This window comes from Barbus barbus, assembly GCF_936440315.1.
Source record: "Barbus barbus genome assembly, chromosome: 20".
Classification (NCBI taxonomy): domain Eukaryota; kingdom Metazoa; phylum Chordata; class Actinopteri; order Cypriniformes; family Cyprinidae; genus Barbus; species Barbus barbus.
This window is the reverse complement of record NC_136748.1, coordinates 3,651,205-3,723,293: the sequence shown is the minus strand read 5'-3', so window position 1 is coordinate 3,723,293 and position 72,089 is coordinate 3,651,205. Positions and strand designations below refer to the sequence as shown.

General features: G+C 39.1%; 1 pseudogene across 1 annotated transcript; it reads left to right on the top strand.

Annotated features, from left to right (window-relative positions):
* Nucleotides 1-22,926: 22,926 nt before the first annotated feature.
* LOC306886353 (centrosomal protein kizuna-like) lies at nucleotides 22,927-55,093 on the top strand (annotated as a pseudogene). Its single transcript has 14 exons — nucleotides 22,927-23,052; nucleotides 23,541-23,603; nucleotides 24,599-24,728; nucleotides 26,154-26,234; nucleotides 29,832-30,413; nucleotides 30,549-30,696; nucleotides 38,782-38,898; nucleotides 39,270-39,450; nucleotides 41,686-41,851; nucleotides 42,383-42,445; nucleotides 43,743-43,829; nucleotides 44,813-44,860; nucleotides 51,275-51,318; nucleotides 52,743-55,093. The product of its transcript is annotated as a centrosomal protein kizuna-like (transcript).
* Nucleotides 55,094-72,089: the final 16,996 nt, after the last annotated feature.

Sequence of the window (72,089 nt, the reverse complement as noted above, 5' to 3'; positions counted from 1 at the left end):
CAAGCTAAGTAGCCAGGTCAAAAGTTTAACTAATTCCAAAATCTATTCATACTTTTCTGTGAATCAAGAGAGTCACAATAAGTCTGAATGGGTCAAAACTCCTTTGCACCACTATATTAGGCCACTAACGAATTTTCATTTCGATTAATCTATCGACTAATTTTTTGATTAATCGATTAATCTAATCGATTCATTTCCCACAAAAAAATCTACAATTTTACTTAAGAATATTTTATTAAACCAAATGAAATCCAAATTTTTATGAAATCCTTTTTTAAAGCAAAAGTGAAATGCACCATAGAGTGCAAGAAGCAAGTGTCCATCTCAGTCCAAATCACTGAAATCACAGTTCAGTATTATAGTGTCAGATAGACAACATATCCACGTGTTCTAGTCTAATAATAATACAATTATAATCAAAAAACACCTTTTAAAGGAGTATTTACCAGAAATATTATTTACCAGAATTTATTTAGGTGAAAAATGTAAATGTGCAGTATTTAAAAAAAAAAAAAATACTTCTTTTAAAAATATATATTTTTTATATAAAATCAATTAATTGGAGATGCGTTTTATTATTAAAATGTAATGGAACCATTAAAATGGAATCCAGAAAATAATGGAAAACAGAACACAATTAATTACTTTTTGATTAATAAAATTTAAAATTCAAAGTCTTGCAGGGGGCGCCGACGGCCTGACGGCCTAGTTTTTACACATTACTGCGTGATCTAATCCTTGTTTAATATTGACCAAGCACCATTTAATTCAAATGTACACCGAATCTTTATTAATTTGGCCATTTCTTTAGGGACAGAAATGCTATATAATTAAATGAATATGTGGTCATCAAAACGTGTAAACTCAGAGTGAGGGTTTGAGCTTTTATTTTGAAACCGAGATGTATTCTCCTGTGTTTATGTAGATTTATGAATTATTTACCTTACAAATCTGATGAAATGGCGCGCATTGCGTTCCCAGATGAACGTTATAATAAACCCAAACTCACAACAACATGCAGAGCCTCACCAGAAGTTGTAATCCTGCATGAATTATGATTTTTAAATGGATTTAATATATCATTTAGCTTTGGAAAATAGTTTTATGGATTCTCGTCCGTGAAATGTGCCACTTCCGGTATTCTGCCGGTTAGTCGAAGCAAGCAAAATGAAGTCGACGATTTTTAAAAATCGACGAATCGCGACAGCCCTACACTATATAGACTCTCTCTTCACAACAGCATCTGTCTTATTCAACTCAAGTGATGCTGCATCCTTTAGTACAATATCAAAAACCACTCCTACTTATAATAGTACTTGATGAATGACACATTTGTCAAGGACTGATTGCTTTCTCAGCTCTGGTGGATCTTAGTAGAAGACGAACATTGAACATTTCACTGTCATCATTTCCAAAACAGGATTTTTTAGCTCTTCCTTGCTCAAAGAGCCCCGTGTCAATATCAATTGTACATGCAGGAGGCAAACAAAGAGATTTATTAGCCAACAAATAATCTCACAGGGTGACCATGAATGGAGATTAGTATGTGAAAGGCAGAGAAAAACTCCCTCATTCAACAGCTAAAGAGCAATATAATTGGGCAAAAAATGGGAGAAATTAGAGAATATATCTGTAGGGGATGATAAACAGAACACCTCATACCTATGCATAAAGCTTTAACAAGAGATGTGCAGAATGACTACATCTCTGTTAAAGGGTTATTAAAACCCTCCTATTTCAGCAAATTAGTTCTCACACTGTAAAAAATTATTTAGCAGTTCAGTTGTTTCAAATATCTTTTTTATGTTGACACAAATTTCAGTTACTGAATTTGTTCATCCAATTTAAAATTGTAAGTTTTCACTGTCTCAACTAGCTGTAAGTTGACTGAACTAGAGTATTTGTCCTCTCAGCATAAAAAAATGTATTGAATAAATTCAATAACATCACGTTCACAACATCACTTATCGCGAGATCTCGTGAAGGCCGTTGCAGTCAGAATGTTGGTGATGCTCATGTTGGTGAACTTCTCCACAAAGTTTGGACATTTTCTCAAAATACAAATTTGGTAAATAAATATTTGTATTTATTGGCTTAATGCATGTAAAAAAAGATGTATGTTGTCTAAGGAGAGTACAAGTATGGTTTAAAGAGTAATATATATATTTCTTTTCAATTGACAGTTGATGTGTTGCCAGCAAATTGCTTGTTCAGTTAAAATGTGAATGAAAGTGTTGTCTCCATCATTAAATAAATGAAACAAATTGTGTTGTCATCTTTATTTTAAAGATTTTAAGGCAGTGGGGTAAGAAATTTGCTTGCATTTATCAATTCAAGTAAAAAAAAAAATCCTAGTTGGCACAACGTGATTTAGGTTAACTGAACTAGGAAATAATAGTCAAGTCAACTTGAGCATATTTATTAAATGGACTAATTCCACTCTAATGCGAAGTTGTTTCAACAAGAAATATATTGTCAAGATAACAAAAAAAAAAAAAAATGTAGGTAGCGAGGTAAAAAAGTTTTTTTAGTTGACTCAACAAATTGGTTTTTACAGTGCACCATACTTTTGATATACAACACTTGAAAACATTACTTATTTCCTGTGACATTGACACAATGTAGATTTTAAACCCGGAAGATGAAAATAGTGAAAAAAAAATCCTTATATTAACCTTTTTTCCCCCTTAATAATAATTAGCAGAAGCTAATAAGTTCGGTTTAACTTATCATCTACCAGTCTCCCGAGGATGAATTGCTCCAGATATCTCAGGACGGCCGCCCCACTGAAGATTATGTAGAGGATTTCCTCTGGTTCTACCCCTACGTATCGTGGACGGATGGGACATTTAGGACCGTCTTCTGGGGTGGTCTGGATAACTACCTGCTCCGCCGAGCGCCACCTGCCACTGCCCCGGGCTCCCTACTACAGTACCTGAATTGTGTACTTCACCTCGCGGGTTCATCTTATACTGTAGAGGAGGTTCCTGCAGTCCAGCCACCGCCCGCGGCGAGGAAGATTCCGCCGCCCACGACATGCGAATCCGTGCATCCCGATCCCCGAGAATCCAGTTCTCAAGCCACGGCCAAGAGTGCCGAACCCCAAGAATCCAGTTCTCAGACCACGGCCAAAAGTGCCGATCCCGAACCCCGAGAATTCAGTTCTCAAGCCACGGCCAGGGGTGCCAGTCCCGAATCCCGAGAATCCAGTTCTCAAACCACGGCCAGGAGCGCCGATCCCAAATTCCGAGAATCCAGTTCTCAAGCCACGGCCAGGAGTGCCGATCCCGAACCCCGAGAATCCAGTTCTCAAGTCACGGCCAGGAGTGCCGATCCCAAATCCCGAGAATCCAGTTCTCAAGCCACGGCCAGGAGTGCCGATCCCGAACCCCGAGAATCCAGTTTGCAAGCCTCGGCCAGGAGTGCCGATCCCAAATCCCGAGAATCCAGTTCTCAAGCCACGGCCAGGAGTGCCGATCCCGAACCCCGAGAATCCAGTTCGCAAGCCTCGGCCAGGAGGGCCGATCCCAAACCCCGAGAATCCAGTTCCCAGACCACGGCCAGGAGTGCCGATCCCGAACCCCGAGAATCCAGTTGTCAAGCCATGACCAGGAGTGCCGATCCCGAATCCAGTTTTCACGCCACGGCCAGGAGTGCCGATCCCGAACCCCCGAGAATCCAGATCTCAGACCACGGCCAGGAGTGCCGATCCCGAATCCCGAGAATTCAGCTCTCAGCCCACGGCCAGAAGCGCCGGTCCCCGAACCCCGAGAGTCCAGTTCTCAAGCCACGGCCAGGAGTGCCGGTCTCGAATCCCGAGAATCCAGTTCTCAGACCCCGGTCAGGAGTGCCGTTCCCGATCCCCGGGAGTCCACGCTGCCCGAGCGCCCCCAAAAGTCCGTGCTGTCCGAGCGCCTCCAAGAGTCCGCGCTTCAAGAGCGCCCTCCGGTGTCTCCGCTGGTCCCGTCCAGCTTCGCGCCTCCCGAGCTCCCTCTGGTGTCCGCGCTTCCAGAGCGCCCTCTTATGTCTCCACTGGACCGGTCCAGCTTTGCACCTCCAGAGCGTCTCACAGGGAACTTCCCCAAGAATTTTTATTTTTGGGGGGGGGGCTATATAGCCACGGCCTGGGTGGCCGGGCCAGAGGCCAAGGCCACAGAGCTCCCTAATCCGCCATGGCCATCCAAGCTCCCTGATTTGCCATGGCCATCCCAGCTCCCTGATCTGCCAGGGCCATCCAAGCTCCCTGATCCGCCAGGGCCATCCAAGCTCCCTGATCCGCCAGGGCCTCTTGAGTCTCCAGTCCCGCCAGGGCCTCCCGAGTCTCCAGTCCCGCCAGGGCCTCCCAAATCTCCAGTCCCGCCAGGGCCTCCCGAGTCTCCAGTCCCGCCAGGGCCTCCCGAGTCTCCAGTCCCACCAGGGCCTCCCGAGTCTCCAGTCCCGCCAGGGCCTCCCGAGTCTCCAGTTCCACCACGGCCTCCCGAACCTCCTGATCTGCCACGACTTCCCGAGTCCCTGGATCCAGCCTGTGTCCCTGCCCTGCATCGGCCTTCAGGGCGTTCCGTCCCCGATGCAGTTATTAAGGTGCGGGACGCACCTTCCGGGAAGGGGAGCTAATGTCACAGATCTGCCAGGCTCTGCCACCACACAATCACAGCGATCACTCTCACCTGTATTCTGATTATACTCACCTGCTCCTCGTCACGCTCCTCGTCACCGCTCCCCATAAAGACACACCACCAAACACTCGATGTCCGGTCTCGTTCTTTCAAAGTTGGACTGCTAAACTACCACAGCCTTAGGAAACCTTGACATTCAGTATACTTGCCTATTAACCTGATGAACTGCATTCTGTACTTCTAGGATACCTGCTCCGTCTGCTCCTTGAATCCCGAGTGTCTGCTCCGAGTCAGCGGTGTGTGTCGCCTCAGGTTTCCCGTGATCCCCGCCCCTCGTGTGAAGGACAAGTTACAAGTTCAAACTCCGAAGATTAACTCTGAGAACTCTCAAGTGGTTTCACTTACCTGCCATCGCTGTCACGGGGCAATAAATGAGGAAGCAGTAGCGAGTGATTACAAGAGCTTTATTCCAAGCCAGACAGTTCAACACAGATGAACACAGGATGATGGTGAGTGACGCAGGAACCTCGATGGACAACACAGATGAATGGACGTGATGAGAGAAATCCGTGGGTGCAGAGTGAATCCGGAACACAGAACGCCGACAGGAACGGGAAACTTGTGACCACACAGGAAGACATCAAACAACGATCTGGCAAAGGAGAGAGAAACTGGTGAATCTTTAAAGGTGCGTGAATGAGCTGCAGCTGGCACTGCAAACGAGGCTCAGCTGAGCGCTGATCAGTGGTGATGCCTCGGTCACGCCCACACACACATCAACTCACACGCACATGACAATAACACGGGACGAGAAGGAAGCAATGAATTAGTGAACCGTGACAATCGCGCTCCTTTCTCACCTGTTGGTCAAATAAACTTACCTTTGTACCTTCTCTCTGCCTCCAGTCCTTCTTACGTAACAAAATATAAATTAAATGTTTTATGCCTTCATCTGATAACCAGTAAAATTTTAAGGCGAGACACGGCAGGCAAAAACATCGTTTTTTTTTTTTTTATTGGTCAATTTTGAGATTTTTGGATATTTGTCTTCAATAACATGTCTTCTTTTAGACTTGTGGTGAAAAAAAGTCAGAAATACACATTTAGGTCTTTATTTTACTGCACTTTGTCTGTTTGCGTCTGTAGATTTCTCATAAATTCAACAAATGTTGGCGTTCTAAATCAACATGCTGCTCCACGATCTCTGCCTGTACCCAGTCATCACGTACACTGCTGGAAAGCTCTCTCTCTTCTGTACAATGCTGTCGGATCCAAATATGGTCATTTCCTTTTTATCAGCAACCAATCGTGAAAGTAAAAGAGGGGATTTAACTCTAAATGCGCAATCTCATTGGCTGAAGACAATTTCTGACAACGTGATTCGTTCAGAATCGTCACATGGTATGCTTTGACGCTTCCTTGTTTGGTTTAGCTTTCCGCGGGATCTTTTGAGTGAATGAATGAAAATGACTTCGCGTCAATCATCGAAAAGAGTACAGCAGTTGTCACTTGCAAGGGGGAAAAGGAAAATTAGTGATGGATTACCCAGTGAAATGCCCTCGGGAAGCGCATCTGAACGTAAGCTGTCGATGGGAGGTTTAGATATAAGCCAATCTATAAATAAAGTGCACTCTACACAACAGTGGCTGCTTGTTCATGTTGCGCGACTGAATGAGCTGATTGGTGATTTAACTTGTCCGAATTGTGGTATGTCAGGGCTAAAAATTAATATAGATCCACAGAATCAAGGGTTCTGTAGCAGTTTATTGCTCGAGTGCTGTCTGTGTAAAGATGACAAGTACCGCAGGAGTGTGTACACGTCTACGCGACTTCGCGATGAGTCCAGAAACGATGTCGCATTTGATGTGGATGTGCGAATGGTCCTCTTGGCACACGAGTTAGGATTGGGATATGCAGCTCTCAGAAAAATCAGCAAGGTGTTGGGGCTCCCTGGCCTTCACCTTAAAACGTATCAGAGGCACGGCAAGAGAGTGACAGGTAGGCTATGGAAACAGGGTTGTAGCCTATCCCAAAAATTGAAGCAGTCTGTAGAATTTCTAATGTCAGAAATAGCCCAATACGTGTGGCTGTTACCACCTTGTAACATATTATAACATTACTGTAACAATATTTGTTTTGTATGGATGAAATATTTATTTATTTATTTATAAGATTTATAAGAATAGAATAAAGTGCCATCTCATTCATTATGTTGTGTTGCGGTGGTCAGTTTTACTTTTACAGTAGATTTCTGTGTGCTGTATCTATAAAAACAAAACAAATGAACAGTTATTGATACAATACACATTTCATTTTAGCGGCAGAAATTGAGAGAGGTCTTGAGTCACTTCACAGGACCAGGGAGCAGGTCAGGCAGGCCTATGCAGATATTGATGCAGATGTGGCAGAGTTGCTGAGAGAGGATGCAGATGCGGTGATAAATATCAGTGTGTCTTTTGATGGCACTTGGCAGAAAAGAGGGTTCACATCACACTATGGGATCGGGGTGTGCATCGATATTTTTACGGGACTGGTGATCGACTTTGAGGTTCTATCCTCCTATTGCCATGCTTGTGCCCTTAAAGAAGCTGCCAGGCATGAGGGAAAGATTACAGATGAGGAAATTGACAGCTGGAGAGAAACGCATGACTGTGCACAAAATTTTAGGGGCTCAAGCAAGGCTATGGAGCAGGAGGCAGCGAAGAGGATGTGGGCCAGGTCTGTGAATCGCCACCAGCTGAGATACATTCAGATGCTGTCAGATGGAGACAGTGCTGCATTCAGGGAGGTGGTATCCCTCAACCCATACCCTGGGCATGAGGTAGTAAAATTAGAATGCATCAACCATGCCCATAAGCGTATGGGCACAGCACTACGAAAATTAAGTGCTGAACGCAAATTGGGGGGGAAGGGTCTGGGAAAATGAACGGCCAAAAAATTTAAAACATTACAAAATTATTACAGGGGGGCAATTTTAAATAACCAGGGTTCCATAGAGAAAATGAAAAATGAGATCTGGGCTGGTTTCCTCCATAGCATATCCTGTGACGAAGTCCCCTGGTACACCAGGTGCAACCTGTCCTGGTGTTGGTATAGGAGAGCGGAGGAAAATGGAGAAACTCATGCAGGAAACTTTTTGTCTCGGGAGGTGGGCCAGAAGCTGATACCTGTATATCACCGCATGTCAAGTGACAGCCTGCTGCAGCGCATGCAGCATGGTGGCACTCAAAATACGAATGAGTGCCTCAACTCCGTCATTTGGGCCCGCTGTCCAAAAACAGTGTTTGTAGGTAAGAGTAGAGTTGAGGCAGCTGCAAGTATGGCCATTTCAACTTTTAATGAGGGGGCCTCTGCCATGCTTGCCATTATGGATAAGCTTTGACTGGAAAGCACTGTCGTTACCGTCACCACCATCAGGGAAACCGACATGCTGAGGATCACAAAAGCCGAATCCATCCAGTCTGAGAGTGTAAAACGTTGCAGAAAGACTCTGAGCACAGCTAAAAAGCTGAAAAGGCATTAGCAAGAGAGGGGTGAGGGGCCTACATATGGTGCAGGCATGGAGAGCTAGGCTTTCAACCCTCATGGGTGAACTTTGTGTTCCGATGGACATAGATGACTAGAGTTGCAGTTCTGATGATAAGTTTGTGTCTGTATTTGTGGTTCTCTGTGGTTAGTTGAAGGTCTTATTTGGCAATGTTGTTTTAGTCAGTTGTCATTGTTCATGGTCTACATCGTTATAAACAATTACTTGGCCAGTTGTTTTGCTTGTTAGCAATGTTTTCATATAAAAATGTGTGGATTTTTACAATATAAATCTTTAAAGCCCGTTTTCTCAAAATGACTTTTCTCTCATACTCCAAGTCCGAAATCTCTACTTCAGTAGCACCTATATACACCAAACTTTCCAGTCTTGTACCTAGTTATATTATGAAGACAATTTCAGAGGGATTTGTAAATATATTATTCCTAGCCTGATTTATATAACATTTTATTCCAAAAAACATGGCGAAAATACATTTTTTAAGGCTATTGACAGTATATTCTGATTTACAGGATAACAAAAGTAGATATCCATAAATCCCTCTGTAATTTTTTTCCCATCTAATATGTGAACACAATGAAAAAATAATTTTGAACCTGGCTTTATCCAATTCTGAGATTTCGTTTTTTAAAATATATGCAAATTAGCACATATTTAATTAGATGATGCCTAATTTGCATATTTAAACATAAAATTACAGAAACTTTGTAATACATTTTTTTTCTCATCTTAATGTAGGTAATCAACTGGGGAAGTTTCATGGTGATATCTGCTAGTTAAAAATTTTACCCTATTCACCAGTAGTGTCTCGCCTTAATACGCATCAGAACTTCTGAGGGGGGAAAACATTTCATAAAAATAGTTTGTATGCATTCAAATAATTAGACATTCCAAAACACAGAATTTGGTAACAATAAAACAGAAGGTGAGAAACATTTCATATGGCCCTAAACATGTCATTTTTGTTACAATTTGAATAAATTAATGTTAAATTGTATAAGTTTCATGATTCTAATTAATTAGACATGTTTTTTGATTAATAAAATTGAATTTGACCATTAAAAAGGAGTCTAGAAAAATTCAAATGGAAAAAAAACTGAATTTGGGAAAAAATAAAACGGATTTCATAGGGCTATAATATACCTAGATGCCTCATTATGGACTGTTTCTATGGGCTGCGATAAATAAGCCATCCGCCATTTTTGGAATGGTCTGCGAATCTTTGAGTGCATTGCCTGTGTGCATCTACAAAAGCAAGATATACGCTTTTATATCTTTGAATATTAATTGATTATTATGGTGAATGCGAAATGGCTGACGCGTCAACGTATCTGGAGCGGTCGAATAAGGAATCTACACATATCTATGGTCTGCTCGTCACCCCAGAGAAGAGAGGGGCAGAGTCAACAGAGCTCACTAGGATTTAAAGCAACATGGACTAGAAGAGCGTGCTAAAAACAGAGCTGATTTTTACAGGGTAAAAAAGGTGTTTTTTACACTACCATTGAGAAAGTTTAACCAAAGTATGTTAAAGACTTTTCATTGAAACCCTAAAGAATCATATCAACTTGTGTAAAATGGGCATCCGATGACCCCTTTAAAACTCCTGCATTACGGATAAAAGTTGTTTTGTTTTAACACTGGAATTTTGGTATAAACAGTATCTAGCTTTTAATTCAACGTTAACTCTTGTAGCTTCTATCTGAGCTGCATCATCACAGGAAGGAAAGATTGAGAAAATTATTTAACACATTATTTAATATATAGATTTTACTAGTATTTACGATGTAGCCTGAGCACTTGGACTCTCTGAGTGATTTCACTGCAACTAAATTAAAGCAGTGATCCATCCGAAAAACACCCAGCAGCAAGCATTTACATTTATGCATTTAGCAGACGCTTTTATCCAAAGCGACTTACATTGCATTCAAGTTACAGTTTTTACATTTTATCAGCTCTTGCTTTCCCTGGGAATCGAACCCATTACCTTAGCATTGCTAGCGCCATGCTCTACTATTTGAGCTACAGGAAAGCCCTAAGCACAGCTTAGGTACAGCAAGCACCATAACAGCTACTGATTGAAAAAAAAATACTGCCCTTTAATCTCTCCACAACACCTTACAAATAAATCAGTGGGTTGCATAATAACAGGAACATAGCTCACAGGATATTTAAAGTCCAACAGTGACTGCCTTGAAATTTACTCTCAAAGCATATAAATTTGTCCACAAGCACTGCTGTAAATGGAATGAATTAAGAGACAAAACTTCCCAAAGTTGGTTTGCTCATTGGTGCATTAAAGTAGAGCTATCAGCAAAGTAAAGCAATCTCTGAGAGGCTGAATGAACTATACATTCCTTAAAAGCACCACTGCACAAAATACATACATTTTTGCGGTGTGTTTTTAGACTCTAATTTGAAGCTGTGCTTTATTGCTTTGTACTTGCACAGACAAATTCCATATCATGCCTCTACATTCTCTTACAAAGTGACTCCTGGAGCTGATCTAGGGTTGCATGTTTATACCGGAATTGGAAAAATATATTATCTTTTAAACACTATAATATCATGATTTTGCTCATTTAGGTACTTTATTTATGCTGTTACCGAGTTCACCACTAAGCAGCAATGTTATCCAAACTAATATGAGGAAAAGATGGATCAAACACATAAAACTCACTCTACTATGGGTGGGAGAATCAATTCACCTAACTATCACAATTATTTTTTAAAACGAGTTAAAAATCGACTGGTTTACCTCAGAATCGATTTATATTTAATGATTTCACTTTTCCTAAGAGGTGGAGGGGAGAACTTTTATTCCACTTTTATTCCAACAGAGAGCTAAATGTAAATGTGTGTTCGACTTGGAGCAGCACCGCGTAGACGGTCAGAGTATGACATCAAAGTACCGCTTTGATGACTTCATACAACGATCGTTCTGCGTGCGCAGTGCCGCTGCATTAGATGACGTCGTATACGTTTCAAGCGGGTTTCAATCCGGCACGACAAAGCAAAATCCATGACGGAGGATCAAACCTCTTCTAGAATTCTTTCTGCACCTTCACGTTTTGAATCCCAAGTGTGCAAACACTTTGGATTTTGCAAACTGCCAGGAAAACATGACTAAACATGACTAAAATGGTATGCAAAGTAACATAGCACTTTATTTTATTTCCGAAAGTATTTTTTCTACTCATTTTGTTGAATATTGGACTATTATATTAATGCGCAAGTTCAGGGTTTTGGTACTTGAAAGTTTCATGGTTCAAGGTACTTTAATTATGCACTGTGCATGTGTATGCTTCAGAAATAAAAGTTCAGAAAGATGTGATCCATTGTTTTTGTTAATATGACTCATCATATAGTCTCTTTTAAGGGTATAATCAAGTTTTATACATCGTCTAGTCTTTAATAAGCAAACAAAAATCACAATAAATTGTAATATCGAATCGCAATAGTTATATAATCGCAATTCTCAATTATCGCAATATATATTGAACCGGCTCACAAGTATCGGGATAGTATTGAATCAGCAGATTAGCGTATCGTCCCAGCCCTACACTCTACATGATAATTGTGCTGACAATATAAAATAAGAGAATACCATGAACTGATAATAATGCTCCTGTGTGAATTTGTGTAAGTGTCGGTAAAGAGCATCAAAGGTTCCTATTTACAATGCGTTTTTGCAGCATTGAAGCCAATCACGGATATATCTGTTGAGTATGTGAATGTAATGGCCAATCAGAAGTTGGTCTGAATCCACTTAACAGCACTGAAAATACTGGAGTTTGTTAAAAGCAAGCTCACAGAGTTCAGCCACAACACATTCATGATTCATGAATATTGTGTGATTTACTGTGTTGTCATTGACAGGAGTTTTCACTCAGTCAGTAAGGTGGCGGCACTGAGTTACAGTGATTATAATTGGAGTGCTCTTTGCTCACTTCTATGTATATATACATTTGTCATGCTGCTAACTGCACATCGCAAAGCTTCTGTATTGACAACCTCATTTAAATGGATTGAATCAGAAACTGCGATGACTAACAGTGATAACCATAACCACGGTCAAAAACAAAAACCCTGATACTGTATGTCAAAAATAAGATCTGTGCAAGTCTTGGAGTGCAAATGCAAACTAATAGATCTGTCACTTGTTCTATGTAATGTATTATTTTATAACAGGGAGATATAATATTTTAATATTTCATTAATAGTAATTCAATAATAGTTTAATTAATAAAAATAACACAGTGTAACCATTTTAATTGTATTACTGAGAAGATATTGGTGCAAAAAAATGCACCTGTATGAGTTTGTCTCATATTTATATCAAACAATATCAAACGAGCGGGGAGAGCAGTATTACACGAGTGCTGATTTTGTCCCAAATATCACTCATTTAAATATTATTTCATACAACAATTCAGTAAATAAGAAGTTGATATTTCTATAATTTAAACACAATATTATGTGTTTTTGCAAAATTTTGCAAAGAACATATTACCTTTAAAGCCATAGCAGAATTGTTGCGTGTCTCCGAGCAACACAGCGGTGTTTAGTTTCTGAATGAATCCGCATTTTGAACGAATCATGTGAATCAATGATTCAAAGGCCCCTTCATAAAGAGAGCAATTGGCTGGGTTCGAAATGCCATACTATCATACTACTCGTACTATTTCTGCAGTATCTAGTATGTACAGGTGCATCTCAAAAAAATTTGAATATCGTGAAAAGTTCATTATTTTTTGTACTATATTTCAAAAAGTGAAACGTTCATATATTCTAGATTCATTACATGTAAAGTAAAACATTTCAAAAGTTTTTTGTTTTAATTTTGATGATTAGTGTCACAGATCAGCCAGGCTCATCCACCACCCAATCACAGCGCACACCGTCACCTGAGTATTAACTGCACGCACCTGTTTGGAATCATCACTCTCATCACTCTCTTCATAAGCACACACCTCACTCCACTCAGTGTCCAGTCTCGTTCCTACGAAGTGCACTCACTCTAATGCCATTCAAGCGCTATTCAGAAATACTTACCTTGTATACTTACCCTTTCTGTCTCCTCCAGTGTGTGTCTCTGCTCCTCGCTCCAACATCTCTTCCAGGCGCCTTAACATTGTAGACCTTTTCACTGTTCATCATCAGAGGTGTTTGCTATCTCCAGTCTCCATTCCACGATCTCCTGCGAAACAAGGTTACAATCCCCATCAATCCAAGAACTGTTCCATTGCCCTTGATACTCACCTGCCATTACCATCTGCAGCTGTTGCTGTTAATAAAGATACCTGTGTATTTTCTAATCCTCTGTCTGAGTCTCCTTCCGTAACAGAAGACCGGACAATTAAAGGATTCCGCAACATGAGTGCATCCGACCCGTTCCAGGAGCTCTCAAACGGATTCTCACTCCCGCACCATTTCCACCCACCACCTGTACTGCCTGACACCAACACCGCCTCTTCCTCTCCGCCTGTCATGCCATGGCCAAACCAGCACCCTTCTCTGGCTTGGCGGAGGAGTACAACGGGTTTTTGCTTCAATGCTCGCTCACACTGGAAATGCAACTGCATCTTTATCCAACAGAAAGAGCCAAGATTGCGTTCCTGGGGGCGTATTACAGAAACTTTAAAAAAAACTTTAAAATCTTATCTTAACTGTTTGGTAACCATGGTAATTTCAGTTAGGACCACATTTAGAACAAAAGCTATTACAGAATAGCATTTCCTAAGTGCATTATCCTTAACTACAGATAGGAAGGGGGTATTACATAAAGCTCCTAACTTGACAAAAAATCCTAAAAACTGTCTTAACTTTAGGACAACCCCACAGCTGTCCTAACTTCAAAGTTTTCTGAAAGCTAACGGAAAAACCGCTTACAATTGCGCTGTCCAACAATGGTATTACATTTACTAATAATTGAAAATGAAAAGCTAAGATGTTTAACCCTTTAGGCGCCAGGGTTTTTTGGAAACAATGCTGGATTTTGACATCAAGATTTCAAAAGCTTGTGGCTTGAAATGGCTTAAAGATAGAGATCTACTGTAAATTAGAAAAATGTTGGGCATGACCGAAAGTTTATGTGGGGTGTAAATATACTCATCTAATTTGCATATTATGACGTCATCAGGGGCGCCCCTCTTGAATTTCATAATATTTAGGAAATAGTAGATATTGAATTGATGTTTGATTTTTTGGTTTCTTTTTTTGTCTTTTTCTCCTCATTCCAAATAATCAGAAAAGAGGAAACCAACAATAAAACAGGAGAAAGTACTAAATTATTACTATATTACTATACTATATAGTAGTAAAACGCATGTAAACAGTAGCCTACTTTTTGATAAGTTCATCAGTAATATTCAGGAAATAATAGATATTGAATGGATGTTTGAACTTATTTGCATGTTGTTGTTGTTTTTTTGTCTTTTTATCTTCATTCCAAATGATCAGGAAAAGAGGAAATCAACAGTAAAACAGGAGAAAGTAGTAAATTATTACTATATTACTGTGCCATAGTAAAATACATGTGCCTATTTTTTGATCAGTTGACCAGCTATCTGCCCAATCAGGTATCTATGTGACAGTTTATAGTTCTTGAGAGTATGGTACCTCTCATTGCATGGCACAGCGCACAGACCTACCCCAAACTGACTGCACCTGTCCTGTCTGCCGGCAGCCCTTAGAGCGCGCGCGTCCAGAACAAACAGCGCAATCCGGCCGATTATCAGAGAGCAACAGCTCTCCTATGGACACTAAGACCACGTCCACCCCTGCCACCCTCATCCCCGTTGGGCAAAGTGTTGAAATGATCACTTGTTTGTGCTTTGTGAACGATCGCGCTGGCGCAGCGGCACCATTGCGCAGAAAAGATGTTCCGGGAGAAGCGCGATCATTAGACGGCCGATCGTCATTTCCAAAAGGCAAATATTCCCCTTCAGAGTCAGAATCGGCGAATGACATTTGCCTCACAGTACAACTTTTTATTAGCCGTTTGGCGATTTTCTCTCACAAATCTCACAATTTACTCAGACGCTATGAACTGAATTGCTTCTGCATCAATGACACGATAGCTCACTTACTCTGCTATTTCCGCGAACTATTTTGGTCTAGAATCGAAGTACTACATGTCTGCCATCTAGTGGAAGGGAATACAAATGAGCCATTACACCAGATTAGGAACTACAGCCCATTTCATGAAGTATGACGTCTTGTCGCAATTTTGCGACTTTGGCGCTTAGAGGGTTAATGGTAGAAAGGCTCTTGGAGGACCCTGAAGATGTGTTACGTTTTGATGACAAAACACTTATAAGTACAGACTGCAGCGCAAAAAATTACAGTTAGCACAGGAACTGCAACCAGCATTATAGAGGCCAACAAAAGCGTCACAGAGCATTACTGGTTATAGTGAAAGTGACTAAAGGCCTGTTCACACCCAGCACAGTAACTATAAAGATAGCAATAAAGATATAGCTCTAAAAATCGTTCTCAATATTAAAGAACAGCAGAGTCCACACCACAGCTATAACGATAAAGGCACAGAAAAACGATATCATTGGAATCACTTTCAAAACGATACAAACATTGACGCCCAATCAGAATCCATCCTGCTCTAACAAGCATGAGAATATAAAGGAGCAGACGGTGCACATGAACTTAGAATAAACAGACAATATATATGATGCTAATATCATTACCTTTATAGTTACCGTCCTTTGTGAGAACGGGCCTTAATGCCTTACGTTTTGTGGGTTTGTTTGTTTTTTGCAAAAGGCGATTTTGAAACAGTGAAGTATCCTCTATTATTTTGTTTACCTCATCAGCAGCTATGCAGTGTTGGTTGCTTGGTAACAGACCTGAGAGTGGATTGTCGAACTTGATGGTGCGATTTAAGATTTCCTAAGTAGAAACAAGATACGATTTTGTAAGACAGGATAAGAATCCCAAATCAAGTTAAGATTTGCTTCTGTAATACGAATCAGCGAAAAATCCAAATTTAACACACCATATCTTAAGTTAAGACCTAAGACAAGACACTTTCTGTAATACGCCCCCTGATCTCCCTGCTGACGGGGCGAGCGCTCCAATGGGTCGAGACCATCTGGTCACAAGCTGGTACTATAACCCTCTTTTTATAATTTTGTTGCAGACCAGCAGGCGATACCTCTGTCAGCGATCAACTCTACCATCCCCGTCACGGCTCTCTTCCTATTAATGATTATGCTCTTAAGTTCAGAATCCTTGCAGCGGCCAGCGGCTGGAATGAGTGCTCGCTCCTCACCACCTACCGGCAGGGATTAAAGCAGAGAGTGCGGCTTCAGCTCGCTGCCTACGATGACTCATATGGTCTGGAACGTTTTATACAGCTGTCCATCCGATGTGCCACCCGTATGCAATCTTGTATAGAAGAACATCAACTGTCATCATACACTCTACTCCTTCGCCGGCCAGACGCCATCAGCCCTCCAGAACCAGGTCATGGACCTATGCAAGTGGATAGTACTCGACTCTCTTCTTTGGAACAGCAGAGACGGCTGACCCAGGACTTATGTTTGTACTGTGGAGCTGGTGGGCATGTGATCGCCACATGCCCAATTCATCCACCAAGACCCTTGATGAATGTCATTAAGCCATCAATAATCAATATACAGCCCCTCACCTCTATTGTGAAGCTTACTGCCTCCGGTATCTCCCTTTCAGTACACACCCTCCTTGACTCCAGGTCAGCCGGGAACTTCATCTCCGGGAATCTCTGCCACCAGCTCAAGCTCCCGACTAATACCACCAAAACCACTCAGCCATAAACGTGCGCCACAGCATGGGACTCTTCACTTACAAGTGTGAAACTCTGCATCTCCTGGTTCTGGAGGATTCCACCGCTGATGTGATCCTAGGGCGCCCATGGTTTGTGCAACACGATCCCATCATCTCCTGGAAAACTGGTGAGGTCCTGAAGTGGGGCAGTACCTGTTTCCCTGACTGTTTTCCTCACACTCCTCAGCCATCATCTCTTCAGCCTGAAACACTCACTGTCAACTTCATTTCCATCGAGAGTCCCTTCGAGAAACAGTCAGTTGATATTCCCACCTGTTACGCCCCATTCAGTATGTATTCTGCCTGAAGAAAGACTCCCAGTTACCTCCACACCGGCCATGGGACTGTGCAATAGATCTGCTTCTGGGTGAGCCAGTACCCCGTGGTAAGATTTATCCACTGTCACTCCCAGAACAGAAGGCCATGGAGGAGTATATCGAGGAAGCTTTCAATCAAGGCTATATCCGCCCTTCTTCGTCCCCTGCTGCTTCAAGCTTTTTCATCATGGCCAAGAAGGACAGAGGTTTGAGGCCTTGTATCGACTACCGGGCGCTGAACAAGATAACAGTCAAATTCCGTTATCCACTTCCCCTCGTCCCAGCGGCATTGGAACATCTCCGCGGAGCCACTGTCTTCTCCAAGTTAGACTTCTGCTGCACATACAACCTCATTCGGATGCGTGAGGGGGACGAGTGGAAGACTGCCTTCGTTACTCCTATTATTAGTAAACGCCCCCTCCGTATTCCAAGATTTCATGCATGAGGTTCTCCGGGAGTATCTTCATTGGTTCGTCCTCGTCTACATTGATGACATCCTTATCTACTCCCGGAGCATGGCCGAACATCGCCACCATGTTATGGAGGTCCTGCAAAGAGAATTCCACCTGTTCTTCAAAGCCGAAAAATGCTCCTTCAATCAGTCCACAGTGCAGTTCTTTGGCTACATCATAGACCACAGTGACATCCAGATGGACAAGGGGAAGGTAGAAGCCATCAGGAATTGGCCTGTTCCAACTACCATCAAGGAACTTCAGCGCTTCCTGGGATTCTAGAACTTTTATAGAAGATAAACAGCATCCACAACTACAGCTCCATAACCAATCCACGAATCTGTTAAAAGACAAGCCCAAATCTCTGTCCTGGTCACCAGCAGCCACAGAAGCCTTTGAAGCCCTCAAGAAAGCCTACACCTGTGCACCTCTCCTCATCCATATAGACCTCAACGGGCCCTTCATTGTAGAGGAGGATGCCTCCACCACTGGGGTAGAAGCAGTGCTTTCTCAGCAGCAGGGGACTCCAGTCACACTCCATCCATGTGCCGCCTTCTCTCGCAAGCTCAGCCCGACAGAGAGAAATTACAACATCGGTAACAGGGAACTTCTGGCTAAGTTAGCCTTAGAGGAGTGGAGGCATTGGTTGGAGGGTGCACAACATCCATTCATTGTTCTCACTGACCACAAGAATCTACAATATCTGCCAAGAGCCTTAATCCTTGACAGGCTTGATGGGCGCTCTTTTTCACCTGAATCAATTTTACCATTTCCTATCGTCCAGGTTCCAAAACTGTTAAAGCAGACGCTCTCTCTCGCCTTCATGCTCCTGAAGAGGTCAGTGAGGTACCTGAACCCATCATCTCCAAGAAAATCTTCGTAAGCCCCATCCAATGGACCTCCAATCCAGCTACCTCCTCCAATGATTCCACGGCCACTCCGCCGGGCTGTCCACAGGGGTTGCAGTATGTCACCAGAGCACAACACACTCCCCTGATTCACTCCGTCCACACTTCTCTGGGCACTGGCCACCCAGGGGCCAACAGTACCCTCTCGCTGCTGAAGGATCGCTTCTGGTGGCCTAATATGGCTAGGGATGTGAGAAAGTTCGTGCAAGGCTGATCTATTATAGATCAGTGGTATGAACCCTTATTAACAAGCCTTTGTAAAAAGAATGGTTAGCACGTTTATTTGTAAGGCAACAGCCTTGACAGCTGTGCTGAATTAATATTCAGTGTTTGTCATTTGACAACACTTTAGCATACTACTCTGAAACATTTGTTGCTTATATTATTATTTATTTATTAAAAAATAAATAAATAATAACAATAATAATACATTAAATGGATTGTTCACACCCCCCAAAAAATGTATTCTGTCATCACTTACTCACCCTCATGTCATGGATGAGGAGACCCCCCCCTTCCATGTAAAGCACTTTGAGTACCCAGAAAAGCGCTATATAAATGTAACAAATTATTATTATTATTATGTCATTTCAGACCTTTCTTTTGTGGAACATAAAAGAATGTATTTTGAAGACTGTTGGTAACAACCTTCACTTACCTTCATGTTCTGCCAATGACTAAATCTAAATCTAATCTAACAAAGCTGTTTTGGTTACTAGCGACTTTCACTCTATCAACAAAAATTAGATATGTTATATATTAGAGATGTTTCTCAAATGATCTTATTTTATGTTCCATAGTTTATGTTTACATTGTAGCCTAAAATAATTTTTTTTTGTTGAATCAAATAAAATATTTATTTCTAAAGCTACAATTTGTACTTGATACTTTCTCATTTAAAACAAAAATAGCTTTAAATAATCTTTTGTGGGTATTTTCAGAGTCAAATTTAATTTGTGATTAATTAATCGATGTATCATGTAATTAATTACATTAAACATTTTAATCGACTGACCGACCTTATATATATATATATATATATATATATATATATATATTTATGTGTGTGTTTGAAAACGAGCAACACATTTGTTACTGCAGAGCTTCATGCAGTGTTCTTCATAAAATTCTTAATTGTTATCTTTTGAGGCTGCTTATTTGGCACCTATGGTATCGATTTAGTATTGATTCCTCTCTATGAGATTCTGCTTTTTCTTGCTTTTTCCTTTCTATCACCATAACATATAATGCCAATAAATGGCAACTGCAACCATTGGTTAATGGTCTCAATTTGCCCATTCTGAGGGGAGTTTCCTTCTCTATAGAATAGGCCAGCTGGGAAATGGAGAAAGCTGCCAACATGTGCAATAGATGTCAGAATAGGTGAGCAATTTACAGAAAGTGGGTTTAACTTCTTTCTGTCCTATCTTAGAGAAATGGTAAGAATCCGGAAGATTACCACCTAAAGCGAATCTCAATTGACAGCCAGTAGTGTTGTCCCCGTATCCCTGACAATGCTTGATTACTCACCTCTATCAACTTGAGAGACACTTACCTTCATGTTCTGAGCATCTATCTAACTGATGTCTGCCTCTGTGCTGATAGAAAAAGCGAATAGACGCATGAAACTCACATTCAGCTGCCTCTTTCTCGATGTGGACACCACAGAGCTAGAGACAGAAAACAGAATTTAGTATGAGGGTCAGGGGTATGTGCACAGTTATTTTTGAAGGCACTGACACCTGTGTGCTTACCTTCATTAAGAAGAGTGTGTAGGAGCTCAAAGAGAGAATCACAACACAAGTGTTGAAGGAAAGACATGATGAAACTGAACCGAGAAAGAGCAGACACAATCAATTTCTCCTTCAAGATTCCACACAGTGACACACTAGTTCAACAGTCAGAAATAGGTCTCTATTACAGTTCCACACTCGTGAAGCAGGAATTTCAATAGAACTCTTCAGATTGTAGATTCCAAACACTGAAGGGAATTAGCATTTTAGAGCCATGAGTTTTCTTAGCTATTTTCTATAGGTTTTTAGAATTACAGTTTTTGATATGCAAAGTAAATTATATGCGGTTAACGTCACAATGAAACAAGTAACAACCAAAGTTTTTGTTGCTAATTGTGTTGTGACTTCCACAGACTTTAATGGATTATAAAGGAAGAAAGTAGGCCTTATGCATCAGTTGTTGATTGGATGTTAAGATGAGGATGTGGCACTCAAAAGCAGAGGCAGATGAACGCAAGCTTGCAGTGTAGGGGTTAAGAACACTAAGGCCCAGTTTCACAAACAGGGCTTAGCTTAAACCAGGACTAGGCCTTAGTTAAATTAAGATATTTAAGCAACTTTTACAAAAATGCCTTAGACAAAAACATTAAGGTGTGCATTTTGACATAGAACAATTACACTGACATATTTTAAGATATGTCAGAGCAAGATATTTTCAATTGAGACAGTTCAAACATGCATTTTAGTCTGGGACTAGCTTAAGCCTTGTCTGTGAAACCAGGGGTACAGGATGGAATACACTACATGACTTTTAAAATCTGAACAGATTTTTTAAAACACTAACTTTCAAAACACACTTTCCAACTTTGTAAACTGTGAGAGGAAAACTGGCCATCATACACTACATGATTGAGGATGATACACTACCAGACTTTCAAGTCATTCCGACACAACAAACTCACACAGAAACATGTGCCTTGTTTGCAAGCAGACGATTGACAAATGAAAACAATGTGTTCTAAAATCGGCTGAAAATATGAAATATGTTTGATATACTCCGACTGCGTGGAATCAGAGTCTGAAGCTAAAAAATCGGAATCTGTGACCATCATACACTATGCGATTTTCTATGAAATCTATCAACTGGCTTTGAATTTCTAGCGTCAGCTTCTCCAGACTGTAAATTGGTGGAAAATCAGGGCAAAAATTGTGCAGTGTATTCCAGGCTTAAATGATTGGAGACGTTCTGCATCTGCGTCTTTCCTTTTTACCGGAAGGTCGATTTATTATGATATTGTGAAGTCAAAATTAAAAATGAAAAGAAAGAAAAGCATGCACTGCTAAACTGTACACAATAAGATCATGTATTTTGAAAATAGGGTGAATTTCTTTTTTATGTCAATGTTAAAATTACTAAGAGTGTTTTTTTTTTTTACAAATTACACAGTCAGAGTTCAAACTTGCGTTATCAACACTAACCAAAGAATATTAACCACATTTCCTTCTCTCTTTTTTTCTTCATTCATGCTTATTTACAAATTGACCTCATGACAGAAAAAACAATAACATTTAGCCTACAGTAGGTTTAGCCTCAGCCTGTAACTGACAGGATGAAAGCAAAACATTTTTGGTCATGAAGTCAACAGCCGATGCATATAAAGCAAATTATCAACTATACATTATAATCAATTATAATTGGAAGAAGAAATACTACAGTAAATATCCATGGGGTTCATCTGTCATTTATTCTTTTGTTTAGCCGAAAGCAATGATATTTTCTGGTGCATTCAGTCAAAATTACTATTTCATTCATTATACTTCAGTAATACTGAATATTAAGCTCATACTGCAACCCAATATTTTTCTTCAACGCGGAAGTAAGCCTATGAGTGAGACTTCCGGTTCATTAGCCACCCAAGTTAAATAACGAGGACAATAACAATGTGCAGTAAGCGGTAAAACTGTTTGCACTACAAACCAGTGTGATCATAATTAAGATAATACATTAAAATAATATGATAAGACACACTAATTTTCAATATCAAGCAGCAAAACGCCCTGCTGGAGCGGATGAGACCGGAAGCTAGACCCTAGAATTTAAAGATGGCCGTTTACGGCAAGAAAAAGGTGGATAAGAATCAGTAAAAGTTGGAAATGTAGGCCTTTATGAACAATTACTGACAATTACATTTGGAAGCACCCTCACCCAAAAGCATTTTAATTCATTACAATATAACTTACATCACAATACTTTTAAGAAGGCATTGTACATTTGTATCTTCTTGTGGAAGATGTTGTTTCATTTCATTTGTATGTTTCGTCTCGCATTAAATATTAATATTCAGAGGTAAAATGTGGGGTTTGTACTTTTATGTCGGGTTAATGTGGATGTCTTGAGTTAAAAACGCGTCATTTGTACCTTTTCCAGCCGCGTTGCTCCTTTCGGTAGAATGTGTCTGGCAGCGCCTGCCTGAGAGAACTTTTCGCGCCCTTCAGTCAACTAGCTCGCGCGGTCTCCTGGGTAACGGTGCGTATGGCAACCACTGTAAACAACGCGCCCTGCCACGGCGAGGTGAAGAGAGAACAAAACAGCTATGGCTTTCTGCAACACCGAGTATTTTGACCAGATTGGGAATATTCAAAAGAGCATGCACGAACGGTAAGAGCATGGTGTACTTTTTGTTCTTTCAGCTTAGACACGATAGATGCTGTATTGTCTAGAAATAAACATTAGGAAATTGAAGCGGGCCTTGAATGAGGCAGCGCTGTAGATTTCAGCTTTGACCGGAATGTAGCTGTCGAGCTCGGTGAGACGAGAGCGAAAACCAGTGGGAGTGCACTGAACTAATCATTATAGCATTTAAAATAACATAATTTATTAATTGTCTTTGTGTGGTAGTGAGCTCAAGTAGTTTGCTTATCTGTCTTTTTTTCAGTATTATCTGAAAAAAAGTATGGTCCCCTTCTTTTTGTGAGAAATGTAAAATTATAGTGTATTATAAAGTTAGTATATTTGGTAACGCTATCTGGTTAAACTATATATGTAAGAAGATCTATTTAAGCTATGTATTTAATAATAAATGTTTAAATGCTTCACATGAACTCTGAAAGCTGCAGGTGTATTACGATTATTTTTTCTGCATTTAGGGAGAGAAGGAGACATGAGCTGGAAGAAAAACAGTTTGCCTACTTAAGATCAGAGGAAAGATTGTAAGTATAAAAACATTAGAACCTTACAAAAAATATATTAATTGTAAATATCAAGAAACAAATAAAATATATAGTGATTTATATTACCCTACACCAGCATCCATATATAATCCATAAAAATAAAAAACATTGTAAATATGTAGACAAAAGGCATGAATATGATGAATATGGATTCCCTTCATGTAGCTAACAGCACATGTTTTGATGTGCCATTGCTCTATATAGAGCTGTATTCAGGGCAGAAAATAAATGCTTATCATATTTCACTACGGTATTATATTTATTGTGCTTTCATTTGGTTGCAGTAATTATTTGTCATTTTTATCCTTTATCCTATGTATTTTTATTATTATTATTATTTTAATGAGTCTATATTGTAGTGTCACACAATTTTTGATGCTACTTCAATTGTTTTATTGTTTCACTGATATAATAGGCATTCTCCAATAAAAATGTTTATTTCAGGACAAATAAGTAGACTATGCACTCATTGATGATTCTGTGATACTTACAGTGTCATCTGTTTCTGTTTAAGTGCTTGAGAACAGTTTGTTTTTATGATGGCTCAATTAAATGCATTTATAAAAATAAAGAATTTTGATATGAGGCCGTGACGGTCAAGGGTATGTGAGAGGTTAGTAGGTCAGCATTTATCATTCATTTTAAAATTTCAGCCGTCATTATCCATTTTCGCCCTTTGCTAGTCACAAAACTCCATCTTAGCGGTGGAGAATCCATTAGTACTACTGTAAAGTGGCACTTGACAAATATGCAGTGTTTTAGTTTGTCTTGTACTATGCACAGTGAGGAGCAATTAGTTATTCTAATAAACTAGCATTAACCTATTTATAGTAATGTTTGACCTATTTGTAAGAGGTCTCTATATTTATTTCCATAAATAATATAGACAAATCAGTGCAGCCTTTTCTTAAAAAAGAGAACGAGAGCGAGAGAGTAGCAAAGCTGTCCGTTTCATATCTGTCTCCTGCTCACAGGACTAAGTTGAAGTGTGCCAAGATACAGCAAGCAAAGACATGCAACCTTGAGCTTCTTAGGAATGTGGAGAACTTGGCATCAAAAATGAAAGAATTCTCCATTGATTGTAGCAGGCTGCTTCAAAAGAGGGTAACAACCTTGGGCAGCTTCATCTGTCCCAATATCCATCATATGTGCTTCTTAAAACAGTGCTGACTCTGTGCGTATTGTTGTTTCCTAGTTTTTATAATTGAAGATGAACGTTTGATTTGTTTTAGAGCAAATACATCACATCAAATGTCGCTTTGGCGGCCCAGCCTGTCTTTTGGTTGTTATTTTATTTTTTGTTATTCTCATGTCAGAACACATGTTTGTGTTATTCTGATTGCAGACATGGAATGAAATATGAAGTCTTGTGTGTTATATTTATCATGATATGCAGTGACCCAAATGACAGCTGCTCGGGAGCAAAAATTTTAGTGTAGTCTGAATATTTGATTTGTATTTCCCAAAACTAAGAGGCACTGATTTTTTTTTATTATTAGTTTTCCCCCCAGACATATATTCTGAGCCTCAATTAGACCATTGCCATAATCCTGTAATTGTCTGTCTAATTGTCTTCCAGTGTTTAAACATTCACACTTATTGTTGTTTGGGAACAATCATAAACACTCCAGCACTCATTTATCACTGCACACAAATGAGAAAAAGAAAACAACAGCTCCGTCAGATTGTCACTTAAAACTGAACAGTGCTCCACAGCTTAATATCAAATTAGACAAATTGTTTAATTACACCACCACAAATTAATCGCCCTGTATTCAGATTGTGAAGTGCCTCTGAATTTGCCTTTTTGTGAAAAGAACCCGTTTTCCTACTTTTTGTGTGTGTGTGCATATGTGTTTGTTATATTTTGTTTTGTTGCTGCAATGGTTGCTTTGAATTGCAGTAGGAAAAGATACCTGCTAATTTAGCTGACAGTATCACATTGATTTTTATTATACTAAATTGCTCAAATTCATACCATGACCTCAAAACATCACATTCAACTCTAAAACACTCTTTCTCTTTCCCTCGCTGACGTTTTTTCTTCCCCACCCAGATTTTAACAGTGCTAATATTTGTCTGCTTGTAGCTGTGTTATCACGTCTAAAAGGGGTGTAAATGGTTTGTTACTCTGGTCCCTTTTGGGAGTGCAGATATTGTCTTGCTAGAATGAAGTGGGAGGTTGGAGGTAATCCCAGTGCCCTCATCTCTGCCACTGGTTAACTCGCCAAACTGATTAAGAGCCTTGGCAGGCACTATTAAGGGCACTCACAAAGGAATACACACACTGATTAGTGCTACGTTTAGGGGCATACACATATTTTTCTCCTCCGCTGCTTTGTTTGTAATATTTATTGAAAAAAAGGAGGTTATAGATTTGAGTAAATTGTAATTTCCTGTGTACTTGTGTCTCGTAACTGCGGAGTTTTTTTTGTTTTGTTTTTTAAGAACTAGGGTTATAAGCAAATATTCTTGTCGTTTGCATTGTTGAAAATGATCTATGTTAGTAATGATTTGAATTCATTTCAGCTGGAGTACAAGAATCATATTACCAGACTGAAGAAAGACAGGAAGAAAATGGGGAGCAGGGGGGAATCAGAAACGGACGAGGTAAGAGAAAATTATCGTGTCATCTATGGAAATTACAGTTCATTGGGGAATTTACAAAGCTATCTGTGTGCCTTTGATAAAACTGCAGTGCTGTGATGGGATCCAATGGAAGTGTGTCGTTTTTTTCAAAAGAAGAGAGTTGTAGAGAAAAATACCACAACCATTATTCAGCTCAGCCTCCCTCTTCAGGAGACACTTTTGACAGTTTATATGGGGTATCAGTGTTCAAAGGCCACAATTAATTTAAAATCAAAAGCAAATTGGAAAGTGCTTGAAGTAATTACTGTTTTGCTCAAATGACTTCAAATGGCTGCTTTGGTTTAACAAAGGAGTATCACAGTCTTAAAACAAAATGATGTAATGCATTTTTAAAAGGCTATTTAAAATGAGAAACAAGAATGGAAAAGAGTAAAGGAAAGAGTACTGCGGAAGCCTCTGGCAGCTAATGCAATCCAACTGACCGTGTCCGTTTTGTCTGCAGTGTTTATTTCACGTCATGTGTGTGACAGCTAAAACAATATGCGTCCAAACTCTTTCTGTCAGTCCCTCGAATAAAAGTCGCTGTTATGTAGATTGCTCGGCGGTGGTCGTGAGGCTGTTCATTTTTCTCGTCGTATCTGTAGTGCCGCAGGTGTCTAATCCTAGCTGCTTTGCCCGCACTGACGATGTAGTTCAAGCCCGTGGCTGTAGCTTTCCCTCTCTTCAAGCGACTCGAGCTCTCTCGGATGAAATGTGGAAGACAGCTCATAATGACTTAGAGCATTCCATCTAGAGCAGTCACTTGTGACTCTGCCGCATCCCCCCCACCCCCCTCCCTCCAGCCTGCCGATATTGTAATGAGCAGAGATGGGAGGAATCACTCCATTATGCATAGGCGCCACCACTGGCTGTGTGCATGTCCCCGAGGCTGCAGCATTCATTAAGGGGAGCTTACCAGCCTGAAAGCTGGGAAGCCATGATAACGGGATATGATTTTCATATTTAATATATTCCTTGGAAGAGCAGGCGCGTGCCGCAGATTGATAGAAGAATCAATTGCTACTTTAGCGAAACACTTTCTACTTTGCCCTGCAGCTAGCGATGGAATCACTCAGCCAAGAAATTAACTTTTCCTCTCACTCCATTTCTTTTTTCCTTTCTTTCTTTCTTTTTTTTTTTTTACTTCTACACTGGATCTGCCAGACAGACCGCGTGGTTTACAGTGGATGTTATTAAGCAGCTAACGGGTTGGTATTTAAGACCCTTATCAGAAAAGAAACAGAAGCCATGTGTTTTTTTTTTTAATGTGTTGATTTTTTTTTTTTTTTTTTTTTTTCTGTACCCATCCGCCACTCTTCCTTTAGGAGTTTAGGAGCATAGGATTGTTAATAAGATTCAAAGTTAAGACACTGATCTCAGTGCACTCAGCTGAACAGACAGTTGGAGGAAAATCTAACCTTGACCAAAAGAAATCCTAGTCAGTCTGTAAAATGCCACAAAAATGATACCTTGAAATGTTTTGGATTAAAGCTCATTTGAAAAGAAGCCACTGTAACCTGAATTGTCAGGGTTGAGTTTTGGGGCCAAGGACTAGTGGAAGTAAAGCAATGAGAGAATGATATATCAGAAATGTAGCTCCCACTTGCTGGCAATAAGGTATCCTTGACCACCCAATTAATTTTAGCACTTTTTAAACCTCTTGACTCAGTGTACTTGGCATGCCGTTTTTGTTTTCTGCAGTTTTACTTCCTTTCATTTTCATGAATATAGAAAAATAGTAAAATAGTACATCACATTTTTGCAGATATATTTGAAAAATATTTAACTTTTTTACATTTGTCAAAATATTAAAAACTCTTCCCATGGGTATTCAAAAGGACATGCCTCAAAGAGTTAATTCTCCTCGAAATATTAGCTTACCTTTGTGTTTTTCCAAACCCGTATGACTTTGTTTTCACTGTTGTAAACAAAAGGAGATGGCAGAATGTTCATAATATACAGTGGAAGCAAATGACGCTGAGGATTAAAAAAAAAATGATGAAAAGCGCCATGAAAAAAAACTTTATACGGATTTCTAGACATTGAAGCTTTATTTCCAAGTTAAGCTTTTCATTTCAGTGCAATATAGAGAAATAAAGTAACAGAAGCTATTGTATTATTCATTGTGTATCCAAATCAATTTCTGAATACGTTCATGTTTAATAATTCCTGAATAATTAGATAACGTTACATAAAGAAATAGGCTATATTTTGTGTTGGATCAGTTACCTGTGTTGGCAGTGCGCAGCAGCAGACACACCCACCTAAACGATTTAAATATATTGCTTATCCTGCCCAAAAACCATAAACATTGCCGATGAAATCTGAAGTAAAAATGAATTTACATACACCTAACATAAAAACTACTACCGTGTGACTGATTCACTTCAAATCGGGTGATTTTTAGGTCAGTGGTTTGCATGTGACTCAATGGTGCTCTCTGCCGGTAGGGAATAGTAAGATGGCGGCTCGAACACTTCCGGTGGCTTCACTGCCTGTCGGCAGTTTTAGAACGCAGTGAGCAATCCAGTCAAAGTCCCTTTATGAGTCTTTGATCCAGTCATTGTGGTTGGAACAAAGTGGTTGCCAAGCAACACACAAAGTAAACAAAAGTGTATGTTTGTAGTGTAATTTACAACGGCTTCGAATGTGGCTCAACCAATCAGAATCAAGGACCGGAACTATCCGTTTTATAAAGTCAATTATTTACTTTAGTTGTTTTTGTTAATATTTAAATAAAATAAAAAGGGGGGGAGGGGGTTTATTGTAGTGAAAGTTTTAGCAATGTTTTTTTTCTCCTTCATTTTTATTTTTTTCCTCCTAGATTTGATAAAGTTTTAGTTTTCAAATGATCTTATTTAGTTTGTTATTTTCAGTACTTGTACTTAAGCCTGTACTTAATCACTACATGATTTTTGCCCCGATTTCCCCCAGATTTTACAGACTGAACAAGTTGACGCTAGTTGAGGAAAGTCAGAGCCAGTCTGCAGATTACAGCTGACAGATTCCACAGAAAATCACGTAGTGTATGATGGTCACAGACTCAGATATTTTTAGCTTCAGACCTTGATTCTATCCAGTCGGAGGATATCAAACATATTTGATATTTTCAGCCGATTTTAGAACACACATGTTTTCATTTGCCATGCGTCTCCTTGCAACAAGGCGCACATTTCTGCATGCATTCATTGTTATCGGAACAACTTTTAAGTCTGGTAATGTATGATCTTCAGTCGAGTGGTGTATAATGCCCAGTTTTCCTTTGTCACTATTTAAAAAGTCGGTAAGTGTATAATGCCTAGTGTTTTAAAAATCTGTTCAGATTTTAAAGTTGTGTAGTGTATTCCAGCCTTTAAACTAAACAAAAATAAGTAAAGTTGGCAACTAGCTGAAGTAAGTTATATATTGATTTCATTAATGTTTTTTATTTCAAGTTTTGGTCTTAGTTTTAGTTTGGAACAACATGAAGGTAAGTAAATGATGAGAATGTGTTTTTTTTTTTTTTTTTTTTTTGGCGTGAATTGCCATTAACTCCTGTCATCCACTACTTACACCTTCCATATTGCTTGACTTGCACAGCTCCCGAGCAGGTTCCAGCTTCCCAGCACACAGGGATCATCACAGAGTGCTGTCATCTTCACAGGTCACCAGACCTCCAACGGCTCATCAAGAAATGACGGCGTCACAACCACACGTTCACCATCTCAGACAGAGCTGATACCTAATCATCCTTCATTCTCTCCTCTACAAAGTGGCCTTTGTATGCGCTCCCATGTTTCAAAAGCCAGTGGCACTGCCAATTTATCTGATGACATTCTAAACTCAGGTGATTTTTCTTGAGGGCAGACATTTTAGTGACGTGCATGAAAAACAGATGGAGTCTGATTGGGACGTCTTTCAGAGGACAGGAGACGCGGCATAGATGGGAAGAACTAAACTCTCCTCACACGACCCTGGAGGAAGCTGAAGTGTCCTCTCGATCTGTGACCGCGAAGAAGCCTGCAGACATTGTGTCATTAGAGAGGTGTCCGACCCGTAGTCCTTCCTCAGATACCACTGAACCAAGAGATACCTCACAATGCACTAACTCTGGAGGTGAGGATGAGGATGTGTCTCCAGAGGATGAAGGTGACTCTGCACCAAGACATCAAGATCTTTCAGGTTTGAATTTTTCTCCTCGATTAACTGCAATTGTACATTGTGGTTAAGCAGATTTATTGATATGACTTGGCGTTTATTTTTATTTTTTTTTATTAGCCCATTTTAAGAATTATACTTATCTTCTAAACATTTCAGATCACACTAACAGCAGACATCACGCTTTGAGAGGAGATGTTGTAATTCAAGAAGAGTGTGTAATATTCTTTCAAACCAAAGGTGGCGCACACAAGCAGGTCAACACACAGGAATCTGGAAGGCCTCACTCTTTCGAATCCCCCAACAGGTACAGTTGCTTGGATTGTAGGACTAATTTCTTCCTTCTAAACACATCCAGAAACTCTATGAACTTAAAGACTGGCCCTACTGAATGTTTGCTACTCCAAAATAGATTTCTCATTATTAATGTGATCACAGTATTGTATTTTCTAATCTAAGTTATTGGTTGTCTCTTATCCTGTAGATGTCTCTAATTATTACTCTAGAAGAAAGATTGTGATTTTTAAGTCCCAATGAAATGGAAATAGCGATGAGTGAAATGCATTATCGAAAAAGAAAAAAAATGTAGGGTGGCAACTTGGTTGTATACTCCAGTGTTGAGTGGATTTTAGAACTTGGTCGTTGTACTCAAAAAATAGATGCAAAATTGTGGTCAATTATGGAGGCCCAGAGTTTAAGCAGACCGAATGATTGAGAAGTCTGGCGTACTTCAGCAGAAGGAAATGTGTCATTTTCTCTGGAAGATCACGTTTTGTGAGGTTTATGAGAACATTGAGGTCAAAAAAAAAAAGAAAAGAAACATACATGGATGAATCGTTCACAAAAATATTTTTAACGTACATTTACAAAATATAATGGCTGTATTTTCATTTTACGCTGACTCTAAATTCTGCATTAACTTTAGATGTAAATGCCAGATTTAAAGTTTGCTAAATATTTTTTATTGCATTAGCGTGCCCTCACTCACTACAAATAAGTAAAAAGAGTTGTATTGTTTGGATATATATATATTATACACTCACCTAAAGGATTATTAGGAACACCATACTAATACTGTGTTTGACCCCCTTTCGCCTTCAGAACTGCCTTAATTCTACGTGGCATTGATTCAACAAGGTGCTGAAAGCATTCTTTAGAAATGTTGGCCCATATTGATAGGATAGCATCTTGCAGTTGATGGAGATTTGTGGGATGCACATCCAGGGCACGAAGCTCCCGTTCCACCACATCCCAAAGATGCTCTATTGGGTTGAGATCTGGTGACTGTGGGGGCCATTTTAGTACAGTGAACTCATTGTCATGTTCAAGAAACCAATTTGAAATGATTCGAGCTTTGTGACATGGTGCATTATCCTGCTGGAAGTAGCCATCAGAGGATGGGTACATGGTGGTCATAAAGGGATGGACATGGTCAGAAACAATGCTCAGGTAGGCCGTGGCATTTAAACGATGCCCAATTGGCACTAAGGGGCCTAAAGTGTGGCAAGAAAACATCCCCCACACCATTACACCACCACCACCAGCCTGCACAGTGGTAACAAGGCATGATGGATCCATGTTCTCATTCTGTTTACGCCAAATTCTGACTCTACCATCTGAATGTCTCAACAGAAATCGAGACTCATCAGACCAGGCAACATTTTTCCAGTCTTCAACCGTCCAATTTTGGTGAGCTCGTGCAAATTGTAGCCTCTTTTTCCTATTTGTAGTGGAGATGAGTGGTACCCGGTGGGGTCTTCTGCTGTTGTAGCCCATCCGCCTCAAGGTTGTGCGTGTTGTGGCTTCACAAATGCTTTGCTGCATACCTCGGTTGTAACGAGTGGTTATTTCAGTCAAAGTTGCTCTTCTATCAGCTTGAATCAGTCGGCCCATTCTCCTCTGACCTCTAGCATCAACAAGGCATTTTCGCCCACAGGACTGCCGCATACTGGATGTTTTTCCCTTTTCACACCATTCTTTGTAAACCCTAGAAATGGTTGTGCGTGAAAATCCCAGTAACTGAGCAGATTGTGAAATACTCAGACCGGCCCGTCTGGCACCAACAACCATGCCACGCTCAAAATTGCTTAAATCACCTTTCTTTCCCATTCTGACATTCAGTTTGGAGTTCAGGAGATTGTCTTGACCAGGACCACACCCCTAAATGCATTGAAGCAACTGCCATGTGATTGGTTGATTAGATAATTGCATTAATGAGAAATTGAACAGGTGTTCCTAATAATCCTTTAGGTGAGTGTATATACTCTTTATTACACTGTGCTTTGTTTTGCAAAACAATCTGCAGTCAAATGTTCCAAACAAACATAATCCTCCAATGAGATGCCATTAAAAATAAACTACGCAATTGTTCCTGATGCTGCCTCCTGGCATTCAGACGCAAACATGCTGTTTAAACAGGACGAGTCAAAGCGAACCTTCCTTTGTCCTGTTGTCAACAGTAGCTCAAGCATGTGTCAGAAACTAAACGGTCATCTGTATACTGTATCCAGTGTAGACAGCATCAGTAATTAGAATGGGTTCTATTTGTGTTTATTGTGTATTTATTGGTATAGCTAGGTGTCAACTGTTAAGTGACTAAGTGCAATACAGTGCGCGCTGCCAGCCGCAGCACATTGTAGCAGGAGTCAGATTTCACTGATCACGCTAGTTTGTCATTGTAACGTACTGTTTTATTGTTGTTGTGCTTTTTAATTAGGAAAAACAATGAATCCATCTTTTGTTTTAGTCTTAAAAAGTGAAAGGTGTATAGATATACAGGTCCTTTTCAAAAAATTAGCATATTGTGATAAAGTTCATTATTTTCTGTAATGTACTGATAAACATTAGACTTTCATATATTTTAGATTCATTACAACACAACTGAAGTAGTTCAAGCCTTTTATTGTTTTAATATTGATGATTTTGGCATACAGCTCATGAAAACCCAAAATTCCTATCTCAAAAAATTTGCATATTTCATCCGACCAATAAAAGAAAAGTGTTTTTAATACAAAAAAAGTAAACCTTCAAATAATTATGTTCAGTTATGCACTCAATACTTGGTCGGGAATCCTTTTGCAGAAATGACTGCTTCAATGCTGCGTGGCATGGAAGCAATCAGCCGGTGGCACTGCTGAGGTGTTATGGAGGCCCAGGATGCTTCGATAGCGGCCTTAAGCTCATCCAGAGTGTTGGGTCTTGCGTCTCTCAACTTTCTCTTCACAATATCCCACAGATTCTCTATGGGGTTCAGGTCAGGAGAGTTGGCAGGCCAATTGAGCACAGTAATACCATGGTCAGTAAACCATTTACCAGTGGTTTTGGCACTGTGAGCAGGTGCCAGGTCGTGCTGAAAAATGAAATCTTCATCTCCATAAAGCTTTTCAGCAGATGGAAGCATGAAGTGCTCCAAAATCTCCTGATAGCTAGCTGCATTGACCCTGCCCTTGATAAAACACAGTGGACCAACACCAGCATCACTGACTGTGGGTACTTGACACTGGACTTCAGGCATTTTGGCATTTCCCTCTCCCCAGTCTTCCTCCAGACTCTGGCACCTTGATTTCCGAATGACATGCAAAATTTGCTTTCATCCGAAAAAAGTACTTTGGACCACTGAGCAACAGTCCAGTGCTGCTTCTCTGTAGCCCAGGTCAGGCGCTTCTGCCACTGTTTCTGGTTCAAAAGTGGCTTGACCTGGGGAATGCGGCACCTGTAGCCCATTTCCTGCACACGCCTGTACACGGTGGCTCTGGATGTTTCTACTCCAGACTCAGTCCACTGCTTCCGCAGGTCCCCCAAGGTCTGGAATCGGTCCTGCCACACTTTTTCCTTCCCACAGACTTCCCACTGAGGTGCCTTGATACAGCACTCTGGGAACAGCCTATTCGTTCAGAAATTTCTTTCTGTGTCTTACCCTCTTGCTTGAGGGTGTCAATGATGGCCTTCTGGACAGCAGTCAGGTCGGCAGTCTTACCCATGATTGCGGTTTTGAGTAATGAACCAGGCTGGGAGTTTTTAAAAGCCTCAGGAATCTTTTGCAGGTGTTTAGATTCAGATGATTAGGTTAATAGCTCGTTTAGAGAACCTTTTCATGATATGCTAATTTTTTGAGATAGGAATTTTGGGTTTTCATGAGCTATATGCCAAAATCATCAATATTAAAACAATAAAAGGCTTGAACTACTTCAGTTGTGTTGTAATGAATCTAAAATATATGAAAGTCTAATGTTTATCAGTACATTACAGAAAATAATGAACTTTATCACAATATGCTAATTTTTTTAAAAGGACCTGTATAAGCAAAATTATATTATAAATTATCTTTTCTTGTGAACGTGACACCAAGATCGTGAATTTGAAAGTGAAAGCAAAAAGAGGAATTCCTGTTCACAAAATTTAAATCACAAATAATACTGAAGAACAAGAACGGGTTGAATGTTGAACACTTTCGTTACCATATAACTATACACTATGATAAAAGTTCATCAGCATGCATTGATTAATCAAATGTTGTATCAAATAAATAAATAAAAAATTGCGACCAAATGATGTGTTTGTGCGACCAACGGAGAAAGTTAGTCGCACAAGTGTGACCAGTGAGAAGAATGAGTCTAGAGCCCTGCAGACCTATCTGTGTATGACATTAAAGTATTGCAGGAGCTACAATAAAGGGAGCAGACATCTCCATATGGTTTCCAATTGCTTTTGCGGTACTTCGATATCATACACGATCAGTCTGCGCAGTGTGCATTCTGTCAGCATTTAAACTGCCCTGTCAATCATCTTGTCACAGTTAATGTCATCCATTTTGTTTAATTTGATTTCCTACCTTATTGGAGAGAAATGAAGAGACACGTTGATCTGCCAGTCATGGGTCAATTATGCTGAGAACTCTCCTCCTGTGTTAATAATGCATTTGAAAGTTAACGACCAAACATATCTTTGTCCGTCGGTCTCGCATATCTGCCATGTTTGTAGTTTTTTTAACACCTTTTATGCGTATTTGCAGTTCTAATCGAATCCTCTATCAACACGCTATGGATGGCAATTTTAGCCATTAGAGTGTGCATGGATCTGCACGTCGAATTTCTACTGGAAAATAAGCTAATTTCAACATACTACAATTTGGGACGCAGAACTAATGTCTTGCCCTTAAGTCAGTCACATGTAAATGCCTGTGTGACATCACAGGTTCCATAACCTTCAAATGAGCCATGGAGCTTGATTAAAGAAATGTTCTTTTTATACCGAAGAGGGCATTTTCAAGGTGTTTTAAGGGTACAAAGATCTCTTATGTCAAACAATCTAGGAAAATTTGATTTGTCATTTAATTACTGTTTAAGTTTTAAGGATGTTTTTTTTTAGAAAACAATTAAGCATGTTGAAACCACTGAACCTTAGAGCTGTTATGAAAAGTGAAGGCTAATACGGTCAGTAGTAGAAATTCTCCAAAAAGTATAAACCGCAACAACTGGGAGATCATCATCAACTGGGGTTCTGCAGCAAACAGCCTCACTCAGTGGGGCTCAGTTGTGGCTTTAGGACACCTTGTAAGGAAGGCTCAGACCCCGAATCCAACATTATTGGCCTAATCCCAGATAATGCTTTAAGGGAGCAATTTTCTCCTCGGGAAATTTTACCCCAAGTCCCAGTAGACTCGACTATTTCTTGACTTCATATTTTCAAATACTTTGTATTTTCTGAAGAATGAAAGTGTGGGAATCACAAAGGCTCTGCTCAGGTGGATAGTTAGTAGGTTGCTATGAAGTGCACGTATACTAGTTATGCTATAAATTCAACATAATGGAAATATATGCACATCACCCACAAATGGAATGTTTGAAAACAAATAAACTGTTAAAAAATCGTATAAATCTTATAATATGTGCCATTATATCTATAATTGAATACACATATAAAAGCCAGTCCATTTGCATTTTCACTATAAAATAAATTAAATAAATTTGGGAATGCTTGTTAGCCTATATGTGAATAACAAAATTTTTAAGATTTGCCAATGTGTTGTTCCTTCAACCCCTTCGTAACACATGCTCCTGTGGTAATGGACATCTCTTTTGAAAAAGAGACAATAGAATGATATGCATCAATTACAACTTTATAACCCTCTACGACAATTTAATTTAAGATTTATACTAAATTCTCCTGCTATATCCATCTAGCTTTTCTTGCTTGCTTTCTTTCTTGCTTTCTTTCTTTCTCTATTCTATTCCATTCTATTTAATTCTGCAGTTAATAAATAGATTAATGGAAGTCTATTTGATCATTATTGCCCAGTGCATACATGGAGTGGATTATCCACTCTAATGAATTGGTTGAATACATACATAGTACAAAGGTATGCATGCAAATTCTGCATGGCAGAAATTTTTGGCAGAATCATTTGTTTGCTTCATGCATAATAATAAAGGCTCTGCGATCAAATGAGATGTGTATCAAAACAAACATCTCTTCACTTTAGATGCTAATGCTTGTGCAAAGCCTCAGTGGTTCCCTATTGTAAAGTGTTTCCTCGTAATTTAAGACCTTTTAATAGATTTAAATGTAATTTTATTGATGACACCCACCACTTGGGCTACTTCGTTATTAAATTTTTGTTCACGTTGTCTATGAGAAATGAATATGATTGGTATTGACCTCTCTGGCGTGTTATTATTCGTTGTGAATGTTTGCTGTTGGACATGAATGTGAGAGTTTGTGGCCTTGTAAAGAGGCCAGGCTAAGAACAAAGCTCTTGTAACGTTATTGTGCGTGTAAGCAAGAAGAGGAGAAACCATTATTATAAATCTTAGCATTTAGTAAATACCGTGTCGTGCATGTTGTGATGCGAAAGTGGAGTCAAGGCTATCGTGCGCTCGGGTCTAGAGAGGAGAGTGTATCATTGTATTCTTTCGAGCGTTCCCTTCATGAAGCTGTCCTCTCAGCCTCTCATATGACGGCACGAGTTTGTGTTTTCAAAGATCTTGATGTGCTCCAGTTGATCTTTCAACTAACCCATTGTAATTCTACCTTTGTAAAAGGAAAGACCAGCACTAAAACACCCTGTAATGGATCCAGTGTGAAGCCCTTTCAAGTATGATGCTGAATTTGTAATGACTTTGAATTTGTATCTTCACCGATTGATTTGTTAACATATTTGTTTCTCGGTATTTCCATGCTTTATCTGAGATTCTCACCAGTTCCCTTGCTGCATTCTATTTCTAAGGAGGACTAGAATATATGCTAGAGGAACCATTATTGCTGTTATGGAGAAAACAAATTGTTGAAATATAGATAACATGCTCCTCATAAATGGCCTCAAGAGTAAACACCTATGGATGTTGCCAACAGTACTCTGTAATCAGCTGCTGTTTGGGTGTGTTTGGTGTTTTGAAGAGCCCTGGCGAATAAACTAGGGGGGAAGATGATGACGGAGCAGAGGGATGTATGGGGGGGAGGCTGTTTCAGCCGCTCTGAAGAGGACTTTGCCCAGATGGATTGTGCTCGACAGAATGTCATGGATATAATTCACACAGGCAGCTTAATCAGGGTGTTTCCAGGAAACAACCTGCCAAAGAGAGGCAGCGATTGTTTGGTGGCCTCTGACCCCAGGGCCCATTATAGATTGTCATAAATTCTTTTTGCCCATTTTATATGGTGGGGGTTTTAGGATTTGAGTCTAGGTTTTGCAGAAGCTATTCTATAAGGGCCACCCAGTGCTTAATACGTCAGTGTGAGAGATATGGATCTGCTAGAACAAAATGAGCCACAAACAATATTTCACATTTCTACAGTCAGTGCTTCTCATTTAAAACCAGAGAAGAATAATATGGATATGAATAAGAATGAAGAATAATATGGTTAACTTAAGTGTTTTTTGTTTTATTTAGTTTTTGTTTTTTGTAATTGCAATTTTTAAATTTGTAATATACTTGAATTCATCTGGAAAAAAATAAAAATGTCTTCTTGTAATTAAATACATGTAAAGTCAGTTCAAGTAATTAATGTGACAATTAAAAGCAAATTATGGTAGATTTGAAAAAAGAGTTACAATTAGGATATGTCTAGATGCTGTCGAGAGTGAACGTCATCTTCAACCTCCTCGGTGCCGCAGCAAAAATGGCTGCCCACTGCTCCGGGTGTGTTCACAGTGTGTGTGTGTTCACTGCTGTGTGTGTGCACTTAAGATGGGTTAAATGCAGATCACAAATTCCGAGTATGGGTAACCATACTTGGCCACGTCACATCACTTTCACTTTCAAATGTTATTTCTTGTTGTAGAATTGCAACTTGCAAGAGGAAACACAGAAGTTAATAAAGCTATATACAATAACAGTAAATATTCAATATACACGACAATTTAACTTCTTGTTTGTTTGTTCTTGCTTTCCAGGCTCTCCATAGAAGGATATTGTCATCTCCTGCAGAGCATTGAGCGACGTCTCGGTGCTAAAGACATGAAACTCTACAGAAGTACAGTCAATGAGCAGAAACTCGATGATATCATCAGGTCAGAGAAGGAAGATTCTTGCTTGCTTGAGTCTGCTTCCTCTCATGGTGCTGTAGTGTTCACAGATTCAGTGGAAATTGCATTATCCTGCCTTTAAGGGCTCTCACTATAAATTAAGTGCCATTACTTTGGCTCCAACAACACTCTAGCAATAAATCTTGGTTTCTAAGGGGTTTTGAATCACAGTGAATTGTTATAGTAACCATTTTGCAATGGCATCAATACGTGCCAGTTTATTGTTTTCTGTGTTTATTTGTGTAGATTGATAGAAGCGGAGAATATTTGTACTAATATAAAGGAGGCTCACGTGTGTGTGTCTGCACTCCACATATTCTCATTTCTAATGTCATGTTTCTTTATGTATTGCCCAGTATATGTGGTCAGTGTGGGCGTCTGGTTCTGCAGCAGCTGCCCCTGTTGTCCTGGATGCCTGTCTCATGGATGCTGTTACCCAGTGATCTGATCAGCACTCACTGGTCATCAGCTACAAAACCAGAACAGATCGGGTATAGTGCTTCTTTACAGTTCTCTAGACTCATAGCATCTATTCAGGTTGTTTCAATGTTATCATTTCTCAGTCTCAAGGTTTTTTTTTTTTTTTTTTTTAAGTGCTGTCAAAACTACGAGCATGAAGTTACCAAAAAGGTGATTAAAGCTGCCATAAAACTGTGCATGCATGTAATATGTTATATATGAGTTACATTTAGAACATGTCTCTGTAATGGTTTTCAAAACTGTCCTGGAGCAGCCCAGCACTGTCTCCCTCATATAACACACTCGATTCAACTCGTCATGTTCAGTAGCGGCAGCTCTTAAAGATATAGCAACCAAAACAACCTAATAACCAGCTGCTGTGATGTCTGTTCAACAAGAACAAAAGAAAAAAGAGGCAATTAATAACTTTTATTGTTTTAAGGATTCATCTGTTTTTAGTTTAGAATTTAGTGTTTTGATAACTTTATTCAATTTCAGTATATTTCTGCTGAGGGGCACATTTATTATAATGGGTTTATGTGAAGATTGTTTTATGTTCACTTAAATTAGAAGTTATTTTTTAAGTCTAATACATGTTAAAATTGATAGTTCTTAAATAGGGAAGGAAGGAAAGGGAAGTGTGGCCAAGTATGGTGACCCATACTCAGAATTAGTGCTCTGCATTTAACCCATCCACGTGTACACACAGTAGTGAACATACACCCGGAGCAATGCTGCGGCGCCCGGGGAGCAGTTGGGGGTTCGGTGCCTTGCTCAAGGGTCTCACCTCAGTCGTGGTATTGAGGATGGAGAGTGTGTTGGTTATTCACTCCCCCACCTACAATCCCTGCCGGACCTGAGACTCGAACCACAACCTTCAGGTTACAAGTCCAACTCTCTATCCATTAGGCCACGATTGCCCCCCCCGATATAATTATAATGTAAAGTTGAATGGCTATAGTCAATGGTTAAATATTAGGGGAAAACATTTTTAAAGGGAAATTAGTATCAGTGATACGGGCCTTCAGTCATAAAAATAAAGATGCCATTAAACAAATATTAAAAATATACTGTCTTTGTTGTTTGTACATTAATTTGAAGATTGAATGTGAAATTATTGCAATATAAAAGTATTTTTTAAAAATTTTATGTTAAGGGGGATTAATCGTGATTAATTTCAGAAAAATGTGCGATTAATTAGTCGTTTTGTTTTTTATCGATTGACAGCACTAGTTTTTTTTTTTTATACTGCAAGTATTCTTGGCACAGACCTTTTATATAATATGATTAATTGTCTACAGCCATAGTCTAAATTGTCTAAATTATTTTGTGTTGATAAATTGTTTATTACTTATTTTAGTCAAATCTATCTATCTATACCTCTTTCTTTCTTTCTTTCTTTCTTTCTTTCTTTCTAAAATTCTACTTCAGCAGTGCTGAAAATGCCCTTAAAGTTTCAGTGATTCATGTTAGTGTCCATAAAACCACTTTTTAATGTTTGTAGTGAATATGGAGGCATTATTATCCTGAAATATGTAATAATTACGAGAAAATGTTTTTAGAATATGATGCAGCTGGTCCAGTAAAATAACCTCATCCTGTAAATGTATTTGGGTCTTTCCTAGAGCAGCCCTGCTATAACTTCCGGCTTTATAAAGTTATTTTCTTTTTTGTTCAAATGAGGTCATGGGGTTGGTGTTACTCTCCTGTTGTTATAAGACTGTGTTATGTGACATTTGGCCTCTGATGTGTGAATCTATTGCTAGGATGTGATAATAGTTGACATTTGACCTCCTTTCCTTGTCATTATTTCTGATTTCTCTTGACACAGTGCAGAATTTATTAGCATTTTTTACTTGCATAGTGACTATTTGGCTTGCTTTATAGTTGTGGTTTATATATTGCTCGTGTATATTCAGTTATTCTGTCTGTTCTGTATCTCATGCAGAGAAACTGAATTCTGATCTCAGGATCTGACCCGAGGATGACAATCTAACAGTTTACAAAGACGTAGTAATTAACAGCAGTTTTAAGTTGAGAGCAGAGCTTTGAATAAAGATAACGATTTTATTTGTTATTTTCTAAAGTCAGTCACCAGCTTCCCTCATGCAGTGCATTGCCTGTGGTATCAGCCCCCAGATCTTGTATAATTGTATATGAAAAGATGAGAGGCTGAGCAGTGAGTGGCGATTTTTGCTAGAAAATAATTGGAATTGGAGATTAGATTTTTATTTTCAAATACATGGTAAAATGACTGGAAATATTAGGTGGTGGAACCCTGAAATAAAGACAAGTCATCTCTTTTTCATCCAGGCAGGGGAGCTGTTGAAGAGGCTTCTGACCCACGAATCTGAGAGCCATCAGCCGTCAGAAAGTGAACTGTCATCTTCTTGCAGCTTGCCCTCTCTTCTGGATGACAGTGTGGAAATCAAGCCTGCCAGGCTTTCCGAAACAAATGAGCCAACTGTTGGAACACAAGGTTAGGCTTGTTTGACATTTCTGCTTAGCTGGCACTTTTTTGCACTTACAAATTCTGCTTATTGCAAAGATAATTTTTTCCGGCTTCAGATGAATAGCCTGTTTAAATACGCACAGGTGTTAAGAGTCAGACATTTTAGATCAGAAAGAGAAACTGAGAGGGGCTCCCCAAAAGCAGGCAAACTGCATGAACGGCTCATTTCCAGCACCAAAGCAGAGAAGCATCAGCTCAGTGGCTCCGTTCTGATGAAGGAAGAGGGGACCTCGAGTACTCGCAGGATGCCAGAGCTCTGACCCTCATGAGAATACACTTTTGCCCAAATCTCATTTCTGACAAAGCCAACCAGCCTTCATTCTCCCTTTAAACCTGTCTTAATCAGTCCTGCTGTTCAGATTCAAAAAGCTCCCCACCCCCGTTCCCCAGCTCTCTCTCTCTCTCTGTCTTTCTTTTCTTTCTCGTTCTCTTTCTCGTTTATCTCGCTCTTCCACCATCTCTCTGAGCTGCGCTTTCCTTCTCTTTTCTTTGTTTCAGGAATTCAAAGTGCTGAAGAGGACAGTGCCGACCAAAGCCCAGTGGAAAGTATTCCTATTAGAGGTAAAAAGGCAGATCGAAGAAGCGCCCGTTCGGGAGTTCTTCTGTGCCTGTTTTGTCTTTCTCCTCACGCAGTAGATAATGGGGGTCCCTTTTTTTCCCAACTGGATAGCTGTGAAAGGATGATCAAGGTGAATCAGAGGTCAAAGTCCCACCTGAAGAGTGGAACAGTTCCTCTAATTATCGGCAGAGAAAACAACCCCATCTCTTTTCTTCTGGCCTAGGTATGGGTGAAACTGAGATTCTCAGAGCGCATAATGCGGAGGTTTAATTGTCCGCTGGCCGGGTTGGGGGTGCCGCACAAGATCTGTCATTGGTTCTCATTATCTGCTAAACAATGCCAGCCAGAGGCGGACTTGAAAAGACTGGATGTCAAGGCATCCTTTGAAAAGCCTCGGGTAGCAAGTCCCAGCGCCAGCTCAGAAATGTAAAACTATCCATTATTCCACTTGGCTATCTGATTTCAAACTGTGCCTTTCATGCGCAGGGCTAGCCCAAGAGCGCCACGGAGAGAGAAGTCCAGCTTCTCACTGCAACTAATCAAAGGCATTATGGTAGTAGAAAACCGCCTCTGCTGTCCCTGGCTGCTTATGAGCTGTTTACAGGCGGCTAATGAAGACTGCGTCTAGTTCTGTTGCCTTTCGTATTACATCACTTTGCAATCATCAGTGGAAACAGCGTCCGAGCGCCACCACGCACAATAGTGTTTTATGTATATGGAGAACAAAAAGGAAATCTTTAGATGCTCTTTCTGCATGCTACTGATGCCTATATTTTGCAGTCATTACACCGGAAGAAACCAGCAACAAACAACATGCCATACTGCAGATATCAGGATAACGAGATGCTGGAAAGTATTCTGTCTTTGGGGGCATAACCACTTTGCAATTTGTTTCTCCGTCTGCTTTCGGAATTTAAAACCGTCATAATTTTGTTTTTCATTGCTCGTTTTCAAAAATATTTTAAGCTTGAATGCTCGCTGGTTAAAGATCTCAATTTCCAAAGTTTATAGAACATGAAAGACAGAGTTTTAAATGGAATCCCATAAGATGTGCGGCAACACAAAAGCCGGTGGGCTCTTTTTTTTTTTCCCGGAGACGGCAGCCTGTATGTGTGTCTGGATTAGATCAATAGTTTAGTGCTCACTCACTCTGTTTTTCACCTCCTCTCTTTGCTCATCAGTGGCCTTAAAGAGCTGATGTTGGTTCATCAAACATCAGGGCTCTGGAAAGTTGGAAGGTCTTTAGCAAATATTTGACTAGCTGCTTTCGCATTTTGTATTTTTTTTTTTTTTCTATAGAGACCAAAGCATATCAGCTGCTTAAACAGTCTGTGGCACAAGAGAGGCACTGGAGTGACTTGGAGGAGGAGGATTCTGAGCCGCCAGGTAACGGAAAATAATAGAAAATGTTCCGAAGTTTGACAAAGCATATGTTGTGCTTTGTTTATTTCCATGAAACATTTCAAAGTTTTTATATCAAATATAATTTATTTGGTTGAAACTTATTTAAACGGTTCTTAACATCTCTATTCTTGAATTGTTACATTTATTGTAAGTATTAAATTTAGCTGGAAAGTTTGCAGGTTGTGGGTACAGAGTGTGTTTGTAAATAATTATTTCTAAATGGCCCATTCTCAGGAAACTGTGCTATTTGTGCCTAAAAGGTTTGTTCATTTGTTTGCCCCACCTAAGGCCTGAAGTACCAGCACCATAATTGCCAGATATTGGCAGACAACCATAAACGAACTTTTTTTTTTTTTAATGTAAATCACTTGTTAATTGTAATAATATATGTACATAAATTGCCCTTTACATGTACAATGCTATTCAACCCAGTCACGTTTAAAAACATTTGGAGAGTTGACTATTCATAGTAAATAGTATCTGTATTTTTTTCGGACAAATATATGATATTTCTAAATACATTATGATTATACTGATCATGCAAGTGAAGTGACATACTGCCAAGTATTGTGACCCATACTCGGAATTCGTGCTCTGCATTTAACCCATCCAACGTGCACACACACAGCAGTGAACACACACACACACACACACACACACACCGTGAACACACACCCGGAGCAGTGGGCAGCCATTTATGCTGCGGCGCCCGGGGAGCAGTTGGGGGTTCGGTGCCTTGCTCAAGGGCACCTCAGTCTTGTTATTGAGGGTGGAGAGAGCGCTGGACATTCACACCCCCCACCTACAATCCGTGCCGGCCCGAGACTCGAACCCGCAACCTTTGGATTACGAGTCTCTAACTATTAGGCCACAACAAAATTGTGTGTACATGTATATACTGCATTTTTAATATTGTAGTATAAATGTTTAATAATAACACGCCCTTATTTATTTGTTATCCAAAGACATCAACAAATTGGAGAGATCTGAGGCGCTCCGGGACTCTTTAGCCGGTAAGTAGTCACAAAATTCTTTATATATAAGAAAAATAAACTTTTTTTTTTTTTTTTTCATTTGTCCTCTTTTAATAAAAAAGCAATATGTGTTTGTCCTTGAAACACTCTTAGCATCATTAACACAAGTTCACGTGGGAGGCATCAGTCAAGCTGTATTTTCATTCGGAGCTTCCTCTCTCATCATCGCCATTATTTGATTGCTTCAGTAAATCAGGACTTTGAATGATGAAAAAGGATCTTGAGGGTACAATGTTTAGGTTTTCACATCAACACAAGTTCACACAATCAGCTATGACAAGCAGCCCTCCTAGCAGCCCCTCTCCTCCATGAATCCATTAGGCCAGGTAATGGATGGGTAAACCTCATGAAGAGTAATCGTCTCTGATTTCACATGCTTTTCCGAACATCATGCTGACACAAGGGTCGAAAGTCTCCCTCCCTGTGTCTGCGTCTTTTTTTTTTCTCTCTCTTTCTCCTTTTCTCTCTCTTCTGCCCAGTCTTTATGCCCACTCTTTGCCCGCCTCCCCTCGCTCTCTCTCAGCTAGTTTACACTATTTGCAGAGGAAAGGGTATAATGATCGCACTCTGACAGAGCTCTCTGATGGATGCCACAGTCTGCCCAATGAATGGCCTCATTAATAAACATAAGCTGTCTCTAGTGCGAGATGCTTTTGGATCATCCCAGAACCTCACAGAGCTCCTGAGAGAACCCTACCAGAGTCTCTCCATCGCTTGTGGAGGGTTAGAGGTTGTTTAAAGCTCACAGCAAAGATGATGGTTAACATTGGAGCATTTGCTTTGTTTTCAGGTAAAATATTTTGTGGCACTTTTTTATTTTTTTGTGCCGTGTTGAAGAATTCCTCTTCTGCCAGTCACTTCTTGCGCTTTATTGCCTCTCCAAGTACCCTGCACTCGAGCTCCAGAAGAACACTACATGTGCTGTTCCCCCGTCCTCTCTGCTTTCTCGCTCTCTCGTCTCCGTCACTTACTGCTGTCATTCTGTCACTGAGCCGATGGGCACATTAAAAGACCTTCTGGTTCGGACCAAAACTCCCGACAAAATAGTAATAAAGCAAAATAAAATAAATCAAGTGCCTCTCTTTCTTAGCCGTAATTATGATTTTGCGCTTAAGCCGAGACCGTAGCTGAAGAATCAGAGTTTAAAGCAGGCGCTTCGGTGCAAAAAATGCATTTATGGGCCTTTGTGCTCCTCCTCATTATGTGTGAGGCTGATTCATTAAGTAATTGGTTTGCAGTTGTTTACATGAGTATTAAGGCCCCCTATTCAGCAGTCTTTGAGAGATACATTGTGCAAATGTTGCATGTTATGAATGCCCAATGAGAGGCGGGGGGCCAGGCCTATTGGCCAAACACTGCGCTGGGCTGAAAAGACCAGAGAAAAGCGTCAGGCGCTGCTTTGCATAGCAATGACTAGCCCATAATAAGCTTTCCAGATTAAATACATGCAGTCCATACAAGATGCAAAGAGATACTCTTAACACATTTATGTGTGTTCATTTCACTATTATAGCACTGAAGAGAATTGGGGTCTTTCATATGCACCCCCGTTTTTTTTCCCTTAATTCCCTTCCCTGCACTTTCCTCTCGTCAGTGTGCCGTTTTTACTGTGAAATACTTTTATCGAACACAGCGTTTTATTGTGTTATAATTCAGAGGCTGTGCAGACGGACCAGGCGGTATTTGTTACGCATGTGTGCCGCAGTGATTCAGGAAGGAGAGCGCTGGAATAAGCAGCTGCACTCCATGTAAAGACCTCTTGTTCCTGCGCTTTGTTTAAGGCTGCATGCCACAGCTTCCTCCTCTTCAGCCGCTATTGTGTCCTCTGCTACTGCAGGCATGTAGCGCAGATCTCGCTCGCTCACTGTTTCTTAATGTCCCACTCTGTTGCTTTATGAAAAATAACAGGTTAGGATTAGTAGTGGGTTTATATAATATCTTCACCGATATTTCATCAGTTTGTCACATTGAGGAAAACAAATGCTTGTGTAACTCCAGCAGGATTGTTAAAATGTAAAGGAAGTAGTTCTTTCACATGCCCGTTAAGAGTTTTTCTAGTTTGACAAATTTGTGCACTTTCATTTTTGTGTCATTGAGATACTACTAAGTTTTCATTTTCAGATTTTTGTCTAGATGGTCTATAGTTTTTTTGTTTTATTTTAGTTTTAAGTACATCAAGTTAAACTAAACGCAAATGTGAAATATTGCAATGAGATACAAATCTGCCAAATAGCTAAAATTATTTTAGAATATTTTATTTTATTTCAGAGTTAACGTTTAATTTAAGTAACATTTTTTTGTTTTAGTCAACCAAAGTAACAGTGTGTCTTCAGCTGTCCACCAGTGAATGAGCGTGTGCAGGGTGGTGGGTGTAACGGGGGTAGCACTAAACCGTAGTAGCCAGTGGGGGTCACTCTCTTTCTTTGTGCCTCTGTGTATCCACCTGCTTTTGTCTACTAAAAAAGAATCCTCTTTACGCATAACATTTATTTCACCGAGCCAAAAATTACAAAAATTTATTTCTAAGGTGAAGTCTTCATTTTGTGATACTAAATTAATACCGGAGTTGAAAAAAATGGCAATGAATGCAGTGACCCAGTTCACTTGAGGTGCTGTCTGTGTGTACACAACCACAAATAAATAGAAAAGCCCCTGCCTGTTCTCCTGCAGTTCTGGTACTTGGCCAGGAGAGGGAACTCATATTTAACCCAGCCGTTGGTACAATGACAGTGGCAGCCGGTGACAAGTAGAGGGCACTCTCTCTGCTGCTCTGAATCATTGCCTCACTCCAGAGCTCTTGGCTCTTTCAGGGGTCTAATCAATGGTAAATCAGTGCTGCTGTGGGTCACAGCTGGGACCGGTGTAGGAGGTACTACTGCTACCTTGCACAAACACTGATCCAAAGAACGTGTTCTATTAGCATAGCTGTGGAGGCGTATAGATGTTTATATTCATATGCTGTATTCTCGTGATAGGTATAGATCCTTTTATACTTATAGACTGAAAAATTAAATTGGTGTAGAAACAATTTTCACTCAAATTGCTATTAATTTCACAATTATTTACGATGAAATGGCAAGTAACACACTGAATTAAACATGGAACATGAAATGGACAGTATTTTCTTGTAAAACATGCTGCAACAGTCCAAAAATATTTTTAAGCATGTGTCTATCTATCTATCTATCTATCTATCTATCTATCTATCTATCTATCTATCTATCTATCTATCTATCTATCTATCTATCTATCGTATACATCTGTCTGTCTGATCAATAAATTACATTTGTTTTTTTAATTTAAGTGAATATCTGCAATTTTTGACATGACACGCAATCATTTTGTTTTACTTTATAAACAGACTATTTCAAAAGGACCAATATCACGATGATACACTTTCATCAAATGTAATCGCAGAGCTATAATCGTACGTGATCATAGGTATTATGAAAATAACTTGGACCACACAACAAACGCAGACTAACCGCAGTCTATTTACATGAAGCGTATTGCTGCATAGGATGCCGAGAGACGTCTTTTATTCATAGCTCATAGATATCATAACAACAACCCACACACCCCATATATTAATGTATCAAATGCTTGCCTAAAAACGCACTGGGGCACTTTTCATCAAATATCGCAAATACATCCAAATGCTCAAAACAACGTGGAACAGAGGGAGAGCGGAGAAAGTAAACGCTGGAGCGGAGGGAAATAGAGAGAGGTTGCCGTCAAAGCAGTAATTTGCATCATTTTACACATTACATTCACCTTTGTGTATGAGACGCAGCCAAACAGTGGCCAGGCCTGTCTTACATATTCAGATTCGTTGCCTCAATTAAGTGAACCTCAGTGCAAGATGAACTGGCATAAATGTTTATGGAAATGGAATATTAGATTGGAGGGTCAGTGGCATTCACAGCTCTCTATGATAATAGTGTCTTGAAATCAGACTCGTCACTGTCTGAAGTGGCCCAGCTGATAGAGCATTCCCATGGCAAGCAAGTTATATAAAAGAATAGCCTATTTACCCACCCAAACATGTATTTATTATTGAGCTCATCATGACTAAAGGGGGATAAAGCCCTCAAATTTTGCTTTAGCGTTCGCTGCTGGGAAAGAGAAAGGCCTCCCTATTTTCAGCTTTCAATTTGAAAGGGAGATGGAAAATTGTACACAAGATGTTTGCTTGTAAGTTTACTCATTTTTGCAGACAGTTTAGTATTTAATTTTCATAAATCCCATAAAGCATTTGTAAGCATGACCCATCAATGTAATCATTATTTTTAAAAAAATGTCCTTTATGTCAAGCTCTCATCAGCAATTCCTATAGTGTCAGCTTATATAATAGGACATGACAAAACGGACTCCTGGATTACAAAATAAATAGATAATAAATACTATGCAATAAGCATACACTACCATTTGTGGTCACAGTTTTTTTAAATTGCATAAAATTGATCAAAAGTGACAGTAAAACATTTGTAATGTTATAAAAAATATTTTTAATTTCAAATATAATATTTTGAACCTTCTATACATCAAAGTATTCAGAGAAATATATCATGGTTTATATAAAAACATGAAACAGCATAACTGTATTCAACATTGATAATAATAATAATAATAAATGTTTTGTAAGCAGCAAATCGGAATATTAAAATGATTTCTGAAGTGACGCTGTAATGGTGCTGAAAATTTAGTTTTGCCATCACAGAAATAAAATGTTACAATAAAAACCTGTTATTTTAAATTGTAGTAATATATGCTGTATTATTTTTTGGATCTAATAAATGCAGTATTGGTAACTTTTTCAAATAAGTTAGTGTATGTGGGGAATAATGTACAGTCAGGTCTGTCCATTTATTTGCAGCTGCTTACTAAATATATATATTTTTTTTTATGCAAGAAGAATGAAATCTACTAAAATTATACTGTCAGTCATATAAAGAAAACAAATCACAGAGAGCATAAGTTTAATAAATATACTATAACATTTTATGCTACACGAAAGTATTTCTGATGCTCATGATACGTGTTTTGAAAGTGCTCCCATCATGCTGTCTATGCAACACAAATCTCAAATATCTCCAAATATCTGCTGATCATATTTAATAAAGACTGTGCTCAGTCCACCTTAAAGGGCCATTTTGAGCAAGAGGATGATTATGCATTGTTGTGCTTGGCAAGACTGCACCTTTAATAGTATGTTTCTTCGCCTTTCTTGGGTTTTGCTTCTCCTAAAGTCATCAAAGTAACCTTCACGATCGGTCTAATATATATTGTAACCTTTGATGAAAAAGAATTCAGCTGCCAGTATCTGTATCCGAAAGGTTTTTCACGGGCTTCATGTCAGTCACGTCCTTTGACCCTGGGAGTGAATGCATCTGTGGTACTTTTTGTATACCGTAACGTTGATGCTCTGTGTTTTATGAGTTTGGAGTTGTATTCTTATTGAGCCAAAGGAGATTTATGTAACTTGTTCGTTCTGACCCTGATCATAGTATCTGCATACATGCATCAATAGAATTGATGAAATGTCGTACTTTGTGCAGAGATGCTCTGGAAACAAAAGAGCCGAGCTGAATTATATAAGAGCCAGCCTAATTGAGTTCAGCTACATCTTTACAGCTCCTTTGGTCAGTGTCAAGGTTGTGCGCACGTGACTGAATTTGCCGTCGGGTCGGCGGGGCACACGTGAATACACACACAATCGGCGTTTGGTTTGTTCATCCTAATGCATCAAAGAGATATTAAATATTCTTACTCTTGCTCCTAGAATCCTTTAAAGTACATGGACGTGAAAACGAAATCAATGATTTGGATGTATAAAGACATGGAGGGTGAGAATCAGGGTGAAGATGAAGACGTCATTGTTGAGATCTGAATAGCCCTGTGCTGATGTAAATGAAGAAGGAAGCCTGTATGAAAAGTAGCGTGAGCTTTTGCATATGCATCAATGCAGATCAAAGGCTTGTCGGGGTCATGCATTTACATAGAGATATCAGTGATGCTATGGGAACCTGGGAACCCAGCAACCCGGCGCTCAGTCCACTTATGAATAAGAGCCCTGACCGGGTCCTTCAACGTCATTAGAAAAGAAGTCAAGGAAGTTTATTTGGCCACTCGCCCCATCTGAGGGGAAATGATGTTCTTCAGAGTTTGGTTAGGTACATTTGAAAAAGAAAAAACAACTTTTTGGTAAGAGATGATGGCTCCCTGAATCATTTGAGTGTTGTGGCTAAATTGATGAAATTATGTGTCTCTGATTGTATGATATGGTTCAAATGTTTATAGACATTTCTTTAGTTTTTTTTCTTTGTGCTTTTATGTTATTTTTTATTACAAATGTGTAGTTTTATCTCTTTTATCTCTTATCTCTTCTTAAAGGAAGACTACAAAAAGTAAAACTATCTCTGCTGTCCAGTCAAAGGGTATGAATGACTAAAGTGTTTAAAACGTGGTGTCTGTGTTAAATGCAGCTTGGAATAATTAAAAATGTTTAAATGCTACTGCTTGTGTACTGTTTACTGTACTGCCTACATTTAGGCCACGTACACAATGCAAGTTTCAGGAGTGACAACCACATTTAAATGAAGGAGAGAGTCCCATAAATTATCGTTCCATGTGTGTACAGAACAGCACTCACTCCCGCATTTGTAGCCATAGCAACATTCTGGTGTTTTAGTGTTTTTTTGTGCTTATCCTTGTTTGTTGTTGTTGTTTTTTTCTATGAAGATCTGGCAACACTGACACTTTACCGCAGGGTTCATGAATGCAGCTAGCCCCGTGCTAAGTTAAGACTTCTTTCACTGTTATTTTCTTGCATCTCATATACAGATGAATACACTGATGCATGTTCAAAATGCGTCATTAACAACTAGCTGTTCAGTTCCGTACACTGTGTAGAATTTCTGTAAATGCGGTTGTCACTACCTGTATTTTTCGGGAGTTACTGCGGTTGTCACTCCCGTATTTTAGTGAATTATGTGTGTATAGAATGCGATTAAGGAATGTAGCTGCAGTGTGTACACGGCCTTACTAAAAAGTTTGGAATAATTACAATTTTTTTAAATGACTGCATTTATTTAATCATTAATACAGTAAAAACTACTATTGTGAAATATTACTCAAATTTAAAGTAGCTCTTTACTATTTTGAATATGTTATGAAATGTAATGTATTCCTGTGATGGTAAAGCTGAATTTTCAGCAGCCATTACTCTTTAATGTCACCTTCAGAAAACATTATTAATAATGTTTCTTATTAATAACAATATTGAAAACCATTTTTGCTGCTTTGATATTTTTTGTGGAAACCGTGATTCTTTTATTTCAGGGTTCTTTAATGAGTAGGTAAGGCATTTATTTGAAATAGAAATCCTTTGTTACATTATAAATGTCTTTACTGTCACCGTTGATCAATTTAATGCATCATTTCATTAAAGTACTTTTATTTTTTTTACTTACCCCAAACCTTTGAATGGTAGTTTATCACGGTTTGCACAAAAATATGAAGTTTTTTCAACATCGATGATAATAAGAAATGTTTCTTGAGCAGCAAATCAGCATATTAGACTGATTTCTGAAGAATCATGTGACACTGAAGACTGGAGTAATGATGCTGAAAATTCAGCTTTGATTACAGAAATTACATTTTAAACATTGAAATCTTAGTAGTGTGTGTTCTGTTATTATGTGTTATTCATGTTATTTGGTCTCTATATTTTGTACAACACCCAAAAGTGATTTTTTTTTTTTATTTAATTTGATATATTTTTATCATTTTATATCATGTTCATCTCTGCCCCCTTACTCCAACAGATGTTAATGGTGTACGTATATATTTTTGCTTGCAGCATTTTGGGGAGAATCAGATGACAGCAATTCTGAGATCAAAATGGCCTTGCTTCCTCAGTCCCGCAACACCAGCAGCCATGACTTGATTGATCTTTTATTTGACATGGACATACAATGACATAGGACAAACCATATGTATTAGTATGAGTGTTATAGCACACATGCTAATTTTCAACACCTGTCCACGGACTTTGATGATTTTTATGATTAGCGTTTCTCTTTTGTGAGTTCACAGTGAGTTTTTTTTTTTTTTCAACGAGCAGTTAATATGTTTGAAAGAGATTCCTTTATACGATCGCAAAACAAACAAAAATTTTCACTGAGGAATGAATGCGACATTCCACGAAAACAAAAAAGAGCCATCCTCTTTATTGTGGCCAAAGACTGTGAAGGGTTTTCAAAACATGTCGGTGTTAACCCTGCTTGAATCTCTTTAGCTGAACAACACTTGGACCTGGTTGAAATAGATTAAACTTGCTTTTTAAAGTGATTCCTTTGCACTGTGCTGAATATTACGCATTTTAGATGCTGCAGGTACCTGGCGGTGAGTTGGAGTGGAATGCTCTGAGTCAACTCCTATGAAAAGCCAGTGCACAATGGCCACTCTGCATGCTGCTGAAACACCTTTGAACTCACTCAAGTACCCCTGGCCCATTTAGGAGGACGAAATGCGTTGTGCTCATCTCAATATAGAAACAAATGCTCTTTGTATTTGTGGCGGTAGAAAAGTGATTTCGTCAGCCGAACGCGACGCGAGCATCTGCCCGATCGACGATATGCGCGCTACAAAGTTCACTGTACGCTCATTTTTATGCTCGCTGACTGATTCTTGGGGGATGTCAAATTAGGTTTTATACATTTTGCATCATAGACAGAGACGTCTGTGTTACTGTACAAAACATGTGACATGCTGGCTTCGAATCATTGTTATAAAATGCCCCTCTAATGGCTATTTTTAGACTCCACATGATAGTTAAAATTACAGATAATTATGATTAGGCATTGAAAAGAGCACTGATCAAACACAGCAATATCATTACAGTAATAACGGTTATTTTTCCAAAACAGCCAATCAGTGATAACGACTGTAACCCTTTTTCTAATGGACCTGAAAATAACATTGCAAACTAAAATTGCTGTGCACGGATTTCCAGAACTGTTTCCCAGCCATCAGTAATCTACATCGCCCGTGACAGGGGGTTGTCATTTTGTCTGTGACTCCGAGTTCATTTGGTTTCATCATATTTAACATGCACGGAGGCATGCTATCCTGTAATGATACAAAACCTGCAGCATTCTATCCATCAGTATGATTCCATTAGTTGGCTTTTAAGTAACTTTATGAGGCCGAACCTGCTAGAGTAGGACTCCACACTCATTAGCCGTAATGGCTGCAGCCAGCCTTGACCCGCACGCGTCGAAACGCGCCTGCATAATTTGGAGATTGCTAAAAAGCTCCCCTCACGTAATATCTGTGTTAAGGATCATGTCAACAGATACTTGTGTGATGGAGGAAGCTCTGTGAGAGAGTTACGTTGCGCCGGCCTGTAACAACGGTTTAAAGGAACCGCCTTCCGAGCGCTAGGGCCCACGGACGTGCTAAAAAAAGGTCAAACCCGGAGTGTGACTTGCAAATGATGTCACATCGAAATAGAGAAAATGTTTTGCTTTTGATTTCTTTTGCAAAAATGTGTGTACGACGCTCTCCCAGCAGGGAATGTCATTAAAGCATTCAGATTCAGAGACGTTCTCGATTGAAATCATCTGTTTAATGGCGTAGAGTGCCTGATTTCAAGGCTCAGTTAGGACGTCCGTTGCTGAATCTCCATTCATCTGATGAATAAAATCAATCCGCTCTACATGTTTGAGTGTAGACTTTTCTTATTTTATTAAGAAAGTCTGTTTTTGTCTAGCTATAATCAGTGTTATGCATGGTACATGTGCATCATCATGTCACGCAGTACATTCCAAAGGCACTTTTATACTCGTACCCTACAAAACTGATTTCTTTTTTCAAATCTATATTATGATTGTTATTATTATTGTATTTGAAAATTATTGTAGTAATTGAAAATGGTTGTGCTGCTTAATTACATGTACATTCGTATAGTTTGTATTTTTTAATCTTTTATTTTTTAGTTTGTATAGGATAAATACTTATATATATATATATAGTATACTTTATAGTTAAATCTGTCAGTAGGTTAGTTGTGTATAGGTTTATTGTGTTTTTTACTTCATTGTTGTATGTCTGTATTTATGTAGCACCGTGTTCCTGCGAGACACGACATTTCGTTCCACTGTATGTCCCCACATGTAGCGGAATGACAATAAAGCTCGACTTGAACTTGAACTTGAACTAAGTGTGAATAAATGTCTTTACTTCCACTTTGATTCATTTAATGCATCCTTGCTGAATAAAAGTTTATATGTATTCATATTTTACACGTTTATATGTAAAAAGTTCAATATGTATATGTTTTTTGGTCAAGGTCTCAGTTATCATAATTAGACATTTTTCTTCAGTCCACTGTAAACTGTCAGCGTGTTTAATGGAGGCTTTGTTAGACGGTTGAATCCAAGTTGGATAAGTGGTTAAATTGTTCACGGCATTGGGTATCTAAGCTAAACTTGTGTTTTGGCGTTGAATGATATGCAGCGAAGGCCAGACATGTCTGTTTTTGTTTCAGGAACAATCTCAGACAATAAAAGAAAGGAAGACCTAGATGAAAGCAAGTAGGGAAGTTAAACACTCTCATTAACAATGATATGCCAGCATTGTGCTATTTGCATATTGCGTGTTTGTGTAATTTATTCACGCTTATTCGACAAGTTGAAGTTTCGAGTGTGTCCCTTCCACTCTCCCCCTATCCACTTTTATTTTTATCAGGGAATAATGATTTAAAACAAGGTCATTTGATCTTCTGTTTCAATAGACCTTAATGAAATATTCATTTACTCGCCTGTGGTTTCTCTGACAGCGTTTCTGAGGATGTTCAACGAAGACACAAAGGCCGTGCTTTTCATCATTCAAGCCCACGTTTCGAGTCATACAGATATAGATAATTAAACCTCCTTTTGCTTGGAAATATACAGTTTATCTGGTTTTGTTGGGTGTCCATGCAAAAGCCATTTTATAATATGCAAATAGGACTTGAGGGTTGGGGGAATGTGGGCTGTGCACAGTATTGAGTCTTTTTCTTGTAAAGACTAAATGTACTGCGGTGTTTCAGGTGAAAAACTCTTCTGCATGAACAGTCTTTAGTGCAATATGAATGTCATCGCCTCAATGAAATCACTTAGCATCAGAAAGTCTTTGACCATGTTGTATATTGTGGCATGTTTCTACTGAATATCAGCCTTTCTGTGATGCGCCTGCATTTCCCAATGCACACATACTGTACAGGTCAATTTGTGCAATGACCTTGGCATTGCTTTTGCCAGACTTAGACATAGTGTCAATTTTAAACATTCCAAAATATTTCAGTATTTATTGTTTCTTTATGTTTTTTAATGGCTTAGGATACTATTTCCACAAGAGGTTTTTTGAAACCTTTAGTATAAAAATCCACCGATCACACTTGTTATATAGATTGTCATTCACTCAAAACCTGCTTTGTGCTTTTTAGGGTCTCACATGTGTCCTTTCATGATGCAAGAGACTTGTTTGAAATCGTCCTTAGAGGTGCTGAATGAAAACTGTCACAATTTACATCAGATTAGATATTACACATACATTGCCTCAGCAAATTTATATAAATTTCACAATACTTGTATTATCTGTTCACTCTGTAAGCAAAAGGCAAGATTAATGAAGACAATTGTAACAACAGAAGACACTATCAATACTGTAAATGTTGCTATAAGCACTGTTGTATAATGCAATAACCTGCATACAGGTTTTCTTAATAAAATGTTCTGTCTGTATGACTGAATTGATAGCTGACCTTTTGACCTTTGCGTGAGTTACACTTATTTTGCTACGTTTGTTTATCATGTAGCATACTGTGAAATGACTCATCGTCCTCTCTTGCTTGAATGTACATTGTAACATTTGTGGTTACCATATGAGATACCATAACACATATGCATTATGTTGACCATTTAATGAATACATACTAAACAATCAAACCCATTTAAAAATTCTAAGTATACCAAAATATTTGTTGATCAACGTTTAAAATCAGATTATTTATATCTTATTTATCTTATTTAATCAAATTTATCTTAAAGGGGTCATATGATGCTATTTTAAAGATCATTATTTTGTGTATTTGGTGTAACAGAATATGTTATGGAAGCCCGTTTCCGCCACTGAATAAAATAAGGTTATTGCGACTTTTTAATCTCACAATTCTGACTTTTTTCTCTGAATTGGCTGATATAAACTCAGAATTGCGAGTTATAAAGTCAGAATTACGATTTATAAAGTCACAACTGCGAGATAAAAACTCGTAATTCTGACTTTTTTTCTCAGAATTGTGAGATAAAAGTCCACAATTAAGGGTGAAAAAAAGACTATGATCTCAGCATTGCGAGTTTATCTCACAATTCTGAGAAAAAAAGTCAGAATTACGAGATATAAACTGCAGAAAAATGCAGAATTGTGAGATAAAAAGTCGCAATTACCTTTTTAATTTTTTATTCAGTGGCGGAAACGGGCTTCCATAATATGTTGACATGCTTTAATGTTTAAAAAACACATTTATTTTTCAAATACTGTACATTACTGTAAGTCCTCTATGCCCCGCCTCTCTCAAACGCTTCGTTTTCTACAAAGTCCCTCCTTCCGACAAGCGCAGTCTGCTCTGATTGGCCAACTGACCCAGTGCATTGTGATTGGCCGAACACCACAAGCAGGCGTCAGAAATGTAACGCCCCTTTCCATAATCGCCAGCTTCAGCTTTCAAGTTAGTTTTTCAGATCAAGCCCGAAAGGGGAACAGAGTCGTGTGACAGACACAGTGATGATGCTCGTATGTATTTGCACACAAGCCGCGGTTGAGACGATTTCTGACGGGCTGTACACTCCGCTGTGATGTGACCCTGTTCCCCTCACACACACACACACACACACACACACGACGTGTTACACGCAAAACTCCGCATTTGAACAGTCAATAGCAAATACTTGAACTAATAACAAAACATACTTACAGCGCCAGTTTGTCATAGCAAAGTCTGAATTGACCCTTTTTCTTTTATAAATAGCCTTCCTGCAGCCAGCCTTGTACTCTCCTAGGTTCACAAAGCGGTCGTCCATAAAATGCGTTGCACAAATTCGAACATTTGGGTTGTGCTGTTGTGTTGTTAACAAATCTTAACCAACGATTCCTAATTGCATCTACTTTCCGAAGGCCAAATAAAGTGCTTTTGCTTTCGTATAGAAACACACAGCGTCTCCCTGACATGGCTGCATCAATACTACTGCGGTTACTGAAACCACACCTTCTTTCTTTGCATGAACATTTGGGTGGCATTACGCAAATACTGTATTTCCACATCGTGACGTAGACATGTGGGGCGTGTCTTAACTTTGATAAAGAATATCTCTTTGGTTTTGAGACTTTAGTCTTTGCAACTTCAGGGATCTCATCTATGCACAAACAGCTTGTAACACTCTGAAGAGAAAGGAAAACTTGAAATCGCATCATATGACCCCTTTAATTTATTGTCAATAAATTATTGAAGGAGAAGAGATGTAAATGGATAGTTTTACTTAATCTGCATTAACTTAACTTATAACTGAACTAAAGTATACATTACTGAAAAATAATAATAATAATAAAAATCTGTGAAATGTAAGGTTAAAAAACAGCATCTGTGGTTGCCAAAAACTTACCATAGAAATGACTGCAACATTTTAGCTTTCACATTTTTACCTTGCATTGACAGTTATGATACAATGTTCATATACCATCCTATTGAAGTACTAATCTGTTTTGTACCATTATAATACACTGACAGTTACCAAAATCAGGTGGTGATGCGAGTCATTTAATGGGCCAAAGCTCATCACAAGTAGCCTTCCCTCAAGATGATGATGTAAATACTATGGTAATATATCAAAGTTGCTCAGTGTTATTCATGCAAATAAATGCTTTCTTGGTAACACATATGGCATCAAAATAATTCAATAAACATTAACTTAACATTAGATGCAACATAAAATCCTAGTGTACATAAATGATAAGGGGGGAAAAAAATGAGTGTATTGCAGGAAATTCTGGGAATGTCAGTTTACATTTTTCACTGTAAATTATACAAAATTATACAAAAGCTTCAAATATAACCGTATTTTAATGTAAAGAAAAAATCAAATTTGATCAAATGCAGTTTTTCACTGAAACTTACTGTTGAGCTATAAACCGTTTTAATTTTTACAGCATTTTTACTTTTTCCCCCATTAAAAAAGATGTATGTATTTTGATTAACACTGAACGTCCATGGCTTTCTCACCATTTTTTTTGGTGAGCAAATGGTACATGCCTTACTGGCCCGACAGCTGCATGTTCTATGACCAAAAACATTCATATGAGACTCCTGTAAAAATTAATTTCTGTACACAAAGAATGTTTTTGTACAGATCTGATGTACAGTTGCATGGAGGCTGTGTATATACAACAGTAATGTGTAATGCTAGACATCAACGTTCAAGGTGAGCTAGGCACTGTAGATGAGAGCACACAGCATCTTGGGCAAAAGAACCCTCAGCATCGCTCTAGACCATTGGGCCCTTCCATCTAATGCACAAAATCAAATTATAATTAACCACATTTACGTTGGAGCAGCAAGTCCCTCCTTATAGGTTTCCTGTGATCTCTGGCTCTTTTTTCCGCTTCATGCCCATGGAGTAATTAATATGGTAAGACATCATGTTCGGTGAATTCCTTTGAGATGGGTTTGCGAAAGCTGTTAAAGCCGAGAGGCTGAATTAGTATTCATGCAGATTTTCTCGCTACTATTCCCCTCTCCCATTGGGACCGAGGGCTAGATTGGGTAGACCGACAACGTTCATCCTTGATTATGTGAGCGGAATGCCACCCAGCTGCATGAGGGGAGCAGGAAAAGGGCCATTCCTTGGGCAGCATTATCATTAATTATTATTATTTATAGCATTATTATTAATTCCTGTTATCTGCTAAATGGAACAACAACAGTGTGATACTTTAACCCCACACATCAGGGCACGGAAATAAATGAATAAAGGAGCACGCTGAGTTAGGATGATTACTGCCCATTACCTATAGTCTGGGTTTCTCCATCAGTTACCAACCATTTAGGGTGAAATTTTGCATATGGCATGATTGTGCAGTGGCGTTAATGTACAGGTCATATCTCAATTAGCAAATCCAGCTATTACTCAGAACTACTATAAAACAGCCAGCCAGGTTTTGTTTTGCTAATAACTGCCGCTGAATGTACTTCTTTTCCCGGACAACCAATGAGTGCCGCCATGACGGATTCTAACTTCCGTTGAACTGTTCCAGTGTTCATAGGAAACCATGGTAATACTGGGCTAAAAAACAAACAAACAAAACAAAACAAAAAAAAATAATTTAAAGGGTTCATAGATAATGATTTCACCTTCTTAACTTTAGTTAGTGTGTAATGTGTTTAAGCATAAACAACATCTGCAAAGTTACGACGCTCAAAGTTCAGTGCAAAGGGTGAAATTGTCTTTTACAGAATTCACTTTTTAAGGCCTACAACAAGCTATTTCCTGGGTTAGTGACATCACAAACCCTGAAACGTACATAAACCCTGCCCCCAGGAACATACAACAGAGAGGGTGGGGCCATGTTGGGCTGCTTTAGAGAAGAGAGTGTTGTTGTGTTCTTTGTTTGGCCTTTCAAGGGACGCTGGACTTATGAAGCAATGATTTAAAATTAATTTTAACTCGGTTCCTGAAAATTATAATCCAAATATAGCTCTCTGTGCTGCACATTTTATGGAGGAAAGCTTCCTCAATCTATGTGAGTTCAAAAGAACTCAATCAAAAGATAACATAAACAGCAGTAGCATTTACAAATAACAGCATGTCTAAAAAAAAAAAAAAAATACAACTCTTCAATGTCCTACAAGTCATGCTTGCTTAGGTTTTGCTGGATGCTCTTTAATAATATTCTCTGGGTCTGACTTGGGTTCAAATTGGTAAGGCAATATTGAAGCCATTGTTTACAATACACCGTGCATGCAACTACTCATTACGGTAAGAGGCATGAAATTTCCCTGGCAATGTGCACTAGCGAATCACAACACACTGGGCCAGCTAACCAATCTGGGCACATTGCGAATTTCTGAGGGAGGAACTAGGAAGTTAACAAACTTTTTTTAGAAGAACAGAAAAGCAGTGTAGAATGAAGATAAAATATTTGAAAACTAATGTGATGATTTTTTTTAAAACAAAGCATGAACACATTACCGTACACCCCATAAACACAATCAAGCCTTCAAAAAAGCTGGTAGACCACCCCTTTAAAAAGAAACTTGAGAAAAAAAGTGGACAAAAGCCGTCAAAACGTCACTGCTATCCAAAGCTGTGTGTAGGATATTAACTCCCACCTGTTATCAATGTAGTTAGCCTCGGACTGCTTCATGTCATCTACCCACTCATTAAACTTTGACAGGTGAGACGATGCCAAAAGACAGTCATTGCAAGTGTCGGCACTACATTCGAAAAAATAAAAGTTTTTTTTAAAGGTTGTGTGAAAAATCTTTTAACATCCATGGAATCTTTCCATTCCAGAAAAGGTTCTTTATAGTGGAAAAATGTTCTTCAGATTTTTTTTTATATTATTAACACTTAAGAATTCATCAATGCAAATCCCCCTTTTGGAACCTTTATTTTTATAGCCATTTTCATAGGTTTAGCGTTCCATTATCAGCAAAGAAAACAGGCTAATTTGACTAGTCGCACCGGAAATGTAAAACAGTTTTCCGGTATGATTTAGGCAAAACTTCCACATTCAGGAAAATGTGTTGTTGAGATACTGTGTTGCACATTTATCGCTCAGCCACGGTTCTCATCTGTTCCTTGTTCATCTTAAGCGTGTCATTTGCGGCACGTGCATTCCATCGAATGGTTTTGAAGATGTTGCCAACAGCTATTTGAGGGCCTTATGCTTTCTTTGCTCTGAATCTGTCGTGCGCCCTTTGCTACCTGCTCTCGTCCAAAGGTGACCCTGCCCTCTTGTTAAGTAGCCCAGATTGAGCTTTGACTTCCCATTGGATAATTAACCCAAAGCTGAGTCTTATCACAGCTGTCTAGCAATCTGGCACGAGGTAATTCACTGCTCCCTGAATGCAGGGCCAAAGCACTGGCACCTTATGCTCTGTGATTGAAGACAATCTCCTGAGATGAACAGAATTAATCATTGCAGATAAAGGAGAACTAGTTTTTGTGTCTCTTTGGCTTCCATAACTATTGACTTTCCACTCCGCAGCTCTGCACGCAAACAGCGTCGAGGGCTCAAAAGGGGTCACCTCTCGCATTCACCCGTCGCTCGCGTCCTATATGCGGATGTGCTGTGTTTTTAACCTCTGCACTTCAAGCATTCAGGCACAGTTCATAACCTGCTATTACATCTGTAGCGTTTCACTTCATCCTTCTTTGTCTGTCCTACCGCAGGGAATACAAATGTTTATAGACTGAAGGGTGCAGACTCCATCTGGGAAAGCAGAAGTCACATTACGGTAATCTCTGCCTGGATTAAATCTGTTGTTCATGGAGATGTTAACAAAGGTGATAAAACAAGATTAGCCAAGACACACAGAGCGGGGATTGTGGAGTGTGTTCTTATTAGCATGCACTGTGCTCTGGAGAAGAGAGCACGCTCAACTCTCCTAACGGGGGGAACAGGGTTCAGCCATTAGCATGAATAGGAAATGCTAATTTAAAGCCTCAGACACCTGCTCCTCAGCAGCGGTCCTAGCTATGCGCGGTGAGAGATTCTAGCTACTGGCATAAATATATATATATGCAGGACCACCGTTAGGGTAGCTTCTTTGAGACGGTTGCTTCCCAAGCTACAGGCGAGCCATTATTTGTAGAAGATAATCTACTGGGAAGTTACTCTTTTGGAAAGTTGTTACTTACCGACAAAGACAGGCTGCTAATCCAAACTAGCAAATGAAGTTATTTAAAGAAACAAAATCTTTTACTCACCCCCCTACCCCCAAGCAAGAAAAACAGGGGTTACACTTTATTTTAAGGTGTCCTTGTTATGGTGTAATTATACACTTAAGTATTGAGTAATATTAATTAACTACATGTATGTACTTACTACTGTATATGTTTAGGGTTAGGATTAGGTTTGTTTTAGGGTTACTTGCATGTAATTATGCATAATTAATTGTTATAATAGTAAGTACATGTAACATCTTAAAATAAAGTGTTACCAAATAAAATTATTTGGTCACACTTTATATTAGGTGGCCTTAACTACATGTACTTACATCAGAAAATAAGTACAATGTACTTATTGTGGTCATATTGTATTTTAAAACACTTTTGCTGCTGTTGAGGTGGGATACGGGTAAGGTTAGAGAAAGGTTTGGTGGTATGGGTAGGTTTAAGGGTGGGTTAAGGTGTAAGGGATGGGTCAACAGAGTAATTATAAATGTAATTACAGAAATTAATTACAGATGTAATTACAAATAGGTATTTTTAAAAATATAAGTACAATGTAAAAACATGTATGTACACAATAAGTGCATTGTATCAAATTATTAATTTAAATGTAAGTACAGAGTAGTTAAGGCCACCTAATATAAAGTGGGACCAATTATTTTTACTCAGCACTTATTGTGTAACAGTGTATCCTGTTTTGGTAACACTTTATTACAAGGTGTCCATAATACAGAGTAATTACCTAATTAAGTACTTAGCAGTAGCCGTTGTACTTACATGAAATGTACTTACCATGTAACTAAGTTATGGAACAGCCTGTACTTACAGTTTGTAATTATGTAGATGTAATAGGCAGCTACTGTTATGTAACAGTATATGTAACAGATCAAGTCTGTTACACAGCTACTTATGTAATCAAAAGATGTGTTGCAGACTTTATACAACGCAATTATAAATGTAAGTACACAGGCCTCCAAAATTTTGGAAACGCCCTAGAAAAGTGGGGTTTTGGACAATATTGCCATGAATCCTTTTTAATTTATGATTATTTTGCACTGATAAGGGACAACACAAACTACGAAAACATATTTTATTACATAAACAGTTTATACAGAGAAAAAAACTAAAAAAATGTATTCATAAAAATATCCACTATTAGCAGCTATTACAGCTCTGCATAATCTGGGCATTTGAGCTGTCAGTTTATTCAGACATTGACTTTAAATTGGCAATTAATTGTTGAAGCTACAGTATTAAGGTGTGCTGACCCAAAAATCTTATAAAAACCTGGGCCAAGTTTAAACCAGTAACCAGGCATCACAGCTGGCAAAGGGGCATGTCTGACTTTGACATGTATATATTGCCATTATTATGTTTTATTGCTGGTCTTCAATGATAATGTAAAGTTACTTTAATGTATTTGCACCAAAAAATGTTAAGGATTTATGCTGATATCGTCCAAAACCACACTTTGCCAGGGGTGTTTCCAAACTTTTGGAGGGCAGTGTGCACAGACATAAGCTACTTAAAATAAAGTGTCAAGATTGTACAATGTGTAACAGTAGCTGCCTATTACATGTACATAATTACAAACTGTAAATACAGACTGTTCTATAACTTAGGCTACTACTAAGTACTTAACTAGGTAATTACTCTGTATTATGATGCCTTAAAATAAAGTGCTACCCAGACATCCCTACACTGTCTACCAGTAATTAAATATCTTAATTGCTTTGAACACTCGGACATGAGTCATTGCGGCAATGATATATGTGCCAGACAACACTATATATATATATATATATATGTGTGTGTGTGTGTGTGTGTGTGTGTGTGTGTGTGTGTGTGTGTGTATGTGTTTATTTGAACAGAAAAAAATCCAGAAAAATGCATTTCAAAAAAAGTTATAAATTGATTTGCTTTTTAATGAGTCAAATAGTTTGACCCCTTCGCAAAATATGACTTAGTACTTGGTGGTAAAACCCTTCTTGGCAATCACAGAGGTCAGATGTTTCTTGTAGTTGGCCACCAGGTTTGCACACATCTCAGGAGGGATTTTGTCACGCCTCTTTGCAGATCCTCTCCAAGTCATTAAGGTTTTGAGGCTGATGTTTGGCAACTCGAACCTTCAGCTCCCTCCACAGATTTTCTATGGGATTAAGGTCTGGAGACTGCCTAGGCCGCTCCAGGACCTTAATGTGCTTCTTCTTGAGCCACTCCTTTGTTGCCTTGGCCGTGTGTTTTGGGTCATTGTCATGCTGGAATACCCATCCACGACCCATTTTCAATGCCCTGGCCCTGACAGTCCATTGTCCCTTTGATGTGGTGCAGTTGTCCTGTCCCCTTAGCAGAAAAACACGCTGGTGAGATTAGTTTGCGCCATGCTGTCAGTTTGGTGGCGATAGCAAACACGTCCTCCCTGCGCTATCGAGTCAGTCGCTCTTTAATACCACGCTGTTTCGTCCCACTTTTGGGTTGTTTGATGATGATCTCAAGGCAGCTGGGACCGTAGTCACCAAGAAAACAATTGGTAACACACTACGCCGTGAAGGACTGAAATCCTGCTGCGCCCGCAAGAAAGAAAGAGAAAGAAAGAAAGTGACGTGACATGGCCAAGTATGGTTACCCATACTCTGAATTCTTTGGTTAACATACTCGGAACAAGGTTCCCCAGCTCAAGAAAGCACATGTATAGGCCCGTCTAATTCAGAGGAGAACTAGGTGAGTGTTGTGGTCAGATGAGACCAAAATTGAGCTCTTTGGCATCAACTCAACTCGCAGTGTTTGGAGGAGGAGGAATGCTGCCTATGACCCCAAGAACACCATCCCCACCGTCAAACATAGAGGTGGAAACATTATGCTTTGGGGGTGTTTTTCTGCTAAGGGGACAGGACAACTGCACTGCATCAAAGGGATGATGGACGGGGCCATTCATTTTTCTATTTAGATATTTATTTTGTTAAGCAAAATTAGCAAATGGAGCAAAAGTCTGGCTTTAAACTTGAAAGAAATAAAGATTTGACATTTATCGTGATAATTATCGATATCGACTGATATGATATTTATTTAATATTGTCATATCACCCAGCCCTGAAGCTTGCTCTGTGGTAAAGCACTAAGGCATTATTGACATATCGGAATGACTTTCTGTAAAAAACGTTTTCTGTGGGAAGTCGTGGCCTAATGGTTAGAGAATTGGACTCGTAATCGAAAGGTTGCGGGTTCGAGTCTCGGGCCGGCAGGGATTGTAGGTGGGGGGTGTGAATGTCCAGCGCTCTCTCCACCCTCAATACCACGACTGAGGTGCCCTTGAGCAAGACACCGAACCCCCAACTGCTCCCCGGGCGCTGCAGCATGGCTGCCCACTGCTCCGGGTGTGTGTTCATGGTGTGTGTGTGTGTGTGTGTGTGTGCATTTGTTCACTACTCACTGCTGTGTGTGTGCACTTGGATGGGTTAAACGCAGAGCACCAATTTCGAGTATGGGTCACCATACTTGACAATACGTCACGACTTACCTAAAGCTGTTTTTAAATAATTCGTATTGTGGTATTGAGAAAAGCACTGTGAAAATAAATGTTTTTGATTGTTGCCTCAGATTGCACAGTTGTAAAACTCAATACGTGATGTGAAAACCTAACATTTGTCACACTGCACCACTGTTGCTGGAAAAAGTATTACTGGAAAAGCTATACTATTTTGAAAACAGCTGAGCTGTTATCATTCTACTAAAAAAATTAGAACTCCCCCAAACTGCATGTGAATCAGTGTGTAGCTTGTTAACTGCAATAGGAATATGGTAAACAATACATTTGGAATACCTTGCTTACTCAGTACAGTGTTACTATAGTATTTCATTATGCATACTGTACTACAGCTGTAAGGTTTGAATATGAAAGCTAGAATCTTAAATAGCCCAAATTCCCAGAAAGAGGCATAAACACACCAGAAAGGCTTCCAGTGTTTACTACAATTCAAATAGTGCTTATAAGGTATTCTCTTCTAAATCCACCAATATTGATGTGCCCCAAATTTTGAAACCACCATATGTTGTCCCTTTGAAGCAGAATAAACTGACTTATGGTGTGTGAAGAGAAGGGAATGGTTGAGGAAGCATAATGTTGTGCACTGTACTTGAAATGGGAAACAAGTGCTCTCAAGTTTCATTGCTTTCCTTGTACTTAGAGTCCACCAATGTTGAATCTGTGTTATTGGGGATATGTCACATACTTTGAATGAGATGCAAGCACTATCAGTTTCCTTACAAAGGATCCACATCGTCTTACTCGAATCAAAGAAATCTCAACACTTGACTGATGCAGTGAGGGTATGGTTTGGAGGAGGAACGCTGCTGCTGATCATGCAATCAGCAATGATGCATTTCAGTTTATGATCGCAACCCTTGAGCAAGTCACCATTTTTTTGTTATCACAGAAATGCATTCCATGTAAAACAGCATATGAATGACAGCACCTCGCTGGCCTAGATGCAAAATGTTCACACAAAATATGAATCCTTATTTAACTCAGCACATTATTCATTGAATGTGGCTGATCAGGTTCAGTTTTTATTGAAATTAGAAGAACCTGAAACCAGCAAAAGATGCTCAAATTCGTCAAAAATATCTTTCACCTAGTATTCAACTCAACACCTAGCAGAAGCAAGGCCAAACATCTTCGATTCACAGCATATGATTGAAATAGGTCGGCTGCCCTAAAGTGCAGCATTTTGAAGCATTTCTTTTACGACCACCGCTGGATAGCTGCTTGTATGATTTGTTTCGCTTGCCAGTGATAAAATTTGGAATGGCTAGTCCTCAAAAGAGAGTGTCTTTCTGTTCATACACACATTTCTGTCTTTCATTAATGATGGAGCAGTGAAAACATGCTATTCAGCTGATGATAAAAGACCGTCAAGCGATGCCTAAGCAAAAAGAAGGCCAAGTCGCATTCATGCGGTTGAAGCGCTAACTGTCTACTGTTCAGGTCTCTACATAATGTAGGATTAAAGCCTTTCAGCTGCAAGCATTCTCTATAAACTTCAGAATTTAATGTGACCCCTAATCTTTAAAACTCATTTGTTTCCAACTCTTTTTCGCCCATGTTCCTTGTTGAGCTTAACTCCGAAAGAAAAGGTTGTTCATGGAGGGCAAAGTCTCCCTTTAATCAATTTTAGTATCTTGTTTTTATGTAGGATCTCAATTGGAGTGCAGCATCACTGTTAGTACATAATATTTTGTTCATGAGGTTAAAATAACTGTAAAGTAACTCTGTGTGGCACCTTTTCTTTTTTCAGCACTGTCTCATGGTCTTTGAAAAATTCTTATAACTTAAAATGGAAATTTGAGTACCAGTATTAGTCAAGGTGCAGCATGTGTGGTGTGTGTTTTTTTTTTTATTCTCAGTCTGCTAGAGTTATCAATTTCGTGAAATGCCCAAACCCCACGATGGAGCGGTATATCCTAATTTTATCAGGGGAAACAGGGCAAGATTCCATTCACTGACTAAATGGCCATTATCTGAATATAACACTTGTCCAGCAGGCAAATGGGCCTCGGTAGGGGTTTAAGCGCTGTAATGTCGGTGAAGACTCTGGAAGGGCAATGCGGTCAATCAAAGGCCACCTAACATCTCTCAGCCCCGGTGTTGGGTGTTCCTCTCCGTAATTCTCTGATTTGACTTTGATGTGCCAATTTGCTGCTGATGAATAATTGTCTGGTTTGCTGATAACTTGTGGGAGTCAAGAGCATTCTGGTGGCACTTAATGCAAATGGGATATTTGGGTTCGGCAAATCAGGACCGTGTCCCCTGCATGTCTGCCATGTGATTCGGTGGATAAACTTACCAATTAGCACTGTTTGAAGAAGCTATTTTTGATTAGAGCAATCAGTAAACAGCACAGCCTCTCTCTGATTGTCCTTGTGATTAGATGAGTTGTCACTTGAGAAGTTGTTGGAGATTTTAATGTATGGCCTTATAGTCCAGGAAAGTACAGTAATTACCTGATCTGTTTTCTGCAGCACAGCACTCAGAGTAAAATGTGGTCGCTTGAAAAATTCTGACCAGCTCATTTCTCCTATTTTGGAGGAGCACGGTAATTGGAGCGCAGTTAAAGTAGCCAGTGTCGGAGATGTGAAATTCTGCATTTTCCTTGGAAGAAATTGCTGCACATCGGTTAGAAACAACCCATGACTCCACATGACTCCATTTCTGCTAAACCTGAAATAAGTTGTTTCGGGTACAATTCCCTGCACTTTTCAGGTGAACATTCACAAGAGGTGACATAAGCAATATCTATTTTTTCCTCCATTTCATGCCATTGCATGAAACACGTTTATGGAATTTTTAAAGTGAAATGTCCAGTGACTGGCTCTAAAAAACTGAAAAAGTATACATGTAAATGTGGCAACATTTTATTAATGCGCATATCACGGCAGTTCAGAAATTAAATGTGAGGTGAATGATTAATGCTTTCTCACATTTGAATTGAACACCCCCTACACTAAACCCAACTAATAACGTGAGATAAAAGCTCATTTGGTGACATAACCATGCCGTTTTAGCTTCTTTCTACAAGTCTATTATCATGACTTGTGTTCCACGGGACTTCACGGGTGATGAACAAGTGAACTACCAATTAAGTTTACTACTTTAGAAAAGCCATGCATGTGGACCAGATTATGATGCAAATGTATTAGTTTACAAATCACACATTATTTAAAAGTGATTTGAGGTAAAAAAAATAAAAATAGTATTGTGCAAGGAACCATACAAATATAAGTCTTTATTAATTGATAAGCTACCCCGTAATCATAATCTGTCTGGAAAGGAACCAAAGTTGTTGGTGTTTTTCTACCACTAGTGTTCATTTCATCTGGAAACTACAGTGCAATGTATGTAGGCCTATAGTGCGTTTTTGCAGCTTTGAGTCACATACTTCAAATGAGCCTGGTTTGTTTAGGAAAGATAATGCTTTAAAATTGATCATTGCAATTAGCCTATTAGCAAATGCAAGTCCAACCATGCCAGTTTTTTTTTTTATGGAAATGATCCGTGAAATGATCTTCCATAGTATCTCAAATTGCTTCTGGGGAATGCGTCCGTGGAAAATCGAAATCCTGATGATACCCAAAGCAGCGATTGATCAGGAAAAAACATCCCATTCTTAATATAGAATCTAATTATTAGGATGTACACATCTTAGCAGGCACTTGTGGCTTAATCAATACTTTTAGAGTGCGTCCATCTCTTGCAAAAGTAGAGGAGAAAGATCAGGAGCACACATTCAGGATTAGGCCTGATTAGGACGGGTTTAATGTGCTGTGTAATGATTAGGGGACTGGCCGAGCTCGGCTAATTAACCATTAAGTGTGGCTAGACCGAGGATTTGTAGAAAACCTGTGTTGCATGTCATCTTTGTTTCCCCTATCATCACTGACCCCTCAGCAAAAGTGAATGCAGCTAAAACTTTCTCCTTGAGTGTGCCCGTCCCCCCTGTGGTGCGGGGTGAATGCGTCCATGCCTAACCTCTGTGACCAGCTGCTTAAATCAGGGCAAGCAAACACTCCAGCGTCTGCTGTGGCCAAGAGGCTAGCCAGCTGTAGCGCACCTTTGTCTCATGCACTTCCTGGCCTAATTGGCTATATTTGCATAATGCACATGGGTCGTGCGCATTATATTATTATGCAGTTATAGATAAACGCAGGAAGGAATGGATCTGAAATGTGATGCAAGATGCACAGATACATTTACATACGATCAGATGGACACTGTCTGATAATAACTGATGAACAGTTTGCCAGAAAGAGTTAGAAAGCGTGCCACTGTGAGTGCACTGCAGGAGCCTCGAAGAGAAATCTTCATTTCTTTCAGTCCGCAGCACAATCCTGTGTTCTGCTGATTAGCCAGCTCTCAGTGTTTGACATCCCGGGTGACTTAGGAGGAGGAGCAGGGGACAGAACGCGGGATTTGGGGTGTAATCCTGTTTGTCATCCGGGGCACATGGACTGCCAGCTATTGATTCCCAGCAACTGTCTAGAAATTTATTAAGGGGAACAACAGGCATCTAATTGTAATGCCCTCTTTGGAGTGGTGCGTCTATTGATGAATGGTGAAGAGTAGACAGGTTGTAGCAAGATGATAATTGGAAAGAGAGTGGGTGGTCCTGTGCTGCTCTTTGGCCTTGTGTACGCAGCATATTAGGCCTGACTTGCTGTGTTTGTACGAGAGGATTTCACACAATAACAAATGTGCCAACATTCTTAGGTTCATCTCCACTTAATGAAGCAAGCAGTGGTCTTTTAATTTGTTAGACTTAATTAAACTTGATTAAGCTTATTAGTGGGCACAAGCCATGTTCAAACACATAAACATTGTGTTTAAATTAACTAACCATGTTCCCAGAGTGATGGACTACCCCACATGGGTTAGGAGATGCTTGTTTTGTGTACATGTAAATTTACACTGATATGTATCATATTTGTACTTTTTTCTTACTTTTTTTTTTCAAGGTGAAAAATCTGATTGTTTTCCCATTATACATGAAATTGCACCTTTAAGGATGTAACAGCTTGTCACTAAGGCAGTACCCTTAAAAAGATGTCTTTGTACCTTATTTACCCCTGCAAGCTCTGGGTAGTACTTAAAGGGTATATATTACTGCTCTAAGGTACTAATATGCAGCTTTTAGGAGTAAATAAGTCACAACGTTAACCATATAAAAGCCTACTGTGTCATATAAGGCCTCTAAATGATCAAGGATCAAAACTTTGCTTAAAGACCTGTTGCCCATAATCTACCACATGCCTTCTTCTGATTGATAGTTAATCATTTTTTTCAGCAAGTAAACAACTTTTAGTATAATTGTAAAAACGCTCCCCTTCTAGTCGTGCTTCACATGTCTTTTTGCCGTGAAAGTAAAAAAATAATAACTTTTATATTGTTAGTATATTTAAAAATAAACACCTACTGGACTTGATTATATCATAAAAAGACGTATACTGGTAAAACTAGTACTTAGTATATGTATAGTATATTTAGTAATAACTACAGAGCTTTGATCATAAAACTAAACATTTAAATATCACCTTAATGAGACATAATTCAGAGATATAGAGTGACTGATATTTATATCATTTTATGTAAGTATCGGCTGTACTGTTATAAAGATCTCAATGATTTACATCTTAATTTCATCTTACTTTTTTAGTCAAATAAA